This window comes from Saimiri boliviensis, chromosome 8, assembly GCF_048565385.1.
Source record: "Saimiri boliviensis isolate mSaiBol1 chromosome 8, mSaiBol1.pri, whole genome shotgun sequence".
In the NCBI taxonomy this organism is placed as follows: domain Eukaryota; kingdom Metazoa; phylum Chordata; class Mammalia; order Primates; family Cebidae; genus Saimiri; species Saimiri boliviensis.
Window position 1 is genome coordinate 115424501 of NC_133456.1, and position 62761 is coordinate 115487261.

The 62761-nt window shown below is 38.8% G+C and overlaps 1 protein-coding gene across 3 annotated transcripts; it reads right to left on the reverse strand.

Moving 5' to 3' along the window:
• Nucleotides 1-9535: 9535 nt before the first annotated feature.
• Nucleotides 9536-55993, reverse strand: NET1 (neuroepithelial cell transforming 1). 3 transcript variants are annotated; one of them, XM_039478662.2, is made up of 12 exons: nucleotides 55756-55993; nucleotides 40897-40963; nucleotides 38921-38980; nucleotides 16096-16203; nucleotides 15234-15401; nucleotides 14783-14845; nucleotides 14367-14463; nucleotides 14161-14237; nucleotides 13251-13508; nucleotides 12641-12811; nucleotides 11470-11656; nucleotides 9536-11377 (listed from the first exon to the last, which is right to left on the reverse strand). In XM_039478662.2, exons 1-12 carry the CDS (start codon nucleotides 55881-55883, stop codon nucleotides 10971-10973), a joined length of 1791 nt encoding a protein of 596 aa, XP_039334596.1. In that variant the 5' UTR covers nucleotides 55884-55993; the 3' UTR covers nucleotides 9536-10970. The 3 variants fall into 3 exon arrangements, with proteins under 3 accessions (XP_039334596.1, XP_003939102.1, XP_074261217.1); XM_003939053.4 differs by lacking the exons at nucleotides 38921-38980; nucleotides 40897-40963; nucleotides 55756-55993 and adding an exon at nucleotides 21311-21580; XM_074405116.1 differs by lacking the exons at nucleotides 16096-16203; nucleotides 38921-38980; nucleotides 40897-40963; nucleotides 55756-55993 and adding an exon at nucleotides 21311-21580.
• Between the last annotated feature and the right edge of the window lie 6768 nt (nucleotides 55994-62761).

Consider the following 62761-nt stretch of genomic DNA (forward strand, 5'->3'; position numbering starts at 1 on the left):
GGGGGACCGCAGTGAGGTCTTCTGACCACAGATCAGAAGATTCAGCCAGGGTGCTGGGCACTGCCAGAGTTAGGGTGTCGTTTCTCCAGTATGCCTGGATTCCAGAACCTTCCAAAAAAACAAAAATTTCTCCTGCTTTGAAAAAATCTTGTTAAGTCAATGGTTAACTTGTTACTGTAACCAAGAAGCCCATAGAAAGTTCTGGAGCAACTCAGCTCTGCAGGACCTGGGTGTAACGCTGGGCCAGCAAGACTGAAAGAAATAGTTTCCATCATGGAAAAGATTGTCTCATGCTCCTTCCTTCGCTGGAGGCGAACGTAGCTTGGTGGCTGTTGGCCCCTCCCCACTTGCTGTCGGCTAGGGTGTGCTGCACGTGTATTTATAGGGCCATGTGTCATTTTCCTTTGTTTTGGAAGAGCTACTCCCCACCGGGATCAGCGGGAGGCTGCAAAGGACCCACGGGACTCACAGGCCTGCCTGGGCTGGAAAGTTTCAAGGCTGCTCTGAGCTTTCGCCCCATCTGCCACCCCATAAAATGTATATCCATGTGCATTTGATGGGATGGAAAATAACACGGTATCTATTCATTTGTACACAGGGCGCGTGAGCTGCCAAGGCCTCTCCCTATGGTCTGTCTGCTCCGGAGCTGCCTGTCTCGGATTATAAATTCCTAGCGGGCAGAGACGTTCTGCTGATCCTACCCATCTTGCTCTGTGCACAGAGAGGCCCGCATAAGTCTTGCGACGGGTTGGGAAATAGGAGAGGCCTGCAGGCTGCTCGATGCCTCATTCCCCTTTGTCAGAGTTGCCCTGGGAGGCCCTTGGCCCTTCCTGCCTCCTCCTCCCCTCCTCACAGTCCCTCCTGGCTGCTTTCCTTCCCTTCCCTTCCCCCACCATTGAGTAGGATGCAGAGGGCTGAGCTCACACCTGGAAATCGCCCAAGACAAAGAGAACCTGCCTAAGAGTCTGCCCAAGGGGTGGGGACGGTGAGGCCTGTGATTGTAGTTGGCAAAGGTGAGTGATATCGGGCAGCAGACTCTTCTCTGGCCCTGCAGCAGTTTGCAGGCGTGGAGGGAGGCCTGTGCCAACCTCTCAAGTCACATTCAACACAGCAGAGAGCGCGGGGCCTGCAGGCGAGAGAGAAATGCACGAGCCAAAGGCTGCAGCCCAACCTTCCCGATCTCATCTCTCAGCCCTGCTGGGGAGGAGGCTGCGCTGCGGCTCTGGGTGGCTTCATACTGATGGAGAGAGGAGAGGGCTGTGTCTCTGACTGCAGCAGGTGGCCTGCTTCCTCTCTGCCATGAGACCGGGAGAGGAGATAAACAGACAAAGGGAATCTGTCCCTAGGTTGGTCAACCCAGGTCACCTGGAGCAGAGCCCAGGGACACCTACGGACTTGCCTGGAGGAGAGAGAGAGGACGTAGCTCCCTCCTTGCCCAGATCAGGGTGCTGCTGCTGCGGCTGTGATGTGGGAAGACACCCATCCTTGCCTGTTACCTGGCTCTTTGCAACTCCGCTCCCCGCTGGCCCCAGTGAAAAGTTCACCTGCACAGGCTAGGGGCGGCCTGGGGTTGGGCCCTGAGGGTCCTGAGCCTCTGGATGTAGAATTTTCCTAAGTAGTTGTTTGAGAATGAGCGGTTGCAGCCCAGACCTCCAGATGAAACAGCCTGGGCTGCTTTGCTAAGCATTTACATTCAGCGTTTGTAGAACCTGTATAGAATCCTAGTTTTGGTCTCTGTAGTTACGACTTGAAGGAAGTGTACTGATGCCGTCGATTTTTCTGGGTCTGGATTATTTCCTTCTTTTTTAAAAATCGACTTGACATTTTAGAGAAGTTTTATGTTCACAGTGAAATTGAGTATTAAGTACAGAGTTCTCATTGTCCCCCTGCCCTGCACAGCCCCCCCTGCCGTCAACAGCCCCACCAGATGGTGTGTTTGTTGCAATTGATGAACCCATGTGGACACATCGTCACCCAGAGTCCACAGTTTACCTGAAGGCTTGTTGTTGGTGTCGTACGTCCTGTGGGTTTGGACAGACGTATAATGACGGATCCAGTGTCTAATGGTGGACATTAGAGCAGCACACCGATCACACTGAATTGTTTCACTGCCCTGAAAACCATCTGTGCTCTGCCTACTCATCCCTTTCTTCCCCCAACCCCTGACAAACACTCATCTTTGTGCTGTCTCCATAGTTTTGCCTTTATCAGAGTGTCCCATAGTTGGAGTCTTACAGGAAGTAGGCTTTTCAGATGGGCTTTTTGTTTGTTGTTGTTTTTTTTTACTTTAAGTTCTGGGGTACATGTGCAGATCTTGCAGGATTGATACATAGGTGTATACACATGCCATGGTGGTTTGCTGCCTGCATCCCCCTGTCATCTACATTGGGTATTTCTCCTAATGTTATCCCTCCCCAATCTCCCTACCCCTTGCTATCCCTCTCCTGCCCCCCCACCTCCCAACAGATTCCAGTGTGTGATGTTCCCCTCCCTGTGTCCATGTGTTCAACACCCACCTATGAATGAGAACATCTGGTGTTTGGTTTTCTGTTCTTGTGTCACTTTGCTGAGAATGATAGTTTTCACATTCATCCATGTCCCTGCAAAGGATGCGAACTCATCCTTTTTTATGGCTGCATAGTATTCCATGGTGTATATGTGCCACATTTTCTTTGTCTAGTCTATCATTGATGGGCATTTGGGTTGGTTCCAAGTCTTTGCTATTGTAAACAGTGCTGCAGTGAACCTACATGTGTGTGAGTCTTTACAATAGAATGACTTACAATCCTGCGGGTATATACCCAGTAATGGGATTGCTGGGTCAAATGGTATTTCTATTTCTTGATCCTTGAGGAATCACCACACTGTCTTCCACAATGGTTGAACTAATTTACACTCCCACCGACAGTGTAAAAGTGTTCCTATTTCTCCACATCCTCTCTAGCATCCGTTGTCTCCAGATTTTTTAATGATTGCCATTCTAACTGGCATGAGATGTTATCTCAATGTGGCTTTGATTTGCATTTCTCTATGACCAGTGATGATGAGCATTTTTTCGTATGTTTGCTGGTCACATAAAGGTCTTCTTTTGAAAAGTGTCTGTTCATATCCTTGGCCCACTTTTTGATGGGTTTTTTTTTTTTTCTTATATATTTGTTTTAGTTCTTTGTAGATTCTGGATACAAAGAATTCTTTGTCAGATGGGTAGATTGCAAAAAATTTTTTCCCTTTCTGTTGGTTGTCAGTTCACTCTAATGATATTGTCAGTTCACTCTAATGATAGTTTCTTTTGCTGTGCAGAAGCTGTGAAGTTTAATTAGATTCCATTTGCCTATTTTAGCCTTTGTTGCCATTGCTTTTGGTGTTTTAGTCATGACGTCCTTGCCCATGCCTGTGTCCTGAATGGTATTGCCTAGGTTTTCTTCTAGGGTTTTTATGGTGTTAGGTCTTACATTTAAGTCTTTAATCCATCTGGAGTTTTTTGTATAAGGTGTAAGGAAGGGGTCTAGTTTCTGCTTTCTGCACATGGCTAGTCAGTTTTCCCAACACCATTTATTAAACGGAATCCTTTCCCCATTGCTTGTTTTTGTCAGGTTTGTCAAAGATCAGATAGTTGTAGGTGTGTAGTGTTATTTTCAAGGCCTCTGTTCTGTTCCATTGGTTTATATCTCCGTTTTGCTACCAGTACCATGCTGTTTTGATTACTGTAGCCTTGTAGTAGTTTGAAGTTGAAGTCAGGTAACGTGATGCCTCCAGCTTTGTACTTTTTGCTTAGGATTGTCTTGGCTATGTGAGCTCTTTTTTGGTTCCATATGAAGTTTAAGGTGTTTTTTTCCAGTTCTGTGAAGAAGGTCAATGGTAGCTTGATAGGGATAGCATTGAATCTATAAATTACTTAGGGCAGTATGGCCATTTTCACACTACTGATTATTTCTAACCATGAACATGGAATGTTTTTCTGTTTGTGTCCTCTCTGATTTCCTTGAGTAGTTTGTAGTTCTCCTTGAAGAGATCCTTCAAATCCCTTGTTAGTTGTATTCCTAGGCATTTTGTTCTCTTTGTAGCAATTGGGAATGGGAGTTTGCTCACGATTTGGCTTTGTTCTTGGTACATGTCGCTGCAAACTAGGTCTGAGCCCAGAGAGCCAGATGGGCTTCTTTCACTTAGTAATATGCATTCAGTGTTCTTCCATGTCTTTGCAAAGCTTGATAGCTTGTTTCTTTTCAGTGCTGAATCCTATTCCGTTATCTGGATGTTCCACAGTTCATTTATCTGTTCACGACTGTCTGAGTCTGTTTGTGCTGCTATAACAAAACACTGGATACTCAGTAATTTATTTATTTATTTATTTATTCATTTATTTTTTTGAGACAGAGTTTCACTTTTGTTACCCAGGCTGGAGTGCAATGGCGCGATCTCGGGTCACCGCAACCTCCGCCTCCTGGGTTCAGGCAATTCTCCTGCCTCAGCCTCCTGAGTAGCTGGGATTACAGGCACGTGCCACCACGCCCAGCTAATGTTTTGTATTTTTAGTAGAGACAGGGTTTCACCATGTTGACCAGGATGGTCTCGATCTCTCGACCTCGTGATCCACCCGCCTCGGCCTCCCAAAGTGCTGGGATTACAGGCTTGAGCCACCGCGCCCGGCCTGGATACTCAGTAATTTATAAAGAAAAAAAATATATGTATTATAGTTCTGGAGGCAGAAAAGTCCAAAATCGAGTTATTGGCAGATTTGGTGTCTGGGGAGGGCTGCTCTCTTTCCTTCCAAGATGCTGCCTTATTGCGCATCCTCTGGAGGAGATGGACACTTTGTCCTCACATGTCAGAAGAAATGGAAGGGAAAGACCCTACGCACTCTCTCCAGCCCTTTTATAAGGGCCCTAATCCCACCTATGAGGGCTCTGCCTTCACGTAATCACCATCTAAAGGCCCCGCCTCTTACTACTATCATATTGACCATTAAGTTTTAACATATACATTTCCATGGACACATTCAGACCATACACAGCACCTACTGAATAACATCTTGTTTCCTTCCAAGTTTTGTGTGGATATAAGTTTTCAACTCGTTTGGGTAAATACCAAGGAGCAAGATTGCTGGATTGTAGGGTAAGAGCATGTTTAGTTTTTTAAAGAAGCTGCCAAACTGACTTCCGTTTTGTATTCCTACCAGCAGTGAACAAGAGTTCCTGTTGCTCCACATCCTTGCTAGCATTTGATGTCATCAGTGTTTTGGAACTTGACATTCTCATTGGTGTGTAGTGCCATCCCACTGTGTTTTAATTTGCAATTCCCTAATGACATACAATGTAGAACATCTTTTCATTTGCTTATTTGCCCTGTATATCTTCATTTGTTTTAAGACAGAGTCTTGCTTTGTCACCCAGGCTAGAGTGCAGTAGTGCAATCTCAGCTCACTGCAACCTCCGCCTCCTGGGTTGGAGCAATTCTTGTGCCTCAGTCTCCCAAGTAGCTGGAATTACAGGACTCTTCAACGATGCTTGGCTAATTTTTGTATTTTTAGTAAAGATGGGGTTTCACCATGTTGGCCAGGCTGGTCTCAAATTTCTGGCCTCAAGTGATTCACCTGCCTTGGCTTCCCAAAGTATTGGGATTACAGGCATAAGCCACTGTGCTGAGCCTATATATCTTTTTTAGTGAGGTGTCTGTTCAAGTCTTTTGCTCATTTTTTTAATTGGGTCATTTTATTTTTTTTTCTGAGATGGAGTCCCACTCAGTTACCCAGGCTGGACTGCAGTGGTACAATCTTGGCTCACTACAACCTCCACCTCCTGGGCTCAAGTCATTTTCCTCCCTCAGCCTCCCGAGTAGGTGGGATTACAGGCACCTGCCACCACGCACAGCTAATTATTATATTTTTAGTAGAGATGGCGTTTCACTGTGTTGGGGAGGCTGGTGTTGAACTCCTGGCCTCAGATGATCCACCTGCCTTGGCCTCCCAAAGTGCTGGGATTACAGGCATGAGCCACTGTGCCCAGCCTGGATCATTTTCTTATTGTTGAGTTTTAAGAGTTCTTTGTATATTTTGGATAACAGCCCTTTGTCAGGTATGTCTTTTGCACATAGTTTCTTAGTCTGCGGCCTGTGTTCTCATTCTCTTGTGGTAACTTTTTTTTTTTTTTTTTTTTTTTTGAGACAGAGTTTTGCTCTTGTTACCCAGGCTGGAGTGCAATGGCACAATCTCGGCTTACCGCAACCTCCGCCTCCTGGTGAACCCAGGAGGCAATTCTCCTGCCTCAGCCTCCTGAGTAGCTGGGATTACAGGCACGCGCCACCATGTCCAGCTAATTTTTTTTTTTTTTTTTTTTGTATTTTTAGTAGAGACGGGGTTTCACCATGTTGACCAGGATGGTCTCGATCTCTTGACCTCGTGATCCACCCGCCTCGGCCTCCCAAAGTGCTGGGATTACAGGCTTGAGCCACCGCGCCCGGCCTTGAGGTAACTTTAATACTTTCCTGAATTTTCTAAAGTTTCCATGATGAAAACACGTAATTTTTAGCATCAAAAAGAAAAAAAAAAAGTTACAGCTTTAATATTTTACTAAATTGATATTTTATCATTATCTAATTTTTGCTTTAGAAAGATCATTTGGCTTCTATATGGAGGATGGATTGAAGACTGGTGAGAGTCTGGGGAACCAGTGAAAGGCTGTTGCTGTTCAGGTAAGAGCTTTCTGCAGCTAATACCGTTTGGAACAAAGAAGGTGGTGGGCAGTAGAATTCTGAATGCATCATGGAGGTGAAGCAGCCTGTCGGTGGAGTGAGTGGCCAGGGAGCGTGAGTAGAGCAGTGGAATCAAGAATTGGTGGAGGGTGGTGCCATTTACTAAGACGGGGAAGACTAGGGGTGGAGAGGATTCAGGATGGAAAAGTGAGTCCTCTCAGGTCCTGCTAAGCGTGAAGCACATTAGACTTGCAAGAGGACGTGTCAAGTAGGCTCTGGGTAGCAAGTCAGGAGCTTAGAGGAGTAGTCAGAACTGGAGATGGAAATTTGGAAGTTGTCAGGTCTTGTTCATGTTAAAGCCATAGGATGGATCTGATTCCCCAGTACATGAAACAAGATGTCTGGGGACCGAGCCATGGCTTTCCAACATTTAGAGGTCTGGAAGAGTAGAGGGCCAAGGGACATGGGGAGAGTGCGCTGGTGTCTGAGAGTGGAGGAGGAGTTCCAGGTGCTGGTGAGGTTGAATCTCACGAATTACCCGTTTCTTGAATGAACAGGTCTTAGAAGGGGTATATTACACTAGAACTATGTGGTATGAAATGGGAAGTAGTTTACAAAAGCATACTTGATACTTTTATATGATACCAAAGAAATGTACTCAGCACGCTCGAATGTGTCACAAGTGTGACTTAGCAGACTAGTGAGAAGTGTCTTTGACTCTTCTTTACATAACAAGTGTGATACCAGCGCATGGAGAACCCATAGGAACAAAGAGAATCTGTGCTCCCCAGCAGGTTTCCTGGAGTCCTGGTTGAGACAGACGAGAGGATCTCAACTTGGAGGTCACAGGGAAGTCTGGGGAATATCCCTAAAGCTCTGAAGTCATGAGGATGTGGATGTACACACATTTTCCTGAGAGAGGGTCCAGAGCTTTTATTAGAATCTCAAATACACAAGGTCTAAGTGTTAAGTGCCACTGGACTTGAGTAACTATCCATCTGGGAGAAGTCTTTGGTCTTGCGGTTGGTTGCTGAGTGCAGAAAAAATTAAAATTTCTCTGGATGTAGGGAGATTTATTTGTGAGGGCATTCCTCTCATTGGAGTTACACGGACAAAGGGTTATTATTCTTTAATTGGTGTTGTCTCATGCCAACTTTAAAAAGTCCATGTAGTCTGGGCGTGGTGGCTCACACCTGTAACCCCAGCACTCTGGGAGGCCAAGGTGGGTGGATCACCTAAGGTCAGGAGTTCAAGACCAGCCTGCCCAACTTGGTGAAACCCTGTCTCTACTAAAAATATAAAATTATCTGGGCGTGGTGATATGCGCCTGTGATCTCGGATACTTGGGAGGCTGAGGCAGAAGAATTACTTGAATCCAGGAGGCAGAGGTTGCAGTGAGCTGAGATCGTGCCATTGCACTCCAGTCTGGGGAACAAGAGCAAATCTGTCTCAGAAAAAAAAAAAGCCTGTTTGAAGGCTGAGATACCATCTACTTGGAACCCCTAGGACTCCTAAATATGTACTCCTTAGCCAGTTTCATCTCTAGGGACAGGCAGGAGTTTCAGCTGAGGAGTATGATGAAGACAGACTGTAACATTGTCACTTTGGTCTTTCTGCTTGTCACCGAGATTCACAGATGGGGGCTTTAGGCATTTTCTGATGGTTGTAAAATTACTAGCATTATAGCTATATATTTGAAACAAATATTGTGCTGTCTGCATACTGAGAAAAGCATTAGACACAAAGTTAGACCCAGCTACCACAAAAGTAGCTGAACACATATGATGAGTCAGTTGTGTCCTGAGAGATCCCAGGGTGATTTACTGGTGACCCATTGATGGCTAATCAGATGGCCTGGTTTCCTTTACCACTCTGTGTGCACACATCCTGAGATGGACCATGACGTTTAAGAAGTCTTTCAGGGCAGAGACTGTTCTTTGCTGAAAATATGTAGGCACACCCACTAGAAGAAGGTAAAAAGGCAGGGAAACTAGACTGTCTTCCTTTCTGACTCTGAACAGGTTAAGGCAAACTAGGAATACAGTGGGTATATGTTACCTAAAGAGGGGCTGGCTCGATGGGTGAATCCTCAATGCCGATCCAAGGAATTCAAAGCCCGGAATTGCTAGGAGGGATGCTTGCAAATATAAACCATCCGTCCTCTCCCACAACGTCCCGCAATCTGGATTCAGTAAAATGGTGCCTGTGTGATTGCAGGGCATACATTAGGGGGTGAGGCCCAGTTACTTTTTTTTAAGCACCTCTGGTGATTGTGATGCCTAGAGAGGTTTGAGAACTGATCGGCTAGATCACTGACTGCTCTCAAACACAGGTGCTATTTCTAAGGAATACTCATTTGATATATTTACACAGATTCTGGATCTTATTTTTTCCCTTGAGGGAACCAAAGGAAGATCCAGTTTTGAATAAAACATCATCCCATTAACAACACTTGAACTACTACTTGCTTCTTAAACTTCAGAAGCTGATCAGGGTTAACTCTGGAATAAATGTTCTATAAAACACCTCTAGAAATGATTAGAAATCTTGCTTTCTGGTGTTGCAGGTCACATTCAACCGTGTAATATACACTTTTGAATGTGAATTTCCAGTTAGGAACCTGAGTTACTTAAATTAAAATCTGAAATTAATCAGGATGCTTTGCTACTACTCTTACTATCCTATCCAGAAAGTAACAGGTGTTCCATTGTCTTCAATACAATTGCTGTGTCTGATTATACCACGTTCTTAAAAGATTTCCTAACTTTTGTGAGGCTTACCATTATCTCCTTTGCCACACCAGCGTATTTTGCCAGATGCCCCCAAAATAGCCACCAGGCAAGAAACCTTCAGGGTGATTATGTGTGTGCGTTTTTTTTTTTAATAGTATCATTCATTTGTACAGAGAAATCACTTGGATGGATCTATTTACAGTTTTTTCTGATTATCATTTCCACTGGCCAAATATATTTCACAGAATAGTCAACACTGACTTGAATTGATCACCATTATAATCGGGCTTTTACTCCTCCCTCCCCCCTTTCAAAAGATGATGATCCCATTTTAACAGAAACATTTGTAAAAAAAAAAAAAAGATTCACCAGTCTTTTTCCACCTTATGAATAAATCCACCAAAATTGATCTAATATGGTCAAATTTTCAACACATTTCATTGTTTCTTTTCAAACATTATTTGCAGGTATTGCAAACCAAGGCAAATAAGTCCACATCCCCTCGAGCCTTCTACAACTTACTACACGCCCTCAAGGTAAGCTTCTCCTATCTCCTTTCACACTTGTGAAATGTCTGGCACAACCAGACATTTTACATGAAGACAAAACTACTCTCTTTTCCTTTCTTTTTCTTTTAACTCACTACCAATCACCTTCCCTCTTGCTTTTCAGACAACACTAAAACTTTCAACAAAATCTTTGAAGTGGTTTTCTTGCAGCAGTCTAGAATATACCAAGTCACTTCATGGGTCTTTACCCTGAAATGCTACACGTTAAAAATGGCAATTTTCTTAATTGGCTCAAAAACAGTATGGCTTGGTTTCACTTGGTAAAGTTAATGTGATTAAAATATATATATATACACACATACACACACATACACACACATTTTTAATCAGAAAGAAAAATAAAGACATGCCAATTTGAAAAGGCATCAAAGTAAAAAAATAAAAGCAAATACTAAAAACTACTTTACAATAAAAAAAATAATTGGCAGGTTAAATGAATGTAAAATGAGGAATGTACAGTGAAAAACTAAAGCATTCCAGTTGATAAAAATAAAAACCTACTCAGGCTTATAGTTTGTTTTCCAAGGAAGTTATGTTTCAAGGTAAATTTTGAAATACTTCAAACATATATTCCACATAGATTTTGGGTGCCAGTATTAAAACTTCAAATTTTGCATGCAAGGCTGGTAGAATTCCAGTATTTGCAAAAATTCTAAGTTTTGGTGAATATTGTAAATATTACAATTGGTATTAGAAAGCCATGATGAATCCAGAATTTTAAGAGAAAACCCATTTCATAAATATTGTTTGATTAAAAATATCAGGCTTGCATTTTCTCAATAATTAGAGAAAATATCTTTAAAAAAGACTGCAATTTAACAGTAATCCGTATATCTTTAGCTGCCATTAAAAAAAGAACAATAACCAAAACAATGAAAATGTTACAACTGGTATAAAGTAACCCTATGATGCTCCCATTATAAGAAAACAAAACTGTACATTTATAAACAGTCTCTCCACCAGTTAACACACAGAGCTTTCTCTACACCAAAGTCTCTTTCCGTTTGCTACCAAACCGGGCTTTGTCCCTCGCTCTCCGGATGCCGGGATGTGTCTGGTGTGTCTTTACGCTCTTGCTCTCCTCTGCCATCTGCATGCCAGAGCCACATTTGTAAGCGTTTTCATCAACTTCTACCTGAGTAACACTGGAAACTGTGGACACCCTCCTCTGGGCTGGGAGTTTCCTAGCAGAGGGGTGGTTCCCCTCACACTCTTCGTGCGGCTCCGGCAGGCCCTGCGGCTCGGGCGGACTGCCTGCCGACTGGAAAGGCGCAATGGCCGCGCGGATACAGTTGAACCACTGCTGCTTGTGGAACACATCATTGGCTTGCAGAGTATGAGACTGGCCGGGAAAGGGGTCATGGAAGCGAATTCTGAAGATATTTTTAGCTGGGGGAAAAAAAAATCAGTCTAAAAAAAGGTTTATTCTATGCAAAATGGTCATACAATCTTAAAGTGATTGTAAGGCCTGTATTTTTTACCTTTCTCCGAGTTGCCGAAAGCCCCCCGGAAGGAGCCTCCCATCCGCACATCTCCATCCTGCAGGTCTTCCAGGACCAGCTCCTGGACGGGGATGGGCCGCCGGTACACCTGGTAAGAGGGCCGCTCGTTCCGCGTGACTGGCCGCGTCAGAACCAAGATGTCTTGAAACAGGAAAATGTAAAGTTTCTGGAGAAATAGGAAACAAACTCTTTTTAAATATTAAGCTCGTGTTTTTAAGTAACTGAAATACATTGCTGAAATAACGACATGATTAATTTCATCAGATTCAGTTTCTAAGCACCCTCTAAGTGACATTTAGTAATCATAAAGGTGGTGATTTCAAGGCTATGCGTGCATGTTCTATTTGGAAAGTTTTTCCAATCTCAGAATAAATAAAATGTTTTTTACTGGTATGTAATATCAGATTAAGCAGCAGCTACATGAACGCTCTGTGTCACAAGGACCCGACCATGAGGAACATGACTTGAGACACTAGTGTTGTATACCGGTTTTCTAACACAAAGCAGGGATGAAAAATGCAAGCTGGTAAAATGTTAATGGTTCTATTTTGTCCCATACAAATTTATGCCTTTTATAGAAAAATTAGGCTTCATGAAAGAAAAATCAGAGATGTCTGATTTCAAATTTTTTAAACAAAACTCCAACTTAGAAACTGGGCTTTTGAAAATGCATGATGAAACAAAAATACCATTCCATGGCTGTACTTAGTTTTAGCAGGTACTTTTGTAATTAACATTTTACAAATAAATTAGCATTCATTTAATCTGCTTCAGAAATTTGTTACATAGTGCTAAAAACCACTTCCATAAGCATAAGATAAACTCTTAAAATATTTTTTGAAGGATACTTTAATAAACATTATGGAACTAATACTGTATTTAGATAGGAACTCCTGGCCCAGCAAGTTGATTTATACTTCAAAACTAAAAAATAAAGTATTATGGTTCTCCACTGAGACATTTAAGGCATCTTATTTATTCTTAGTCATGGAACCCAAATGTTGGCTTTATCAAAGCTGGTAATATAAAATTAAAACCGGCAATCTTCTTTTACTACGTCATGACTTTCCCTTCCCAAACCTGCCTTGTAACTAACGTGTGCGAGAAAGAGGTGGGAGGGAGGCCGCGCTGCGGCAGCAAAAGCACCTACGTGTCCGCTCTTGCTCCGCAGCTCCCCGTGGCACAGCAGCACTTTGCTCGCTTCGATTCTGGGGTCCCTCTGCTTTTCATCCAGATACTCCAGCTTGTCGATGTAATATTGGCACTCGGATTCACCTTTCTTCAAGTTGATATCAGAGAGGACTCCCTGTATTATCAATATCTGAAAATGATAAATTGAAGGAGCAACTTCAGTGTATTAACTCATTCTGTTCCTTTCTGCAGGGCAAACGTCACATGGAATGAAGAACGTTTAAGCTTGAAGGGACTCTAGAAACCAGTGAATTCTGTCAGTCTGTTCACTTTATAGATCAAGAAAAAACAGTCCTAGCCAAATTGGGTGATCTGTCCAAAGGCAAAAAGGTGAGTTCAGATGAGAATCCTGTCCCTTGAGATATAAAATGTGCAAAGTCCAACACACATCTCCTTATCACTTAGTGCACAGTGTACTAATGCACTGGGTACATAAAACAACAAAACAATTCACTATGCTGATGTGAATCAGTATCTTCAAAAGATTCCAAAGTATCATTTTATATCTTTCTAAAGCAACCTAATGTATAAACTTGAAAAACAAAAGAATCGCTTATGGCGAAACTTACAGCATCCTCCAGAAGCTGAACATCAGGGTGGTCTTGTGGAGTGTGTTTAAGAATTTCTTTTAACAGTAAAGGGTACTTGACTAGGCGACTTCGAGGGATATCTAGGAAACTCCAAAGATCTAGTTTTCGGCTGAAGGGAGACTCAAGACATCGCTGGAGGAAGTCTTGGACTCTTGGATCCTGTTTCTTTTGATCGAGAAGAGCTTTGGCTGCCAGCTGGTTACTACAGTAGCCTCTGTAGGCGTTCAGGCGTGGTAACTGAGGAGTAAGAAAAGAAAAGGTATGATATGTCCCTGTTACAACCGAGTGCATTAACAAGCCTGTGAACGTGACACACAAAAGGTAGAGCTATTCTTAAGAGTATCAACAAGCGGTGGTCATTTTCTTGTCGATAATAATGGAAGCTGAATAGTATTTTAGCAATCATTAAAATGCTCTTCAAATTTTTGTAATTTGGCCAAATCCAACTGAAGACTCATGACTTCCACCTGCCTCCAACCTCAGATGCTGGCAGTCTGTGCTCCCAGGACACTTGAGTGTCCTCCATTTGCCACCAGCCCCAAGACTGCCCTCAACTAGGCTATGAAGGCAGAGAGCCTTTCGTCACTGAATCCCCAGCAACGACTCCTCCAACAGTGCCCGGCATCTGGCACGCACTTAAACATTCATGAAAGAATGCAACAGATAATCACATAACATGGGAATTCTATCCAAGCAGGAACATATTTGTAACACAAATGAACCTATAGCATTAATGAAATGTTTTTTTTAAAAAGACTGTAACTTTATATCACTGTAAATTAGTTTAATGCCTTATGTATTTGTAGAATACAGTTATGGGATCAAATCCATCTCATATTCATCAGAAACTGCACCATGGCATATCTGGGGGCAACAACTCGCTACATACCCAGTTCACGAGAATGTGACCAATCTGCTCCACTGTTCCATCGGGCTTGGTTGCTTCTCCTATTCTTGCCAACAAATCTGAAGTGATAAAAAACCAGAAAGACCAGTAATAGGTTTATTTAAAAAACAGGTCAGCACTACATTAGAAGTTTGGACTGAAAATTACTTGCATTACTACTTCAATGAAAATTAAGTGGCATATCTAACCTTCATGCAGAGGTATGTAAGAGTCCAGATCACCAAATATATGTTTGAGTTCCTCTTCTGACATGATGGACAACTTTAACATGGGGTCATGGTAGGCCTGTCAAGAGGGAAGAAATGTGTCACAGAGAGATCATGCGAGGGAAACATGAGGGATCTGTACTTGGAAACAGAGTTAATTATATAAAAGCCAGCATGGATTCTGTTTGCTACACATCAAAGAAATTAAAGTATGTGTTAATCCCCAAATAAACTCTAATACTTATATTTGAGGAGATGTGTCTAGACCTCATCTAAAAAATGTATTCACCGGTATATATTTTCTATTTTTCTACTTCTAAAGGTTAAGAAAACTATCTTTTAGATTTTGTGAAATGTAATTTTAAAAAACTGGGCATCCGATAAAGTTATTTACTGACCTTTCTTGCAAGTTTGAGATCCTCAATTAAATCCTGTTCACCTCGAGACATTTCATATATTGCCTAAAAAACATCCAGCAAACATCAGAGGGCATTTCTTCCTTTGAGAAAGGAAAATTAAATACAACTGATATTTACATTATTTGATGTTTTGAACAGCATTTTAAAAAGTAACTCAGTCTGAAAACTGTAATTCAGAATGGAATCCCAAATAAAAAGTTGCCATATGTTTGGTAATTTTACTCTTTTAGAGTTGTTTAATTTGACCACCATCCATCATTAGGTTTTGTTCATCATGTAGTAGGAACTGTTGCTCAAACACAAAAATTCAAGTTAGTTTTATCATAGGCGTCAGTTTGCTGTTCTTTTCGGAACACATATATTTAAAAAACAGGGGTCTTTTTAAGAGTACAGGCCAATAAATAGAGTCTCGGTGCTGCGTGCCAGGTACCTCCTGCCGCTTGATTTCCCTGGTGGTGAGAGACTCCTTCATGCTGGTGTCTAGCATCTCTGACCACAGCACACTGCTCCGTCTCTTGGCGGGCGTTGGGACTGTTGACCTGCTAGATAACTTCTGGGCAGAGGCTGGGGATCTGTGGTCACCACGAAGGGTAAATGACTTTAAAAAAAAAAAAAAAAAAAAAACAAAAGACAAAATAAGATTTGAAAGAAACAGAATTATTCCCATTTTTTTTTTAAGTTCTGAGAATTTCTCAATGCAGAAAACAATTTATCCAAGTTTCCACCTATCACTCTTATTTATCAGCTAAAATTACTTTTCTTGGGGAATAAAAATTAGCCAAGACTATGCATTGATATAAGATGCAAATTAATATGAGGTTACACACTGTTCTGGAACAATACTCCTTACTAGCATATTCCAAAAAGAAAACTATATTTTTTTTTTTTTTGAGACGGAGTTTCGCTCTTGTTACCCAGGCTGGAGTGCAATGGCGCGATCTCGGCTCACCGCAACCTCCGCCTCCTGGGTTCAGGCAATTCTCCTGCCTCAGCCTCCTGAGTAGCTGGGATTACAGGCACGTGCCACCATGCCCAGCTAATTTTTTGTATTTTTAGTAGAGACGGGGTTTCACCATGTTGACCGGGATGGTCTCGATCTCTTGACCTCGTGATCCACCCGCCTCGGCCTCCCAAAGTGCTGGGATTACAGGCTTGAGCCACCGCGCCCGGCCAAGAAAACTATATTTAAGTACAGTAATGCAAACATGTTTGTACAGCTCCAAGAAAAATACAAATTCCAGGCTTCTATACAAAGTCCCCTGACTACATGACTCTTACTCCTCTCTTTTTACCTGTATTGTTTGACCAAAGCGTCTGACAGCTCCATTTCTTACAGGAGAGATTAAATTTGCCAATGATGTGACACGAGCCAGAGGTCGAACTCTTTTATTGCTTGGCTCCTATAAAAACAAACCAGGTAACACTAAATGTACGTTTAGGTGCAATGATTTCATACAAACTTGGACAAAGTAAAGCCCTCTCACAAAACAATTTTTGTACACTGTAAAACACAGAAACATGAAAATAGTTCTTTATTGCCAAAAAAATAAGAACTCTGCCGGGCGCGGTGGCTCAAGCCTGTAATCCCAGCACTTTGGGAGGCCGAGGCGGGTGGATCACGAGATCGAGAGATCGAGACCATCCTGGTCAACATGGTGAAACCCTGTCTCTACTAAAAATACAAAAAATTAGCTGGGCATGGTGGCGCGTGCCTGTAATCCCAGCTACTCAGGAGGCAGGAGAATTGCCTGAACCCAGGAGATGGAGGTTGCGGTGAGCCGAGATCGTGCCATTGCACTCCAGCCTGGGTAACAAGAGCGAAACTCCGTCTCAAAACAAACATACAAAAAACTCTACTGAACATCAGTAACTTTTAAAACAAGTGTGTAAGAAAGTCCAGTCAAATATTTGAATATCATTTTGAGAACATAACAAATACTACCATTGGGGGAAAAATTAAAACAAGGAAATTACATCCTCAAATCCAATAGAACTTTTTAATGTGGTGAATAACTTTATTTTAAAAAAACACTGTTATGAAAATTTTCAAAAATACATGAAAGCGGAGAATGGCATAATGGATCCCATGTGTCTATCATGTGGCCTCCACAGTGTCTGGTCTAACAATTTGTTTCATTTCTGTCCCTACTTAAATATGTTAAAGCAAATCTCAGACATGTTATCATTTCATTCTTAACTACTTCAGTTAGAAAATACAACCTTTCAATAAATGTGTCTGACACTGGAATGGGCTGAAAAATATTGAAGCCAAGGCAGGGAGGAGTTAAAAGAGCTCCAAGGCTCTGAAATATGACTGGATGCAAATCCTAGTTCTACCACTTGCTAGGGCACACCCTGGGCTTCAGTTTTCTCATCTGGAAAATGGGGCTAACAGTAGCACTTCTCTTATGAAGTTGTTGTGAAGAGTAAGTGAATAAGAGGGCTTGAAACAAAGCCTGGCAAATATGAAGTCTGAGCTATTACTAACATATTTTAGGAATATTTCCATTTACTACATTGAGTGGGATTCATAAATAGATTCTCAAACAGTAACTTATTAAAAGTATAGACAAATTGAGAAGAAATAGCTATGATTCCACGTTACTGCTTTTAAATAATATCGCACACGCATCACTTGTTCAAGGACTTCAAAACTTCATAAACATTGCATTATTCTAATTTTATGGCTAGAAAAATGGAGGCATCCATTAGGTGACTCACACAGTTACTGAAATGAAGAATGCCGTATCACAGAACTAGCAGGTCTGTTCTTCATTATGTCTATGGAGTACAACTACTTGTATTTGTGCCTCTGACAACTGTGGCATACTTGACAAAATAATTTTGATGAGAATCCAGGAGGATAATTTTAAATTATCACTGAAAAAGAAGGTATTTAAAAATAACAGAAGAAGCAACTTTTTCTAAAAATTCTTTGACATAACTAAAGTCATATACAAAGGAAGGGATGTAGAAACTGAGTGAAAATAAAGCCTTTAAACAAGTAAAGACTATATTGACCATTTTTGGTTTGGGTAAAAAAGTATTTTAAATAAAGACAGAAAAAGTTATTTGGAAAAAAATGTAAATAATTTAAATATCCAAAGAAACACTTAGACTCATTAAAGCTCCTAAATGTATACATAACATGTCAGAAAGGAATGTGAACTATTAAGGAAACTTGGTAGATAATCAAAGAATTTAGAAATTTGAAGGCTTTAAGAGGCAGAGTTATAGACCAACCCCTCAGACCAAATAATCAACTCCATAGTAAAACTCTGAATATAAATGAACTGAAAAACCTTGGTGATATGTAATAAGATGGCACACACCGTGCTTCTGAGCACATGTGTGGATGCCTCCCCCACGTACATCTGTGCTGACTGACTGACACACGCGTGTGCAGGGGCCAGCACAGGCATTCCTTTCCATTTAGTAAAGACAGCACAAAGAGTCTCCTGTTGGACTGAAGATTGAATTACCTCACAGAGTAAGAAATGCCGACATTTCACTGGAACAAAGCAGTTGTCAGAAAGTTCTGTTCTGCTTTTTGGGAAAAGAGGTTAACTCTTCTTGTTTCATCAATAACACATTTGACTTCCCAGAAAATATAATATTTAATTTCAACTTTAAAGTCTTTGGAAAGGTGCTTTTCCCAATGAATATGAAGGGAAAATTTAGTTAGCAGGAAAGAAATTTTTGATAACTATTTTATCATGTAAAATCAATGATAAAAAAAATTCTTAACTTTATAGGACCAACTCCCAACTTCCAACTTTCTGGTAACTCCAAATTACGTGACATTTAGAAATTACAGAATTTAGATTTAGATAAGTGAATGTAAACATATCTAAAGCATACTTCTGAAACGAACACAGGTTTTGCTGATGCAGTCTCTCCAGGGTGGCAGATCATGCCAAGTGGTATTTGGTGGTTAAATACGTTCCACAGTCCTTTAAAAAACCCAACTATAATCTCACTTCTCCACAAAGGAAATGCTACTCTTCAGAGTTTATCAAGTCTAAGAGGTCTTGGTAAGTATGATGCTTACTCAGGAAATACAGGTTGGGGGAAGGAGAGAAAAGGGCACTTTGCACTTTCTGCACATGGTTTTGGAAACTGAATGGTGTGGTAAGTTTCCTGCCTCAAAGGACATACGTGAAGAAAGTTTGGCAAATACAAAACTTTTAGCATATATATACTTTAAAAGTATGAAAAATTTTAATGACTAAAATAACAAAGTGTGATTATGAAATGTAAAGGTGTAATGCTACTACTAATTTCAGGATACATAAATTATTTTCATACATTAAGAATTCTGTGGAAAAGTGATATGGATTAGGCATTCACAGACCACCTAAAAGATTGGGAAAAAAATTTATGTCTTTTGGAATACAGGTTAGAAATCAGCCCATGTGAGCTGAAACCATTTTCTTTAGAGGTCCATGTGAACTATCTTAATAATCTTGGTTTGACTTAATAATCTTGGTTTGACCTAAGTATCTGTAGTCACAAAACAGATTTCTAACACAGTATTTAGAACAGACCAGATACACCATTGCACCACCACCAAATGGACGGCTCACCAATAATTCCATTGCTAGCATTGTTTATTTTTGTTTTGGAGTGCTGAAAACATGTTATGGCAAATTCAAGCTTAAAGAACAGATACGGATACTGGAATCATACTCTCCTCAAAAAATAAAAATAAATAAATAATAAAAAATCCATGGGAATAAACAAAGAATGCCTACAAGCTGTACATGCCCAGTGAATTTTCTGCTGCAGGGAACCTTTCACCAGGGCTAAAGTTCACTTGGAGGGGAAATAACCCAGCACCCTGTGACATAAGTTTATGTTGTTGATTTAGGTTAACTTTTAATCAGATGATCGAGGTTAGCTAGCCAGTCACATGCATTATTATAGGCAATCTACCCACAGATCAGGGTTTTAATTAATGTTGGTAATCCACTTGTAGTTAGATTTTATGCCTTAAAAATTTCTGGATATCTATAAACAGAAAATTGTTGAGAATAATTTTTTATCAGGTTATCCCTTATACCTAACTGCAACGTGGAAAAATCCTGGTGAGAATTCAGCATTTTGTAGAAAAGTTTTTTCTTCTAATGATGCCAGTTAGAGAACATTTTAGGAGGGTCTCTTCAATAATCAATCATACCACAACACTGAATAAAAAACAGTATGTGCCTAATTATTAATTCTTCGAGTTAATAATCTTCTCTCCTGATTACCAAAAACTTTAAAATCAAAAGAATGAAAATTAAAAGTTATTTTAAAAAAGATAAGAATGAGTTATGATCACATGGGATTTCTTCCTTTTCTACAAATACTGAAAACTATTTAAAGCTGTGTCACTAGATCTAAAACCCTGACAACATTCCTAGTGTTTTCAACTTAGGAATAAAGGTGAGGCAGAAACACAGCCCATGCCTATATAAAACAAAGATCAGTTTCTATGGGCCCAACAGATAGATGATAAGCTGCAGGATTCACACCAGTGACCACAGATGACTACTTTACTCAAAGGAAATGCTTACACATTTTGAGAAACCTGAGACACATAGGCAAAGACCAAAACCAAAAACACAGAAACTAAGGCCAAACACCACCAGATAGAAGTGTACTTCCTGGAGATGGCAGCTATTGTAACTACTAGAAGGTGTGTGTATGTGTAACACACAACAGGCAATGTGGCTGGGGTCTACAATAAGCTTTACATATTTAAAATGCAATTAGATTAGTTTTGATGTGTGTACAGAGATGGAAACCACTGCCACCAACAAGAGATACACAGTTAAAGCAGGAACACTATTCTGAGCACGTAAGTGACAATGTGGTATGAAAGTATACAGTATAAACAGAATACCACATAATATTAAATCAAGATTACATAAAATGGCACAAAGTATTTGATTTATATTGATAAATGTTCATAAAGACAAAAAATGACTTCAGACAAAGCAAGGAGGGTAAAAAGAATGAGTCATTAGTTTAAATATTCTAACAGGTCTCTGAAGAAAAAAGTGGCATACAATGAACTCATCAGATGGACGAAAAACCAACACCAGGTCAGACTGCACTTTAGTAGCAATCCGTTCACTAGCATTGATTTATAAGGATGGGATTCTTTTCCTCTTACTTCATTAAGGTAGTTTCTAAGACTGGATGATATAAATTCAAGTTAAAAAAACAACTATATTAAGCATCGGAAACATGACAATGTAACCAGAGTAACGTATACATTTGAAATCTTTTTTCCTTTTGTATAAAAGCGGTGTACACTCAAGCTATGCTACGTACAAACTATTTAAAATTAGACTACAGTCCCTAAACACATTTCAAACTTGCACATAAACCAAGGACATACATTTTAAAGGAAAGATCAAAAGTTTAAAATTATACTGTTAATGACTTGTTAAAGATCTTTAAAAGCTCTGTGGAGTTAGAAAACATTCCTTTTGCCTAATGTTTCTCTTAAAGTCTTACCTCTTGTTCTCTGAAGGACTGGTTATTGACATCTAGGACTCGGATGGTCCTTTTAATAGGTAGGAGACCTCCACTCTCATCATGTGCCACCATGCTTCCCAAGTACCCCCTCAAACCTTTCCAATCAATCCACACCAAGTCAGCCCTGTACCGAAGCTAGGCAGAGGCACACGGGCTTTTCTTCCCAGAGCTCGGCCACCCTCAGCAGCCACGTGCCCATGCCTCTCACGCGGTGGAGCAAACGCTTCTGAGAGCCGCAGGCAGCAGGCACGGACTCCAGGGCTCTGGGGCGGGGCCACAGCCAACCGTGCCCTGGGGGCGGGACCTGCCACCACATGACTTTAACTGACAGCTGGGCACACCTAGGCCTCTCAGCTTTCGCGGGGGGTGGGGGGGGGTGGGGGGGGGGTGGGGGGGGGTGGGGAGAGAAGCTCGGTTCAAGGGTTCAAGTAAGGCAGAAGCTTCTCTTCCTGATTTAAAAAGCATTCCCAAAGGAAAACAAATCGCTAAGTTACCTACTCTAGTGCTTAGTCACAGACAGACTTTTCCTATAAAACGCTATTGCCTGAATAACTTGACAACTCAAGGAAATAGAAATTCTTATTCAATAGGGCTAAGTCAACGTATACAATGAAGAAAAGCCTAATTATCCAGGATACTTGTTTTTATTTTACAGAAATGCAAGCATATTCACAATTATAAAATTATGTAAGTCTTAATAGTTCCCACCAATTTTTTTAAGACTAGCAGGGTAAACACTGCAGGCACACTTCTGTTCCCTCTATTCCAGAAGTAAATCTCCCGTGAGGTTATGGGTAAACTGGAATACTTCAGATTTGAAAATTCAGTATTTCTTAGAGGCAGATACTTTTTGATATGTTTTAACAACTTGATTATCTGTGTACTAGAAATTTTATAACACAAAGGTGATTTCTGTTCCAAATATATATAATATACATAAATGTGTAATAATGTAACAGGATCCTCCTCTAAACTGAATGAACTGATCTTGACCTAGTCCTAACAGGATCAAAAGACTACTTAAAAAGTCTGGCATTTTACAGGTGAAGAAATGAGGCTCACAGAGGTGAAGTGACAATAATGACAGTGACCAGTAACAGTCTCCAAATTTCTAGCCTAAATCTTTTCTTCTATGGAACAATACTACTTTTGCTGGTTTGGCAGGCCTGCTATGAAGCAGATTTCCTTTTAAACACAAAATTCATTATTCTATTTTGAATGGTAAAATTTTATTCTATAAACTATAATGATGCTAGTATATTGGAAAAATATTTCTATTCTTAGGATTTATTAGAATCAGAGACATCTATTATATAAAAGGCAGTAGTATTCTAGATACTTGGGTAATAAAAAAAATAGGCTTCATATCTGCTGAGACACCACTGTGTAAAGGTAGGCCACATGAAGAGATAACTGATGGCAGACAGCTTTTGCAAAGTCAGGAGTTCTGGAGGAGAACCCACTTTTAGTAGTGTTCTAAGCTAAGACATGGCTGGGAACAATACCAGGAAGAGGTCTAAAATGTTATGTCTGTGGGGCCTTGAAAGTAATTTTTCATAGATTTGAGCAAGAGAAAATTTCAAGGAGGATGAGGGAGTGAGCCCACACTGTGAGGTCATGAGCTGTGGGTAAAGATGGAGCAGATGGCTGTGCTGAACAGGTGAGAGGCATAATGACAGCTACGTTGTAGTAAGATATACATATGTGCCCGTTAAGATGGTTGAAAGATGACTGAAAACGTAACGCAAAAATCACAATCAGGTAGCAAGAACTTTGCCTAAGGTAGGAGCAGTGGGGAAAAGGAAAAATATAAGCAAGAAGTCACAGATGCCTACAATTTTTTAAATAGGAGGAGTAACTTAGTGCAAATAAAGAAGGAACAAGCTTTGAAAGAAAATTCTAAGTTACATTTTAGATATACTAAGTCTGAGGCAGTGGAAAAACATGCACATGAAAATATTCTGCTGGTAGTTGAAAATGTTGGACAAAAACTTGAGGCTGGAGGCTAAGTACAGACTGGAGAGTCAGAAACAGAGATCCAAATCAAAGCTATGGGAGTGAATGAGATGCCTGGGAGAGAAAATCTGGACAAAAAAGAACATGGTCCAAGGATCTAACTTTGAAGGAAAGCCAAGGGAAAGAGAATTCTGCAAAATGAATAGTTAGAAGGAAAGAAACAAAGCAAAAGCCAAGGGAATAAAAAATGTTAATTACAGCAAAGAGGTAAGGAGGGTAAGAAAAGAGCCACAGATTTAGTGATTACAAGTTGAATGAGGATCTCAAGTGTGCTATTTCAGTGCAGTAAAGACAGAGGCAAATTACAGGGGTTGAAGAGTGAATGCAGAAGAATAGTGGGCGCAGACTACTTATAAAGACAAACAATCTATAGAAAGTAATTGCCTAAGGTTTGCAGGACAGTGCTAGTTCTTGCAGGAAGACCACCACTGCCCTTTTGTATAAAACATGGTTTTACACACAAGATGATGTCAATAATTCATCCTTCTGCTTTGAGTTTATTTTTTAAAGTAATGGAGATTGGCTCTGTTTCATCATCTACTTTCTATTGTCTGGTCCGTCCTGGGCAATATGTGTGATTTTGTTGGCCTTAAGAGTGGAAGGCTGTAGAGGCTATTTCCATTTGGCATGAAAGTTGAAGCACCTGAGAGATTGTGGACTCCTGATTTTACAGGTAAGATCTGCCTAAATTCTCAGAACAGCCTAATTTCTAATCTGAACTAGGCTAGACCCCAGCAGTCTGGTTCAGTTAGCTTCATCAATTGAAATATGGCGTAAGTAAAGCCAATACTTTCTAGCCACATAGTTTCTAAGGGAATAAAAGATTACGTGCAGTGGGAGATAGGAAAGAAGCAGCTGGGAGTTCTCCTGGGATTCTTACCCAATGTCTTTCTTGAAACTGTTTTTCCATTTAGTTCTGACAAAAACGAGACCAAGATAATGAGGAGAAGGGGTATCTTTCAATCTCTCCTTCAGTTGGGGACACAAGAGGTAAACATAGAAGTCTTTATATGTAAAAACAGAAATAGAAAACAAATAGGGTCTACTGATGACAGCCATGTTCACAAAAATCCCAGCTCACCAACACTCAAATCTTAGTTTCATTTTGAATGCGCAGGTTTGGGGTCTAAATGTAGACAGTATCCAAAAAAGGAACGATGAACATGCGGAAGGTCAGCTAGACTCAAGAATCTTGAGTTTTGTCACAGTGCTGCATAAAACCAGAGGGCTAAACAGGCCCTCTGAGATCATTAACTCATCCTCTTCAGTATTTTCAGGAGGAAACTTAATGGGTGGTGGTGAAAAACAGAAGAAAAATTTAAGGTCTTACTTTGTGCTACAGTTCTACACGTATTATCTTACTCACTCAACTCTATGAAGTACTTCTTATCTCGATTTTAGAGATGGAGGAAAGTAGGACTGACCAAGTTTAAGAAACTTGTCCAAAGGTACCTTGTTAATCAGTGGCTTAACAGACCTGACTCTGGTCTGCTCAGCTGTCGTGGCACACTGTCCAGATTAAGATGACCCATGTAAAACCTTTAGCACATATTCTGGGACACACTGAGTGCTCAGTATATGTTAGCTGAGCTAAGTTAACAGTAGACGTAAGTTCAAAACCAAAGTCTCCAGAGTCCCAAGCTAGCAGTGTTCACTAAATTGCCAATATTTTATAGAGGAGGAAACCATAAAAAAGGTTGAGAGATTAGCTGCCTTATCATCTTTTTATAAGACACAGGGTAGGTAAAAGGATAAAATAGTTCCAGTTGTTTAAGTTTTCTAGAAGAGATTTTCTTTCCTTTTTTTTAAAAGAGTCTTGCTCTGTTGTCCAGGCTGTAGTGCTGTGGCAGTATCTCAGCTCACTGCAACCTCTGCCTCCTGGGTTCAAGCAATTCTCGTGCCTCAGCCTGAGTAGCTGCTGGGTTTACAGGCATGCACCACCATGCTTGGCTAATTTTTGTAATTTTAGTAAAGACAGGGTTTCACCATGTTGGCCAGGCTGTTCTCAAACCTCTGGTCTCAAGTGATCCACCTGCCTCAGCCTTCGAAAGTGCTGGGAGTATAGGCATGAGAGACCCTGCCTGACCAACAGCAACTATTTGTATGACTTTCTATAAGTAGCATAAATGAGGTACAGATTGGTTTCTTTGTGTAGAACATCTAGAATTTATAAACTTAACTGAATTATGTAATGGTAAAGAGAAAGACAACATTTCTCTTCTGTATAGAAAAGGAGTGTTAGGCTACCTGTTCTCCCCTTATAAGTGAAAAACTGCTTGGAATTTAGAAATAAATTAGAGCTTAGGAATACTCAAAACTTTTTTTGGTCTAGGTATTATTGTTTATTTTACCTGGAACAATAACAAGCAACTGGAAATTAGACTAGGGAAGCCGTACTACAGGCAAAGAGAAAACAAAATCTAAGTTCTCTGCTGCCCTCTACAAGAGATATTGTGAAACGCAATTGTCAACCTGTTTTTCAACTTTGTAATTATATTTGTAAGGACATGATATAGATGACTGCATAAACAGTCTCTTAGTATGTGGAAAAATATGAACAGTAAGATCTGTATTTTCAGTCTTTGTACAGCCTTCATGTCTACATTACTAAATAAACATATTTAAAATGATACAAGTATATGAAAAAGATTCCAAAACTCACAAGAAATGCTTTAAATACTTTTTCTAAATATAAGAAAACTACATTCTATTTTAAAACTCTAGAGTTCAGGATTACAAGCATATACTCTATACCTCACTAAAAATAGGTTAAAAATAAAATTAAAAATCTTCCACTAAAAAGGAAGTATTAATTGCAAAGTGAAACTTTTGAGAAACCAGAGTTCCAAAATATCTAGTCATAACTTAGAAACAGAAACAGTTACATTTGAACTAAATGAGTATGAAATAAATTAATAATGAAGTTACATGTGGATTTGAGTCTCTAAGCTTAGTACAAAGAATTTGGTTTTGGGAAAAAATCATCAGTTCAGACCAATTAAGCATTATTAGACATACTTTAAACAGAACAGTCTCACAGGCTAGTATGTTTGGTATTATCAAAACAATGGTTCTTTTTTGCAATGACAACACAAATAGCTAATCAAATGGGGTATCAGCACTGTTAGTGGTGACTTTTTATCTCAGGTAACGAAACACTTTCAGTTTAATGTAAGACACTTATTCTTCTCTAATAGGTTGTTGAATGGGATTCCTCCCTGAACTTTTTTCCCCCTGAACTTCAGCTAAGCCTCCAAACTGAAGACAAAATGATACTGTGTCTTGTGCTCAGGCTCCTGTTTTCTTAATCCAATTTGACACTGCCATAGCAACTGGCTCCCCACAGGTGAGGCCCCACAATCCCTTGCCTCAGCTGTACTGTGCATCTCATCTTCCACCCTGGATTTCTTGGATGCTGCTGTGTGGCATGTGTGCACATGTAGCCACAATTGTGTGGGATGGACACCCGAAAGGCCACCTGTTGACTAACAGAGCACAGGAGCTGGCGGATAAAAGCTCCTCTCTTTAGTCCCTTGAGAGGAGACGTCCACAGTATATTTTACACGGCTCTTCAGAGGGTCCCAGCAAGATCTACCCCACTGCCCATGGTGGTGACAGCTTAATTAGACACTGCATAGGCCACCTGTCTTTCACTTTCCCAGTTTATTCCCTGGGATCGTACCTCAAGACAGACCTCCTGCCAGTGAGTCTTCGTTTTAAGCTCTGACTTCTGGAGGAAACCTAGGCTAAGACATGGACACTGAGATTGGTCCTAGTGATCAGAAACACAGGAGGAGACTGGAACAGACTAGTAAAATGGTGACAAGGACTACAGGTATGAACAGGGATGACACAGAGTAGTGAGGCAATGCCTTATATAGCAGTGGTGGCAAATGAACAAGAGAGGGGCAATGGTAATTGTAATAATTGCAGCATTGGCTGGCTTTTGTTAATTGCTTTAAAAGATTTGAAAAAGCAGCTGGCAGAACCTTCCCAATGTTCTCAGGATCATGGTGGGAATGGCTAAGTAGGAGTCCCTGAAATTTCACCCCTTACACCTGGGCCAAGATAGTAAGTCAGAAACAGTACTGCATACCAGGAGAAAACGGAGAGATTAGCCATCAAAGATACAGACTGCACAAGTGATAGTCTCCACTGTATTCCTCATTCAGTTGATCTGAGTGCCTCCTAAAATAATGAGGTGGACTGTGGTAAATGACAGTGGGACACTGTAAACTGAAGTGGTAGTTCTAACCTTAGCTGTTGTGCAAGATGTAGAGTCTACTGGAGCAAACCAACAAATCATCTAGCATTTGTTATATGGTTATGGTTACTGATCTGGCCTGTGTGCTCTTTTCAATCCCCATTAGTAAGAAGGGTCAAAAGTAGTTAGCTTTTAGGTGGGAACGACAGAAGCTCGTGTTTGCTCGTATCCTGAAGCTATTCATTTTCTGTTTTCTGTCATGGAGTAAACAAGGACCTGGATATTCCATAGAACATCATACTAGTCCATTATATTAATAACACTATAGCAAACAGACCTGGTGAATAGGAAGTGGCAAGTATTTTGGATACCCCAGTAAGTCAAACGCATGCCACAAACATTCAGGGGTTGCCACATTGGAAAAGTTTTAATAGCTCCAACAGCCTGAGGCTTTCTGGGGATCTCCCCTCTTTGGTAAAGGACAGGTGTTCCACCTTGGATCTCCTAGGCACAGTACTAGCAGGACTCTTCATCTTTTGGAGGGAGCATCTGCTATATTTGGAAATTTTGCTCTGCTAGTTTTGGGTAGGTCCCAGAGCAACAGAGGTCTCTGTAGCAGGTCTTCCAGTCTGGTGCAAACTGTCCTGCTGGTCAGGCCATATGACCTGGGATATCACATCAAGGTTGGGGTATTTGTGGTAGACAAAGATGCTGTGTGATGCTCTGGGAAGGCCAGAAGGAGAACTGCAATGCAGAGCCTTAGGGCTCCACAGCAAAGCTATGCCTTCCATGGCAGAAAAATGACTCCGGTTTGAAAAGCAGCCCCAGGTGTGGGGCAGACCTAGTCAGAGTGAGGCCCTGGCCATGGGACATCATGTAACTGCAATCAGAAGTGCCCAAAACAAACAGGGTCAAATCAACTGAGTCAGAAGGTTGGGAGGTACAGCAGCAATCTGTGATACAAAGGAAATGGTCCATTTGTGATTGGCTTAAGGAAGACCAAAGGGCATCTGTAAATTACATGAACAGACGGCCCAGCCTGCCATGTAACCTAGTATATTACACTGGTACTTCAACTCCTCATTTAGGGGTGAAGCAGGTCTCTAAAACCACTGAGACAACAACTTGCTCTTGTTCACACATGAATTAGCTACATATGTTGCTCTGAGCAGAAAATGGGCCATGACTGCACTGCATCCCCTTCGGGGGTGATCCTGAAGAGACTGGCAAGGGAAACACTTCCAGTGTCAGTAGTGCACTTGGTTGTTCACTCTATGTGAAGGGAGAAATGGCATGACATACAGATACACATAGGCTCCTGTGCAGTGGCAAATGGCTTGGACATTTGGTCAGGAGCTTAGAAGGGACCAAGATTGGGAAGGCAGAAATAAATTTTGGAGAAGAGGTATATGGATGGGCCTATGAGAATGGTCACAAAGTGGAAGGACTTTGTCTCTCATGTTAATGCTTACCAAAGACTCTAAGGTACTAGTGATTTCCATTGTGGATTCTGGTGCTGGTGCAATAGACCCATGAACACAGCAGCCATAATGCCAGGCATGAAGGTTCAGTGTACTCCATCAGCAGGGATGCTCTTTTACCAAGGCTGGTTTAGTCACTACCACTCATGAATGTCTAACCTGCCAGCAACTGAGAAATAACACTGGTCTATAGTTTTCTTTTCTTGTAATATTGACTTTGGTTATCAGAATAATACTGGTCTCTCAGAATCGGTTAGAAAGTATTCCCTTTTCTTTGATTTTCTGAAAGCGTATGAGAAGGATTAATGTTAATTCTTTTCTAAATGTTTGCTAGAATTTATCAGTAAAGTCTTCTCAATTAGAGCTCTTCTTTGTTGGGAGCTTTTTATTACAGAGTCAGTCTTTTTATTAGTTACAGGTTTAGTCAGATTTTCTCTCCATGATTCAGTCTTGGTAGATTGTGTGTTTCTAGGAATTTGTCCACTTCATCTAGATTATCCATATTTTGGCATACAATTGTTCACTGTACTTTTATTAATATTATCCTTTTAATTTCCATACAATATGGTAGTAATATCCCCACTTTCATTTCTCATTTACTAATTTGAATTTTTTTTCTTAGTCTACCTAAAAGTGTGTTAATTTTGATAATCTTTCCAAAGAACCATATTCTGGTTTTACTCTATTGTTTTTCAATACATATTTTATTTATCTCCACTGTTAATTTCCTTCCATCTACCAGTTTTGGGTTAAGATTGCTTTTCTTTTTATTACCTCCTTAAGGAATAAAGTTAGGGTGGTGATTTGAGATATTTCTTACTTTCTAATGTAAAGTGTTTACAGCTGTAAGTTTCTCTCAGCAATGCTTTTGCTGCATTCTGTAAGTTTTGATATGTTGTGTTTTCATTTCTATTTGAAGGTATTTTCTAATTTACCTTGTGATTTGTTTTGACTCATTGGTTAATAATGTGTTGTTTAATTTCCACATACTTGTGAATTTTCTAGAATTCCTTTTGCTATTGCTTTTTAGTTTCATTCTGTGTGTTTTAAAAAAAAGTGACCTGTATGATTTCAGTCTTCATAAACATATTAAGACTTGTTTTGTGGCCTGACATATAGTCTATCCTGGAGTGTTTTACCTGCACTTAAGAAAAATGTATAATCTGCTGTTGTTGGGTGAAGTGTTCTGTATGTCTATTAGGTCCATCTGGTCTCAGTGCTGTTTAAATCTATTTGCTTATTGATTTTCTGTCGGGTTGTCTATCTCAGTAGTTGGTAAAAATTAAAATACTGGGGAAAACAGAGTTGACAAGGGTACTGGGATATGAATATTATCAGAAACTCATAGAAAAGTATCCATTTGTCAAACATTTTGGAAGGCAAATAGACAACATGAACAAAATTAAAACTTGCAACCCATTTCTAAACATCTACATTAGAGACATAAAAATGGTCCCTACTTATGCACAAGAAGGTGAACTGCTAAAAAACTAGAAATATATAAAAATGGCCATTCTTAAAAGACTTGTTAAATAGATTATGGTTTTCTAGAAACCTTTTGTACTGTACCTTTTCTTATTTTGGGATTTGACTAAACTTTCGTAGAATGTGAAGAAGTGAAGATGATGAACCCCTCTGAAAAAACGGTGGAACTAGCTGCACAGAGACTATATGAGGTTCCAATACCAGTTCACTGAAAACCTGACTGTATATGTTAAAACTTTAAAAAAACAAAAAAAAAACAAAAAAAAAGAAAGAAAAAAACCACAAAAACTTGACTTCTGTTATTTAAAATAAATGCATTAGTTTCCCTAGGGGAAAAAATGGATTATGGTACTTTAACACACTATGGAATACAATATAGCAACCAAGAATATGCTTTATATGTACCAATAAGACATACATTTAAAAAAGCAAGCTATAGCACATATACAGGATAATCACATATCTGTAGTCATTACACATTGTTTGAAAGCAGATAAATGAAAAGGACTTAGACACACATCAAATAGTAACTAGATACTTCAGAGGTTGGAGGCAGTAAAACAGGTCTTTAAAAAAGCTGTTTCATTTTTTTGCCAGAACAATGTATTCATGTATTAAAAAGGAGACATGAGTATTTAAATGCATTGCAGTCTAGGAATGATTAAGCTCAGAGATAAGCAGCTCTGTATCGTTCAGTGGCTTCTCAGAGCACTTATTGGGAATAATTGTTTTATATTCAACTTTGATATTTTTGGCCAAGAACCACCATTTTCTTATATCAACACCTGAACCAGCAGCTGGCTTTATGTTCTGGACCTTTGTCACAGCAAAACAATGTTTCATCTTACAAGGCAACCAGCAGGAATGTTAGTTAAAGTGCAGGCGGAGGTCAACAGTAAGCTAGGAAAGTCCCTAGCTTTCACATGCCAACTAGCTTCACACAATTCAAATCTGTGCCTTGGAAAATTATAAAATTACATGTCATGGTTCTAAGAGATTGTTTCTCAAAAGCGGTATTTGGAATGCTAACTCAGGAACTGCCAAGACATTATAATAACAATCACAATGCTTTTAAAATTATTTATCATTTATGTTATTTTATTAGGACTAAAACACTAATTATTATGTTTAATCTAAAAATGGCAGAGTACACCAGTACTCAAAATATAACTCCAGGCTGGGTACGGTGGCTCATGCCTGTAATTTCAGCACTTTGGAAGGCCAAGGCCTGAGGTCAGGAGTTTGAGATCAGTCTGACCAACATGGTGAAATCCCATCTCTACTAAAAATACAAAATTAGTCAGGTATGGGAGCTACTTGGGAGGCTGAGGCGGGAGAATCACTCAAACCCAGAAGGTGAAGGTTGCAGTGGCCAAGATTATGCCATTATACTCCAGACTGGGTAACAAAAGTGAAACTTCGTCTCAAAAAAAAAAAAAAAAAAAAAAAAAAAACCAAAAAACCAAAAAACCACCACACACACGCACCCTCAAATATACCTTTTAACTTCTAGGAAACTGAGATCCTAAATTTGAACCTTCAGAAAAAGAACATTTTTTAAAACATTTCTTTAGAAGTGTTCTGGTTTGTGTTATAATCATTAACTATCAGAGTTAAAGAACCTTATGTCACAAAAATATGCTCAGTATTACTCATCCCAGTGTTATTTCACATTAACAAAGTCAACAGTCACTTTTGACTCTTCCTATTAAAATAAAAAGGAAAGGCTGTAGTTGCTAACATACATAGCTGAGAAACACATTTGGAAAACTAATATTAAGTTCTTTTAAAAATGAATAATTGTACATATAATACAGAAGCAAGGCAATCTAATCTAATATGACAATGCTGAGATTTTACAGAAAAATCTGATAAAGCCTTATGTCATTCATTTGACCTATATGATTAATACTTCATTCATTCATTACTTTCTGAGCATCTGTAATATATATCAGGCATGGAGGCAAATAAAGTAGAATGGCTCCTAGCAACAGGCATCAAATAATCATACTAACTGATTATGTTTAGCTTATTACATAAAAACTATTGTATTTAGATGTAAGTCCAAGCAAAACTCAGGGGGAGGGAGAAATCACTTTAAAAACGTCACATTCTAGTTTTTAACTCTGGCTATGCATGAGAATCACCTGGTAGCTTTAGAAAAACAAAAAACAACAAAAATCAAATGCATGTTCCTACGTCCCAATGTCACCCATCCTCATTTCTTCCCTCATCCCTCCATTCATATATGGACTTGGTCTGGAATAGGGTCTCGTAGCACACTTCCCCCACTACAAAAGCCACCCTCAGGTGACTCTGACCTGCAGCCAGGGTTGAGTCTCTCTGTTGTAGCCAATCATTATTTTCAAAGTATAAATACAGCTTATTGCTACTGGGGATCATCAGAATTTCAAGCCTTTTGTTTGATTCACTATTTGTTACTTAGCAGGCTTTTCTAGAGCTCTGAAAAGGTAAAAGTTAACTCCAGAAAACTTATGGCGATGCAAATAAATTTTGTAGGTGGAGACGCACATGGGGATATTAATATGTTGTATCTAATTTGGCAATCTCAGTCTACCATTCTTTCCTTCAGTGATTAGTGTATGTCAGTGTTTCCTAGTCCTTTGATCAATTTTTCTATAATGTTGGTTAACTCATTAATAAGTTAATTCTTTGACAGGGCTTTTAAAGAAAAAAAAAAAAAAAGAGCAACTAGCATAACAAAAAAGAAAAAAAAAAACCCACAGACAAAATCTACAAGAAAGAAAGATTCCCCTCAAACCTCAGTTATGAGACCTATAGGGTAGCAGCATTTGTGAATGATGAGGCAGAGGGAAGGCATGGGGCTTTTCTGATGGCCCCGAGAACAGGAGAATCCCTTCAGCCCCAATGGCATACTAGTCTCAGAATGTATCTGGGAAAGGCTCAGAACTGAGAACTGAAGGATCCAGTTCTCAGGCTGAAAGCAAGAACAATGCCATGCAAATGGTGCTGGAGCAGCCTGGGCCATGTAAGCCCTCAAAACTATACTTCTCTGAGAAAAACTCTTAGGAGTAGACGCCAAACTGAGATGAACAGGACAACAGAAGCAAAGATAGGAAAGTTCCAGATAAACAAGAAAGGGAGCAGAAAAGATCTTAGAAAGGATGAAACCATACTTTCGAAAATCACCTTGTGAACACAACACAAGAGGGAGCTCTAGAGTTACGAAGCTGAAAAGGGTACCCCGGCCTATTCCTCTCACCATACAGGAAACTTATGCACTGAAAAATGGGCGGCAGAAGTATCAAGACTTCCACTTAAAACTATTAGAAGGAAATAGAGACTGGAGTAGAATAATGTCTCTACAGTATGAAGTAAATTAAGAAAATTACAGAAGCTAGGAAAAAACATTAAGACTCAGAAATTAGGTGACTGGAGAAGGAACTGAAATCAGAGGTAACAGAACTAAGAATTAAAAATAATTACCTCCGAATTAAAAGTACAATGCTTAATGCATTAGAAACAAAAGGAAGATGGTTTTAAAAATAAAAAGATACAAAGTTTTGAGAAAAAGTAATAAACAGAAAAGATTTTAAAAGATGAAGTTCCAACATATATAAAGGTTAGAGAGGGGAAACAATAGAAAAAAATACTAAAAAGTATAATTCAAGAAAAAAAAGCTCCTAAAACAAAAGATGACCTGAAGCTACATATTATGACTTTTGAACAGACATATTTTATGCCAGAACACAATGGAGTAAATTATTAAATATACTCAAGGAAAGAAAAGGTGAGTCACGGGGTTCCTATCTATCCAAACGAACCTTCAAGTATAAAGGTTGCAAACAAACTGAAAAGAACATGTGACATGCAAGTACTCGGGGAATACCAAGAACACTGCCCGAGAATCTACTCGACTCCAAGGCAGGGGTCAGCAAACCTTTTCTGCGAAGGGCCAGAGTCAGTACTTTTGGCTTTATAGGTCCTACGGTTCCTATTACAACTGCTCAGCACAGATGCTGCAGTGTTTACAAAGGCAGCTGTAAACAAAACAAAACAGAGAGGCCAGTCACATATGGCTTGTGGGTCTGGTTTGCTCACCCTCATACTAGAGAATGAGCTTCAGAAACTAAAAAACAAAAAAACTAGAAAGGACTCAACATGAGGACTGGTGCTGAGAATTAAACATGTATTTACCCGTAGAACTAAGACTAACTGATGGTTATCTGGGTCTGCACTGTAGCTTGTAATGGCTAAATGCTCTGACCATAGATATAGCAAACAATTTTTTTTTTTTTTTCTGAGACGGAGTTTCGCTCTTGTTGCCCAGGCTGGAGTGCAATGGCACAATCTCGGCTCACCGCAAGCTCCGCCTCCTGGGTTCAAGCAATTCTCCTGCCTCAGCCTCCTCAGTAGCTGGGATTACAGGCACATGCCACCATGCCCAGCTAATTTTTTTTGTATTTTTAGTAGAGACGGGGTTTCACCATGTTGACCAGGATGGTCTCGATCTCTCGACCTCGTGATCCATCGCCTCGGCCTCCCAAAGTGCTGGGATTACGGGCTTGACCCACCGCGCCCGGCCCAGCAAACTATTTTTTTAAATGGGAGGAAAGTGGTGAATGTACATGAAAAGTAAAATAAGCTTACTTACTGCCTTAAATGCATTAACTACAAGTCAGGCATTAGTACTTCAAATCAGAAGGGAAAGAGGGTAGGGAGAAGTGTTAGTTGTCTAAAATGGGTTCTTAGGAATGAACCCATTTATAGTAGCCCAAACGCATTATATAAGGTATCAGTATGAAGAAATCCATTAGAACAAAAACACAAACCTACCTAAATATGAAAAGATATACCAAAGCAAAGAGCAAACATACAAACAAAACATAATGAAAGACAGTAGGCTACATGCAATTCATTCAAGAAAGTGGAAGAGTGTGTGTGTGTGTGTCTGTGTGTGTGTGTGTGTGTGTGTTTGCTTTATATTTTAAAAGTGGAAGGATAAGAAAAAGAGATTTCATCTGAAAGAGGGAGTAGGGTAGAAGTCAGAAATAGGAACAAGAATCCTCTGTAGAATGACTTCAAAAGTCTACATAATTTTGTCACACAATTATAAGATAAATTTAAAAAGCAGTTAATTCTTAAACACTAAAAAATAGTAACTAAAAAACCCTAATGAGCTGCTGGTATAATTACACACAGAAGTTAGTGTAATAATTTAAAAACACAGTAATCCTATAGGTTAAAAAAAAAAGATGAAAAATGCAAGAAAACAAAATGCTTTCATTAATCACATTTTTAATAGTAATGCAAGCTGTTGTCTTTGAACTGTGGTATAAATCAAATATGTAATTAAGTCAGCGTCTCTGGACTTTTGCTGAAGTTGAAGAAACTCCACACAGTAAGACTAAGATTAAATTAAATCCCTTTATCTTTGAATTTGACATTTCAATATCAATTCATATATTTTTAAATTATGTTTATCTCCTAGCTTTGTTCATTAAAAAGTACTAGCAACAATGACCAATCCAGTAGAAGGGAGTGTTCCTAATGCCCAGATTTTAGCCTACCATTTCCCAAAGCAACCAGACTCCTTTTAGAAAGGACTGATTCCAGGTATCGAGCAAAAAACAAAGGACCTGTAATAATTTGTCATCCTAGAAGACAAGGAGGTTATGAAGCCACTAGATGTGAGATAAAGGTCATGTCAAAAGGACACAGGAACCATCCTGAAACAGCATCCAACAGCTGAAGACAGATACGAGGCATCAGTAATAACTGAAATGAGGCCATGTTCGGTGGCTCGTGCCTGTAATCCCAGCACATTGGGAGGCTGAGGTGGGAGAATTGCTTGAGGCTACGAATTTGAGGCCATCCTGGCCAACATAGTGAGACCCTGTCTTTTCTATGCTAAAAAACAAAAGAAAGCAAAACAATACTGAATCCATGTAAAACAAGTATGTATATCTATGAGTTCATAATAATACTAAGAAAAAAAAATCCTTCCTTACTTTCAGAGAATGCTAATAGAACTCGTTATTTTTGAAAACTGACAAAGGAAAGGAATCAAGCACTTGTTCTGGCTTTTATTATAAATCAGAACTTCAGAGTAATCAAATGGCTGATAAGGGGAATTTTCTCTTTACAAAAGTATTCCAGTTAATAAACAGAGGTCTGATAAAGGCATGTCATTACTTTGCAACCTCCAAGAAAAAAAAATGCATCTAGGCAACGATCGTCCATTTTGAGAGCATCGCAGAAAGACATTATGTACTTTCTGAAGGAAGTACATGGACCAAAACAAACACATTGGATCAGGTCTCCATATCTAATTGCCAATTGATCAGAAATACAGGGAACAGGAACACAGTACATGGTACCATGGTGATGCAATCATAACTATTCAGTCTATAAAAAGATCTGCAGGAAAATCCTGCATGACATGTTTCTTCAACAACAACAAATTCCAAGAAAATAAAGAGTTAGGGCTGGGCGCTGTGGCTCACACCTGTAATCCCAGCACTTTGGGAGGCCAGGGTGGGAGGATCATGTGGTCAAGAGATTGAGACTCTCCTGGCCAACATGGTGAAATGCCGTCTCTACTAAAAATACAAAAATTAGCTGGTTGTGGTGGCATGTGCCTGTAGTCCCGCTACTTGGGAGGTGGGAGGTTGCAGTGAGCCCAGGTCGCATCACTGCACTCCAGCCTGGCGACAAGTGAGACTGCTATCTCAATAAAATAAAACAGAATAAGAAAAGAAAACAAAGACAGGGAAACTAATGAACTAAATAAAAAAGATTTAAGAGATATAGTTAATGACAATGTATGGGTCTTATTGGACTCCAATTCAAACAGACAAAAATCAACCAAAAACAAACAAACTGTAAAAAAGCAACCCCACAAACATAAACAAGATGATCAAGAAAATGCATCAATTCTGAACTGAATCTGAGATTAAGGAATTACTGTTATTTATACTGTTTTGTAAAAATTGTATTTTATTATGCTTTTAAAAAGTTCTCATCTAAGACTGGGTGCAGTGGCTCACACCAGTAATTCTAGCACTTTGGGAGGCCAGGAGTTAGAGAACAGCCTGCTCAGCATGGCGAAACCCCATCTCTACTAAGTGTACAAAAATTAGCTGGGCATGGTGGCATACACTTGTAGTCCCAGCAACTCAGGAGGCTAAGGCAGGAGAATCGCTTAAACTCAAGAGGCAGAGGTTGAAGGGGGTTGAGATCGTGCCACTGCACTCCAGCCTGGGAGATACAGCAAGACTCTTTCAACAACAACAAAAAGTTCTTATCTAAGAAAATAAAGATAACAAATAGAATGGAATATTTACAGATGAAAGGACATGGCATCTAGAATTTGCTTCAAAATAATCCACATATTGATGATTGCTAGAGCTTATGGAAGACCATGTATTTTACTGTGGCAAATTACAGATACTGTCTTATTTCTGTATTTGATTGGATTTAAAACATACCTAAAAATAATCACGGTTGTCATTTCATATTATTTTTTTTGAATACAAGATATTTTAAATCCAACTAAAACTGTTTTGCAAAATGCCTAAAACTTAAAACTTCTATGAAGACACTGTGTGCTAAAAATAAGAAAAAACCCAACCTGCTAGATTTGCTAAAATGTTGATGAGTAGATCGTAAAAATTTAATTTTTAGAAAAAAGAAACAGCAGCTGCTGCTGTTAAACATAATATGAAACATTTTTTAAAACTGCATTTAAAAATGTCCAACTCTTTTATAACCTTAAAAAAAGTCTCTCCAACACCAAGATGCTATGGTAAAATTTGAAAACTGGCAAAAATGAGGTAAGTAATTCCAAAGACACCAGGTTTTTGGACTTAAGTACAATTTTACATAAGAAAACTAAGTATTTTAAAGTATGTGCCAAGTGTTAGGTTATCCTGTGTCTCATAATTGAAGCCCACGGGCCACATATGACTTACAGGTAAGTTTTGCTTGCATGTATTTTTTAAGAAAAATTGACTCAACATTTAAAATTCAGGAGATTTCATACAAAAATCCAGGTTTTGACAGTCCTACACGCGACAATGGACTAGAGCCTGGGGCTCTCCCTTTCACCACAGGCCCTCTCTTACCGCCTTCCTTTGCACAGATTACAGCCTGTCTCCTTAGGCATTTGTACTTGTGATCAATAGTTGTGGCCTAACATTTTGAGAGTGGTTTCCTCCTCATTCTTAACAAAGAAGTAGAATAGCACAAAGACAGTGTCTGAGCTAATATTATTCACTTTTGCACTTACAAAATGCAAAAAAAAAAAAAAAAAAAAAACTCCAAAAACAAAACCCAGCATTGGTTATTCTTGTAGCACAAAGATAAAATGCTATCTGCGTATTTTAAAATGCTTTTCTTTAACAGGGCAGCAAGGCTTACCTTCAGATCAAGGCTGCTAAGGCTTATAACATCATCATCTTTCTCTCTGCGTTTTCTTTTCTAGAAGAAAAAAAAGATTTCATTCTCATTTAAAGGAAGGCATATTATATCACAAAACAAAGACTATAAAACTAGAAAAATCAGTTTTAAAAAGTTAAGCTTTTGACTGCAGTCACAAGAAAATTACTCTGAGGCTGGGTGCTGTGGCTCACGTCTGTAATTTTTTTTTTTTTTTTTAAGGAACACATTATTTACAAGGTCTTGACTAGAAAAAAAAAAATCCTTTCCTCATGACCCAGTGTAATTAAGATTTGTTGCCTGAGGCAGGATTGATTAACTGGAAGAACAGCCATGTCTCTGGAATGCTTTCCAATAATAATTTATCACCTTCATTCAGCCCTGCTGGCGCCAGTAGTGGCAAAACTGTGTACATATCTACTATTTCTGGTACTTAATCAATAATGAATAAGCACCCATGAGTAACACTTCATTCTTCCACATCTCAAAATAACTTTTCAGGTTACCTACACAGCTTAGCTCTTGGGAATTCTTTAAAAAGGGACTAGCTAGTGTTCCCTTTAACTTCCTGGCCCCACAGTGAGGAGAAACCGCTGGAAACTGAATTAAAATTGAGCAAGACAGAGGCAATAGAGAAGGAAAACAAAAACAAAAACAAAAAACAGAAAGGCAGAGTCCAGACAGAAGTGGAGAAAGTAACAGAGCCAGCTAGTCTCAGAAAGCAAGCTACCATAAAAACAACAGGAAGGAGCGCTGTGAACTCAGAAAAGCTATCTGAACCAAGATTTTGTGTACAAGTTGAAAACTAAATTCACACTAAAATGAACAGAAAATCTTCAAATTGTACACAGTATCACTCTAAGAAAAAAGAAAATAAGGAACAAAATCTACCTCCTAGGAAATGATGGCATATCAGGAGGAAATGCTCAAAGCAGCAGAGTAAAATCTAACACAATGTTTCGAATTGAGCTAAAAGACATTAAGAAAATGATCTAAGACATGAAAGAACAATATAGATCAGAATTCAGGTGATGGAACTCAAGAAATATTTTACTGATCCCAAGGTCATACCCACAAGATACAGAAAATTATGAATATGATTCCAGGTTTGAAAAGTCAACCAACCAAAAATCCTGCATGTGTATTTATCTATGAACCTGTGTGTGCATATTAATTATATGAATGACACATATGGTATTGCTGACATGGTTAGAGCAGAGGCTGGGAATGGACTAATACGAGGAAGGAGAAGAAAGGGGGAGGAAACTGCCTAGCAAAATAGACTGTACTGGGGGAAAAAAGCACATACATGATCATACTTACGCATTTATATGAAATTATTTGTATTTGGAATCATTTTTGCTATTTTCCCAAATAAGCATAAGAATCATGATCTGCCTGTATATACTTTATTTATATATTATTACGAGCTAGTAAGTTTTAAGTACAAAAAGAATCAATTTTCTGTTGCCACTTCACACAAAATTAAATGCCTCTGTAAAGTCTTGCTGTAAAAATAATAAAGTCCCTCTATTCTGAGATGATTAATAACAGAAAGTTATTCATTATATATATTAAATATATATATATATACACATAATCTGCAATCAAGCATCTTTGTTTTTCAACCAAGTAAAAAAGGCAATAGCAAATGTATAAAAATAAATTCATGTTTCATAATATAATTATCAGATTTAACATTGAGAAGAATAAGGGAAAGGACTGCATAAAGATGAATAGATGTGAGTTGCAAAATGTTTTATATTTACTTGGGAAAAAAAGTTTTTACAGCTTGCTATTAGAGAAGAACTAAATTAGGCTGCCAAAAATGGTTATAGGAATTCTGTTCCTCAAGACACTCAGAAGTACAGACCACTAAGCTGTATAACAGATTGAAAGATAACTGGGGAATTAATCCTAGCTAATGTCCTGAAATAAAAACCCAGGTATTTACTCACCAAAGTGAAGTCCCAGTTGGGGCCAGGTGTTAAGAATGTGAAAGAGCTGCCTCTCCGAAGGGAATATCTGTTAACAGAAAATTCAAACAATAAATAAAGAGAGTGACTTTAGCATAATAGACCATTAAACAGATAAAAAGCTATCTTCTCCATAGTTTCAAAACTGTTTAAAGTAGCCTGATCTGTCTGTCATTCAATTTGAGTAAGATGAGAGATGGTATATTAAAAAAACAAAACAGGATATAGGTTCTGGTCATTCTCAGAATCTTTACAGTGAAAGCACCTATAGAAAATTTATATTTAACAGACCATTTAAAAAAACTAATTCACCAAACCAAGTAGAGTCTACCTTAGGAACATACACATACTTCAAGAACATGAAATATATTAATAGGTTAAATAAAAAACAGCAAACAAACTTCCTAAGTGCAAAAATTTTAGCAACATATTCATGGCTAGTATTTTAAAACACAAAAATAAAAGGTTATTCTACCTAACTTCACAATATCTGCATTTCAGGTAAATCCCGAATTTTTTTAAACTGCGATTTAACTAACAAAATACAAAGCTATGAATAACTACATTTGAGACAAAGATGTCAATATTAAAATTTGACTAGAATTTTGTTCTTTACTGTTAAGTGAAAAATTTGTGTTTTTTTCCACTCAATGTGAAGACATAAAGCAAGAAAGTCCAAAACTCTTTACCTTTCTAAAATATAAGCCACTATGTTTATAAAATGTAAACCTGTGTTTACAATATGTAGAAAATCACAAAAACATAGCTAGCACAGGAGATAAAGGCAGTTTATAAATTATAGTTATTATTAATCACTTCAGATGTAAACAAATGTAGAATGAATGCAGATTTTTAAATTTTTCTTGTGGAAATAAATGAAGATCAACCAAATGAGAAAAGCAAAGGCTGTTTCTTCAGTGCTTGCTGTAGCAAGGGAGTCAGCTACTGTCATTTGCATCCTGACAAAGACTAAAAGACACGTAGAGGAGCTGGTTTCACAGTGGAAAAAAGAGAAGGCTCAGGTATGCCCCGACTGAAGGCTGCTGGCCTGGGGAACTGTAGGCAGGCTAACCAGAAGTTGGGGAAGCCTACTGTGATTGGTTAGGGTGTGCATCTGGCTTTCACAGGTTGGTTATGAATTGGAAGCGGGACAAAAATGAGGAAGCTGGCAGTTAGTAATGAAGTCCTGGACATTTTAGGTCAGTTGTTACACAAGTTATTATTTGGCTTCTTGGATTGTCAGGTTATTGTCCGTTTATACATTTGATCCTTAAGCCTCATAGTCTTTGTTCATCAAAAGTTATAGAAACACCACTGATCTGTGTGTGTCTTTCCTGCTTAAATCAAACATAAGGGCTTCTGGAGTTTTCTAAGCTAAATATAAAAGAATTTTTTTTTTTTTTGAAAATGAACACAAAGGAAAATGGCTATAAGGTAAAAGAGGAGGTCTAGAAAGCATCAGAGATGAATTAATACTTAAATAATACAAAGTATTACTGACTCTGAAAGAAAAATAGTAATTAACAAAGCATTAAGGTACAGTGAAATGAGTTACATTCTGGAAATTCCAAGTAGTTCCTTACATCTGAGTAAAGAAATAAGGAAGGGCTAAAGCATCATGAAAAGCCTCACTTACTACACTCGGAGTGAATGAACTTGATCTTGAGTATGTGTGGCAGCCACTGAATCTTCAGTAACATGAACAATGGATTGTAAGAAGGCAAGACTGCTCAGTTAGGAGGCAGCTCCAATATTGCTTACAAAAGATGACTGGGGCTCTGACAGTTATAACAAGATTATAGAGGAGAAGCCGATTTGAGAGAGCATTCGACTGATCAAAACTGGCAAGACAGACTTTTCCCTTTTCCTCTCTAAACCTGTTCAGTTACTACCAAGGTTCTTGACCTGGGGAAAATATGATGCCACTAACAGAAATTAGATGCAAAGATCTTAAGATATTTAAAGCAAACATTTCCTCAATAATTATTTGCAAAAGAGCAAAACACAGTAAGACTACTCATGGAGCTCAAACTTTTTTTGAGGGCCTCTCCAGTGGCACTAAAGAACCTAAGAAGCTGATTATTCCATCTTACTACTGCAGAAAAGTCAAGCAGCAACAAACAAAATGGTATTTTCTTCTTGAGAAAACACTGGAAGAAAGTATTTAAACAAAAAGTCATCTGAAACAAATTATAATTCGTATCAAGAAATACATAGGATTACTATCATGAACAAATGGTAAAAGATTATGGGAAAGACAGGACCTTTCTATTATGAGACCACAGATGACACTTTTTAAAAACACTGCTCTAGGAATAAATACTCTTAGCGTATTAAGTGCTATCATATGCTACACGGTTATCAGGAGCCATCAGTGGGCACTGAATTAAGCAGCAGCAATTATGATTTTTCAGGTTATTTAAAATCTAATACAAATATACAGTACAAAGTGGTATTCACTGTGACACTTCCTTTTGGGTTTAAGTATTAGGGAGTATGACAACCAAAGCATTAATTTTTTTATTCCCTAGAAATGACCACACTGACCTCAGAATGCATTTGCTATCTGAAAGCTGGAAAGAAAAATGGCTCGAGAATTTTTAAAAGGTTAACTGGAAAAATATTTCCAATCATATTGCAAAATTCTTTCCAGCCGTATCTGTAACCAGCTTTATAGTAATGCTATTTTTTCCCACTTCAATAACAAGTTCCTATTTTCAATACCCATGGAAAAAAGCAACCCAAAAAACAAACTGTGCCCAGAAACTATGTGAGACAGTGCCAACTTCCACAAATCTTGGAAAGACATACACTCATTTTTCACAAGGGTCCGACTCAGAATGTAATAGCTATTTTAAATCCTTGTGGGGGAAAAAATAATTTCATAAAACATTAAGATTACAAATGTTTTTTTTTCCCAGAAGATACACAGGACAACCTCCTAAAAAGGAGGGCCTAAGGATGAAATGTAGAGCAAAAAGTGGCAGTCCACCTTTTCAAGAATTTTTGTCCATATATCCAATGTATTTTTTCATATATCCAAGTAATTATAACATTTAAGGAATAAAATAAACCAATACATTCAGGAAGTGGCTTATATTAAATTAAGTTCCTTATTTGACTCCTGTAGATGTTCCCTTGGACTTTAATGCATTTCCTTTCATATCTTTGGTATGTTTTTGAACAATGTAAATTATTTTTATACTAAATTTGTTTTAGTCTAAAGAAATCATAATTAGAATGGTAAAGCTGCTGTTCAAAAGAAAAGCATCTTGTTAATTCATTCTTAAGCCAAATTATGTTTTCAGAGATTCTGGTGTGTGTTACGACCTCCTCCACCATGGCAGATAACACCTGACCTGAGATTATAAACGTTCACTTTCAAAAAATGTATTGAACATTACTATTACCAACAGGAAAATAGCATTCTTAAAAGCATAATTTACCTTCAAGATGCATTCATTATTAAAAAAAAAAAATGAATGTAGAATGAAAACAAGTTTCAGAAAAAGATTTTTAAAAAGGCAATAGTTTCCATTCATTGGGTGCCTACTATGTGACAAGCACTATACATATACTCTTATCCTAAAAATATATTTTTCCAATTAAAAAGGAAAGCAAACCCCAAGAATATAAAGATATTGGCTTATCACCAAGTAGATGTTTAAGGGGTTACAATGAAACCCTTAACTCATTCACAACCAGAATGAGTTAGCAAAGTGACATTTCTAAACAGCAAGCAGGGCAAAAGATTAACGAGAGTAATAGAGCAGACTAAGTCATTGACATTAGCAATAAATTAGCACAGGGACACTCAAAATAAGACATATATAACTGAAAATTGTTTGAGATGTCTCAGGATCTAAGAAAAATCACTTCCAATGTGAAAAGAAAAAAGAATGCAGGAGCACTGAAGTGCAGCTGCTGCTTAAGGAAGCTGCTCTCGCGTGCCAGCCACAAGACCAACTCAGGTAACTCTGTCAGTCTCATTACAACCCACTATGTGTAACTCATACATAGCCAAAATAAAAAATGTAACCTGTAAATGCCAAGAGTACCACATATGTAAAAAGAATCATATAATTTATCCTCTGCAATTAACATTTTTTATATTTGGGGTGTGCAAACAACTGAGGTTCTCAATTTCTTTGTAAATCAGGCGAAACCAAAATCATTCTAGAAACGATTCATTTATTTGGGTCAAATACCTGATGTAGTAAACATCCACGACTGTTCTGACTGTTCAGCATCTTTGCTATTAAGGAGTTGTCTCTTATTCTACTTCATAAAGATTCTAGGGCCGGGCGCGGTGGCTCAAGCCTGTAATCCCAGCACTTTGGGAGGCCGAGGCGGGTGGATCACGAGGTCGAGAGATCGAGACCATCCTGGTCAACAAGGTGAAACCCCGTCTCTACTAAAAATACAAAAAGTTAGCTGGGCATGGTGGTGCGTGCCTGTAATCCCAGCTACTTAGGAGGCTGAGGCAGGAGAATTGCCTGAACCCAGGAGGCGGAGGTTGCGGTGAGCCGAGATCGCGCCATTGCACTCCAGCCTGGGTAACAAGAGCGAAACTCCGTCTCAAAAAAAAAAAAAAAAAAAAAAAAAAAGATTCTAGAGGAAGCTGACAATCATGTAGACTATGTCTCCTATCATACTAGGGTTTTCTTATCTGCATATGAGTCCAAACTAATACATCTTGGAATATCTTGTCTAGAACACAGTTGAGCATCTAGAAACCACCCCCTACCACACCCCAGACCAACCACCAGCCCCCGCCGCTATCCTAGGATACCCCAGACATCCTAATGTCCTACATTAATCCTCAGGCCTTGTCCACAGCAGCACATTCAGGGAAGAGGAAAGAGGGGATAATGACAACAGCAAGTAACAGTAAGGGAAGAGAAATTCTGAAGGCATACATCGTTAAAAATCTAGCACTCTTTGGAAACAGTGTGACAATTCCTTAAGATGTTAATAAGTTTACCATAGGACCTGATAATTCCACCCCCAAGAATTTACCCAAGAGGAGTGAAAATGTGTGTCTATACCACGCCTTTTTAAGATGGTAGTTTTGCTCTGTCACCCAGGCTGGAATACAGTGGTGCAATCTTGGCTCAACGCAACCTCCGCCTCGCAGGTTCAAGCAATTTTTCTGCCCCAACCTCCCAAGTAGCTGAGATTACAGGTACACACCACCACGCCCAGCTAAACTTTGTATTTTTAGTAGAGATGGGCCACGTTGCCCAGGCTGGTCTCGAACTTCTGATCTTAGGTGATCTACGTGCCTCTACCTTCCAAAGTGCTGGAATTATAGGCATGAGCCACTATACCAAGCCTACACAAAGACTTACATGCAAATGTTCATAGCAGCATTATCCATAAAAGCACCAAACTGGAAACAAATCAAATGTACAACATCTGGTAAATGGAGTGACAAAATGTGGCATATTCAAATAATAGAATATGATTTGGCAATATGATGTAAGTGAAAGAAGGTACAGAAAGACTACACATTCTGTGACTCCACTTATATGAAATGTCCTGAAAATAGAAATGTATAGAGCTAGAAAGCAGATCAGCATCTGCCGAGGGCTGGGGTGGGAGCAGGGATATTTGGTGTAATGAAATGTTCGAACAGTAGACTGGGGTGATGACTGCACAACTCTATAAATCTACTGACTCTATAAATCATTGAATTGTACACCTACAAAGAGTGAATGTTATGATATGCAAATCATACCTCAATCAACTATTTTAAAACATTCAACTTATGTGGGGGCATGTGGCCTTATAAACTTCTGTGAGTATGCTTTTTATTTTTGGCAATGATTACTACTACTAATAATAAAAATCCTGGGTTGTCAAGAATTGACTTTAAGACCATACCTTCAACTCTGGATATCCATTGTACAAATCCATCAATCAACTTTACTGGAAAAACAAAATTTAAAGAGTAAGCCTTATCACTGTTGGTAGATCATACATCATACTATTATTTTGCTACCAATGGACAGCATTATTTCAAATCTGCAAAAAGGGAAATTATTATAAAACCCTTAAAAGGATCAGTATGTATTTATATTTCTGCCATATGAATGACATGTAAAGTTCTATGGATTATCTAAGGCCCTGAAAGAAATAAAATTTAAACATTGTTTGTGTACAATTTTCAGGATCTTAGACATAGGTACTATGAAGTGAGATTTAGAGACTAAGTAACTTGCCCAAGGTCCTCAAGAGCCAGAATTTGAACCTAGGAAGTCTGGCTGCTTTTAAAACCTAAACTCTTTAAACATTACTCTTTGTCTATGGGTTCTAGTCTAAAAGAATGTTAAAAGAATGTACATTCTCGGAAAAGATAGAAAATAATTAGCTAAATCAAAGTTGTGGTCAAAACAAATTTGGTATCAAAAAAACTAGGCCAGAAAAGCAGGCCTTATATTTAGCTCTCAACCATGTAGTATAACCTAGAGTTGTTTAGGAAGACCCCTGCCTGCTACCCAGAACTGCGAAGTGGGGAGAAAGAAGTTAAGAGGCCTGTCATATAATAGGCAGTATCTACATAGAAAACATATTCCAATGGATTCCAGATGTTTCTCCTCTTTTCCCCTCTAATTCTCTCTCCCTTGCTGTGTCCTACAGCAATTAGTACACTTACATTATGATGAAAAAATGTTTTAACTCAGTGTGAAGAAATCTCAAGAACTAACAAATACTTAGCGGAGACAAAACCAGGTTTATAATATTTTATTTAACTTGGTACAGATTTAAAACATTAATCAACCCCACCTAGCTTCTACACACCCTATTTCTATTCCCTGGTTCATCACAATCTATCACATTTCTTGCTTGGATGGTCACCATTAGCCATTAGCAATGAGTGTGGCTGGAAATGAGCTCCAATCATGTGGGTCAGGCCCTGTAAACTGAGTAGTGCACACACCTGTGCTATTTTCACTTTAAATTCACAACCACAAATTTCAAGTGGCTCTTCAGTTCTGACCAGCAAGTCTATTAAATTTCCCTAGTCATTTGCTTTTCTACTCTCTGAAATAACTCTTTGAAATCTCCTTCTTCTTTAGTCTTCTAACACATACTTTCCATGTCCTCCTAACTTTCGGCTTATGACCATATATCTACTATTATTCCATGTATGTACACTGTCCAATCTACCAACCTATCATAAACCTTTTCTTTTCTCTCGTTATAATGGATAACCTGTATTATCTAAGGTGAAATTCTCTATTTGTACATTGGGCTCCATATTCTTTTCCCTGCTTTTAAAAGCCAGAAAGAAAACACATTAACTTTAATAAGAATTAGACATTAAATGTAAATGGACTAAATGCTACAATTAAAGATACGATTGTCAGGAAAAAGATCCCTCTAGGTAAGAAACATAGTTTGCATAATAAGGCTGTGATGAGAAAAAGTAATTCTGTGAGTTGTGAGACAAATTAGCTGCTTGTTTTCATAAAACACACCATTTTTACTTGAGTGAACAACAGATACACTATCATTATTTGGACCTGGGCATTTTACAGACATTTATTCTAAAATAAAGTGTTGCTGCTAATGATAACATTTAAGCTTTTAATTAGAATTTTGGGAAACTTGTATCCATCACTATGAGCATGAAAACTTCCCAATGCCTAAAAGCTTTTGCATGAGATTGATGGTGATACTAATGATTGTGATTTTTGAAAGTATGTAATAAAATGTGTCAACCTTTAGAATTTGGCATAACTCAGTGCTCCAATATTTCCGAAATGATAAATGCAGTTACAAAATCATGCATGAGTTAAAGATCCACTCAAAATTTAAAGAGATCAACAGATTTTAATGTAATAGCGAAAAGTTCACTGATACAGCTTCAGATTCCAAACTGCAGCCAACATCTAAGAAATTACCACTTGTTGTCTGGGCATGATGGTACACACCTGTAAGTCCAAGCACTTTGGGAGGCAAAGGCAGGCAGATCACTTGGGCTCAGGAGTTTGAGATTTGCCTTGGCAGGCAGATCACTTGGGCTCAGGAGCTTTGAGATTAGCCTGGTCAGGTAGATCACTTGAGCTCAGGAGTTTGAGATTAGCCTGGGCAGCATAGCGAAACCCCATCTCTACAAAAAACACAAAAAAATTAGCCAGGCATGGTAACATACACCTTTAATCCCAGCTATTCAGGAGGCTGAGGTGGGAGGATAGCTTGAGCCCAGGAGGTTGAGGCTACAGTGAACTGAGACGGTGCCACTGCACTCCAGCCTGGGTGACAGAGACCTTATCTCCAAAAAAAAAAAAAAAAAAAAAAAAAAAAAAGTTCTGATGTAGTATCAAAAAATATCCACAATTACCTGAAAAGGCTATTAAAAGTACTCATTCCTTTTTGAACTAAAACTCTATGTTAAGTGCAGATTCTCTCTATATGGTGTGACCAAAACAACACATTGCAACAGATTAAATGCAGAAGCAGAGATAAGAATCCAGTTCTCTTTTAAGCCAGATACTGGGTAATTGTGAAATCTGTAAAACAACTCCATTCTTCTAATATTTTTTGTTTTGTGAAATAATGTTTCAAAGTATATAGCTTATGTTAATATGTAATGAGTCTCAAATTTAGAAAATTAAATATTTTAAAAATGTATCAGTTTAATTCTAATAGAATGAAACCTACATACACAAAAGCTCATTGTGATGTCCAATATTTTTAAGAGTATAAAAAGGTCCAGAGGTCCAAAACACAGAACTGCTGCCCCAGAGAAACAGGTGCGTAGAGATGTAGCAACAACCAACCTAAAATCCCAAATACATCTTATACAACATACCAAATACAGTCAGATTAACTTATTAAAATGTTTCACTGTACAGAATACCATAACGTATTTAACTTCCTCCTGTTTTTTCTAACCTTTCTACTACAGAAGTGTGCTAGGATATACTTTTTTGTACATACATCCATGTATGCTTGCTCAATTACTTAAAAGTTAAATTTCTGTGGGTAGAACTGCTTGGCTTAAATATTTACATTAAAATTTTGTTTTATTTGCCACATTTCCCTTTTCTCTTTCCTCTATTTCTGGAGTACCAGAAAGAGAGCGCGAAAAGCGGGGTGGGGGGGGGGGACAAAGAAACAATGGCTCAGCTTCTCAAATTTATTGAAAACCACCTACACATTTGGAAAAGGTCAATAAACTTCAAGTAATATAAACACAAAGACATCCACAGACACATAATAGTAAAAATGGTGTAAGTTAAAGATAGAAAATCTGAAAAGCAGCAAGAAAAAAAGGACTTGTTATTTACAAGGAACCCCAATAAGATTAATAGCTGACTTCTTAACAGAAATAATGGAAGCAAGAAGCAGTGGGATAACATATTCAAAGTGCTCAAAGAAAAAAAGTTTCAGCAAAGAATCCTATACTATCAAAATTATCTTTCAAGAATGAAGGAGAGACAAAGACATTCCCATATTAAAACAACAGCAACAACAACAACAACAAACTTAATGAATTTGTTGCTAGCAGACACGCCTGACAAGAAACACTGCAAGAATTTCAGGGGGAAAGTAAGTGACCCCAGACAGTAATTGGAGTTCATACACAAAACGAAAAGCCCTAGTAAAAGCAGTTTCAATGATTAAAAAAAAAATCAGTAAAGGAATTTAAATGCTATAAATTAGAAAATTCTCACTTAATGCAAAAGTATGCAATAAAGGAGGAACAGAAACGAAAGATATATATAACAAAATGGCAAACATAAATCCAAGTATATCAATAAATAATGTTAAATGTAATTGCAGTAAACAACCCAATAAAGAGATGGCCAGACAGGATCAAAACTAATCAACCAACCAAGAAACACCTATGTGCTGTCCACAGGCGACACACTTTCATTTGACAGATATAACCAGCTTGAAAATACAGGGATAAAAATATATCATGCAAATGGCAAGCCACAAGAAAGCTGGAGTAGCTACACTAATAACAAAATAGCCCTTAAAAGAAAAAAAGTTACCAAAGAGGGACCTTTTATAATGATAAAAGGATTGACTCATCAGGAAGATATAATAATTACAAACATATGTGCATCTAAAAACAGTACAACCTAAATAAATGTAAAAGGATAGAAATAATACATGATACAAAGTATATTCTCTAACCACAATATAATGAAATTAGAAAAAATTTGTGAACGCCTGTAATCCTAGCACTCTGGGAGGCTGAGGTGGGTGGATTACCTGAGATCACGAGTTCAAAACCAGCCTGGCCAACATGGTGAAACCCCATCTTTGTTAAAAAAAAAAAAAAAGGAAGTCACAATTATGTGGAAATTATACAACACATTCCTAAATAATTAATGGCTCAAAGAAATCAAAGAGAAATCAGAAAATAATTTGAGATTAATGATATGAAGACACAATATATCAATATGAGATGCAGCTAACACAATGCTCAAAGGGAAATTTATAGCTGTATCCCTACATTACGAAAAAGATCTCAAATCAGTAACTTAATCTATAATCACGACACTGAAAACAAAAAGGGCCAACTAAACTTAAAGCAAGCAGGCTAATCTGAGCAGATTATTCAGATTACTAAGCAGGAAGAAGGAAACAATAAGGATTAAATTGAAAATAAAATAAAGAATAGAACAGAGAAAATCAATGAAGCCAAAATCAGATTCTTTGAAAAGATCAAGGTTGACAAGCCTTTAGCTAGACTGACTACTGCATTAGAAAAAGAAAGAAGACACAAATTATAAGCATCAGAAATAAAAAAGGGGATATTACTATTGACGTTATGTGAAAAGGATTATAAAGAAATACTATGAACAAGGGTACACCAACAAATTAGATAACTTTGATGAAACAAATTCCTAGAGATACAGACTACTGAAACTGACTTGGATAAGAAACAAACTATCAGAAGACACCTATAACAAGAGATGAGATTGAATTAATAATAATAAACTATCTATAAAGAAAAGTCTAGGCCCAGGTGGCTTTACACTGAATTCTACCAAACATTTAAAGAATACATGCCAATTATTCACCAACTCTTTCAAAAAACAAACAGTAGGGAACACTTCTCAACTGATTTTATGAGGCTAGTACTACCCAATACCAAAACCAGACAAGCATAATAGAAGATAATAAAACTACAGATCAATATCTCATGACTATATATACAAAAATACTCAACAAAATACTAACAAACTGAATCCAACAATATATAAAAAATGTTATATATCATGACCAAGCAGGATTTATACCAGGAAAGCAAAGCTGGTTTAACATTAAAAAAAAAAAATCAATTAATGTAACACATCAATAACAACCACCACCACTGATCATTTCAATAAACAGAAGGGAAAAACCCCCAAATCTTTCATGGTAAAAATCACACAAAAAGTAGAAATAGAATGGAACTTTCTCAACCTGATAAAAGACATCAAAGAAAGTTTACAACTAACATCATACTTAATGGTGAAAGATTGGATGCTTTCCCCTTAAGATCAGAAATAAGCATTTCCAGTCTCTCCATTTCTGTTCAACATTGTACAGGAAGCCCTACCCAGGGAAATTAGGAAAGAGGAAAAAAAAAAAAAAAGGGCATCTGGAGATTGGAAAAAGAAGTATAACTTTTTATTTGCAGATGATATGACCCTGTATATAGAAAATCCTAAGGAAACCACTAAAAAACTATTAGGGCTAATGAGTTCAGCAAGATAGCAGGATCCCAGATCAATATACAAAAATCAACTGTATTCCTATACAATTGAAACGATTAAATTGAAAATAAAGTGATACTAAGGGGAGCTGGGAAATGCTGGGTAGAGGAGGGCGTGGTCTCTCCATAGGGCTCCATTCCCAGGCCAGGGCCCACGGACCTAGGTGGTGAGGATAGGTATTTCTGTTTTCCTACCCAAATGCTGCATTTCCTAGGACCACTCTGGCCCACCACGCCCCTATCCTGTGCTTATAACCCTCCCCCCCGCCCCCTGGGAGACTCTAGAAGGCAGACCCACAGGCAGTTGGATGTCGAGAGGTATGCACCGACATAGGAGTACACCAGCATGCCGGCAGGCCATCCAGCTGCAGAAGACGCAGAGTTTGGCCGGGGAGGTTGGAGGAGAATTGGGCAACCTGACTCCAAAAGGAAAACCAACTCGCTTCTGGCTCCCCCATCTGCTAAGGGCTACACTTCTACTTCATAAAATCTTGCACTCAACTCTCCAAGCCCACATGTGATCCGATTCTTTCAGTACATCAAGGCAAGAACCCCAGGATATAGAAAGAACTCTGTCCTTGCAATAAGGTAGGTCTAATTGAGCTGATGAACACAAGCCACCTATAGATGGCTAAACTAAAAGAGTACCCTGTAACACACGCCCACTGGGGCTTCAGCTGCAAACATTCACCCCCAGACACCCCCATGGGGGTGGAGTCCTACTGCCTGCTTGTCTATTTGTTCCCCTAGAGGTTTGAACAGCAGGGCACTGGAGCAGCACGCACACCCCCAGCACAGGCCCTGCAAGGGGGACAAGGGAACTTTTCCATTTCCAAAGAAATTAATCAATTTACAACAGCATCAAAAAGAACAAAATACTCAGGAATATAGTTAGCAAAATGTGCAAAATTATACCCTGAAAATGACAAAACACTGTTGAAAATAATTAAATATCTAAATAATTGGAAAAACATCCCTTGTCCATGGATCAGACTACTTAAGTTTGTGTAGAGGGGAATATATCTGAAAATGATCTACAAGATGTAATGCAATCCCTATCAGAATCCCATTGGATTCCTTTGTAAAAATTGATAAGCTGATTGTAAAATTCACATAGAATTGCCAGAGACCCAGGATAGCCACAACAATCTTGAGAAAAAAAGAACAAAGTAGGAGGACTCATTTCCCAATTTCAAAACTTATTATACAAAGCAACAGTAATCAATACAGTATGGTAATGGCACAGGGGTACTGCAGTGAAACATCTCTTCACCAGTCCCACTGCCAGCTATCAGATTTGAACAGTCATCATTTTTTCATTTAGACTACTGCAGACTGATTTCCTACCAATCCACCTTCTAAACTTGGAAATTTTAATTTGGTATACACAGCTGGATCCACAAATCTCCTGAAATTTTTATGTATATGAGCACGTTTTTGGGGAATAGTTTTCGTAAAATATGAATGCTGAGATGACTCCAAAATGTTGCTTATTTTTCTCATGGAAGACAAACCGACCTTTTAAAATGCAAATACGTCATGCCATTGGCTTGTTTAAAGCCTTTCAGTATTTCTGCATTACTGAGAAGATAAAACCCAAACTCTGTGATGACATACAAGGCCCCTTCCTGATGTGGCTTTTACCTCTTTAGCATAAACTCTCATGACTATCTCCTCCGTATCCCTATATTGGTCTCCCTCCTCTATACAACTAGTATTATTAATGTAGCAATAAAACAGAATATACACCCAGAACTCAACAGACCCATTTGCTTCAGGGCCTTTCTACATGCTTCTTCTCTGCCTGAAATTATCCATTTACATCTGCTCTCTGGTCCTCAAAGACTCAGGGATTGCAATAGGAAATCATTTCCTGTTCTCTCCAGTCAGGATTGTGTTCTAATGCACTGCGTTCTGTGTACACCACTACAATAACTCTTAAAACACGTTATAATAATTAACCTACTTATCTTTCTTCCCCACTAGATTATAAATCTTAAATACTAAGAACAGTATTTTCCATTTCCATATTCCTAGTGTTGGCACTCAATTATTTCCTGAACAAATCGCACATTCTCTTCTCAACCTGTTGCAAACCACTCTTGGAAACCATCTACAATCAATACTCTCTTTTCATTACCAAATTTAATTTCAATTCCTCATCTAGCCTAATCCAGGTCTTTTTACTTAATCCTTTTATTTGACCTATCAATAACACCTGACACCGCTGCCCACGTCCTCTTTCTTGAAATTCTTTCCCCATTTGGCCTCCTGGATCCTATTCTCACTTGATTTCTTCCTCCTAACTCACCAGCTACCCCTGAGCATTATTTTCATTACCTTGGCTTTTAAACGCTAGGAGAGCCTCAGGGTTTGGTCCTCAAACCCTTCCGTCCTTTATACTCACAGTCTAAGATGACTTTCGATTTCAAATCTTTTGCTGACAATTCTCAAATGTGTAACTGATTTACACAGGTGGGTTCGCTTTGCGAAATTTCACTGAGCCAAACACGAGTCATACAGTCTCACTTCAATGTGTACTTCCACAAAAGTAAAAAGAAAAAACACGAAACTGGTTGAACTCTCTAACAGGCACTTCATAACCCATATCCCGAAGCCAACTCATCGCCTAGCCTTTTCTTGCTCAGGACATGGAAGCCCATTCTCGTGATGCTCCATGACAGTTTCGGTCTGAGCAAAGGTATCTGGGAACTCCAGCCTACAGCCAGTTGTGTATGGAGAACAAAACCATTGTGGCTTTTTTTCCCGTCTCCCCTGAGAAGCAGTCAGGAGGAGAGGAGACTCAAGCCAGTCCCTTTCCCACCGGGCAGGGAAATCGCAATTTGGGGTCTCAGGACCCACCTCAGTCCAAGACCAGGCACTGTCACTCAGGCCTGCGCCACCCTTCCCTCCGGCGGCCCAGGTACCCCCGACACACACGCTGCGGTCACCTCCCCCATCCCCCCTCACCTCCCAGCGGCCCTCGCCTCTCCTCGTCCCTCACCACCCCCCACACCCAACTCCCGGCCGGCCCTGACCTCGCCCCTGCCCTCCCCTCCCCCACACTCACCTCCCGTCCGGCCCTCGCCTCCCCCACGCCCCTCCCCCACACTCACCTCCCGTCCGGCTCCGGCCCGGAGGTGTCGGCTGAAGGCCCCGCGGCTCCCTCCGTGCTGAGCCCAGAGGCCCGGCGGCTTCGCCTCCGCGGCCGAGGCTGCTTCTGAGCCGCCAGCTCGGGCTCCATGGCACGGAGGAGGGGCTGGGGCGGTGGCCGGGTGCCCGGGAGACCGGCTGGGACGGGCACGTTGCCCGCCAGCCTCTGGCAGGCAGAAAGCGCCTGTCAGCGCACAGCCGCCGCCACCGCCGTCATCCGGGGATTTGAAAATGGCGGCTGCGCAGCGATCAGCCAATCAGTGAGCGCGCAGCGGTTCCTAGGAGACGTGAAGTTCCGCCCCTCCGCCGCTACAGGGATCTACCTGCCAGGAAAAAAATCTAGGAAAACTTGCCCTTAACTCTTTTTTTTTTTTTTTTTTTGAGACGGAGTTTCGCTCTTGTTACCCAGGCTGGAGTGCCATGGCACGATCTCGGCTCACCACAACCTCCGCTTCCTGGATTCAAGCAATTCTCCTGCCTCGGCCTCCTGAGTAGCTGGGATTACAGGCACGTGCCACCATGCCCAGCTAATTTTTTGTATTTTTGGTAGAGACGGGGTTTCACCATGTTGACCAGGATGGTCTCGATCTCTCGACCTCGTGATCCATCCGCCTCGGCCTCCCAAAGTGCTGGGATTACAGGCTTGAGCCACCGCGCCCGGCTTGCCCTTAACTCTTGACCGCGTCCCTGAGTGCCCAAGGTCCGGGTGTCCATTAGGACTTTCACTACAGGCCAAGGCAAATGGACTGGAAGCATTTTAAGTCACCAGTTCTTTCTTAGCATTTGGGGAGAAGGGAGATTGAAAGTAATGGCCTGTAAACAAGGCTCGTTTATTGGCCATATACACACTAAATTCCAATGACCAAAGATTATGCAAGTGTGTTCCCCAGGGCTGTCTCTAGGAAACCAGCAAAATCTAATTATGAGCCCTCATGTCTTCCAGTAAGGAAGACACAGTCTCTCCCTAGCAAAACAGAATGAAGTGACTTCGTCCTCTGCTTGTAAAGAGTCAGCAAAAGACACAACATAAAAGACCACCTCAAGTAAAAAAAAATTGTTAAATCACACATTCTTTGATTTTAAATATTGCTTAATATGTGTCAAAGACTTTAAAAATAGCTTCTCCTTTGGCACTATAATTCCACTTCTAGAAATTTATCCTAAAAAATAAAATTATATAAACATGAAGCTATTAATGTTGTTTATAATATAAACATTTAAGACATCCTAAATCGACAATGATAGGGAAATGACTAACTCAGCTCATCTACTGAGAAGAATATTTTCAGCCAACAAAAATGAACTGTGAAGTGTGTAACAGAATGGTATACTGTAATTTGAAATAAAAACATGAAGTATAGAAGTATATTCGGTATATTCAAAGTTATGAATGACGAGATTATACAAAGGAAAAAAAGTCAATGTATTAAAATGTCTCTAAATGGTTAGACTTTCGGTATTCAAAATTTTTATTTTTATATTTTGCACTTAATTTTTTTTTAAACAAGGACATACTGAACTTGCAATACCTTTTATAACATGAGAGAAAAATGTTTTAATTTTGAAAAGAGTAAGAAATTAGGGAGTAAGATGACCTTAGTCAAGAACCACTTCTCTTCTACCTTCCCCATCCCTCCCCCAAAATTAAAGAAAAGACTGCTTTGTAGCAGTTAGAGTGTAAGAATACAGAAATGCTCTTAATACTTGGGGAGTTAGCCTCCACCCAGACAGAGCTTCATAGGATGCAGATATTTAGATTATGAGCAAAAATAAACCTGAAAGAGCAGTTCCTCAAGTCAGATCCCAAGTAGCTAACTGGGCCTAAATTTTAAACAGAGCCAAGGGCTATCTGCTGACTAGAGGTCACACCTGCTCTCACTCAGCCACACGCCTTTCGGATTGCCACAGTTTACCAGAATTGACCAATCAGAGCTCATCTGAACTAACCAATCAGAACTCATCTGCTTTAACCAATCAGGGCTCAGCTGTATCACCCAATCTGAACTGAGCAAGTTTGACTCTTTGATTTGCATAAACACATCTCACTGGAAACCTGGGCAAGGACTTTTCTATAAAAGCCAAATCCTCCCCTTATTCTCCAGAATCACCTTGCTTTTACCCTGGAGGCTGTGCTGTATCTCCCTGGTTTGCAAACTCTTCGCTGGGATGAAGTCTCCTTCCTCCAAATTTCTTTTCAGAGAACTTTTGTTCACAAGATAGGACCAGGTGACTCGCTGACATTTAGTCTTCTTACCCACAGAAACCGCAGTTTCATATTAATCATTTCAACATACTTTAGTGAGATCTTCAGAATTCAGGATCTGTTCTCAGCTTTGCAGGTCCTGAAACTGGTTTTGATCGTGTAATCAGAGGTGGTCAGTTCTTTGGTAACTTGCAATAATTACTCACAAAGTTAGAGATACTGCAGGATGTTGATGTGGGGATTCCAGTGGGGGTGGTGGGCACTTCTTTCCCGTGATTTGAATACTATTGTTTTATGCAGAGCAACTGTTTCCAGTTTCATTCTTTGAGAACTTAAGATTTTGTTGAATTATTCACAAGGAGTTTATTAAATTCCTGCTATAATATGCCAGGATCTGTGTTAGACATTAGGGAAATAAGGAATAGAAGACACATTTTGATCAGAAAACTGCCAGATACCATAGAAGAAGAACAAAGAAAAGTGACTGCTCTGAGGGTTGGTCATTGAAGAGCTGGGAAAGGCTGGTGACATTGGTCGATCCTACAAGATCAACTTTCTGGTGTCTGAATGCCACTGTCACTATATTTTACATCTTACACTCTGTAGAAGAGCAGTCCCAAAACCATGGCAAATGTTCTCTGAAACTTCTCTACTCAGCTCCACACAAATCATCCTTCTCCCTTAAATATTTATCAGGACAGGGTTTGAGGAAATTGTTTAGATTTCACCATATATATATATATATATATGAAATCAGACTCCAGATCTCCCTCTCTGAGAAGATTCCTATAACTTGACTGGAGCAAAGTGTTACTCAAACTTCTTCAACCATGGATTTGCAAAACAAATATTCTTTTGGAGAACTTCCTCAAAGATTATTTCCAAAACCTGTGTGATGACACCAATCATTTTGCAGGTTGATATTAAATATATTCAACAATCAATAAACTAATGTAAATTATAATGTAAATCAATAATTTTAAAATCTAGTTTCTTTCATTGTCTAAGTAAATTAAACTATTTTTGCAAAACTGCTTACCAGGTTTATATGTATGTATATATATATATATGTGTGTGTGTGTGTGTGTGTGTGTGTGTGTGTGTGTGTGTGTATATGTATAAAAGAGTACAAAGTATTCATCAAAATATTCTATTAATTTCCAAATTATTTGCCATCGCTATCACTAGGTAAATTATTTTACTTTGGTCTGTAGGCTCCCACAGAAGAATGTATTAAATTTGCGAACAATGACTTCCCATTAGAAAACTAGTAGCCTTAATAACTAGAGAACTTCTCTTTGCATCAGCGTTTTTCTTTTTGGTCTGAATTTTCTCATAGCTTCTCATGAAGTAACAGCAATTACATTCAGGAGAGTGAATGTACGTGTGTGTGCATATACATATATTTATATAAAGAATGTTATAATAAAGTCTGAAATTTTAAAAAATATATTTTATATATCCACCATTGATTAATTTATAAAACTGTTAATTAGACTGTAATTTTTAATTGGGTCAAACATAATTGTTTCTGCCAAACGAAAGAGAGTGTAGTTCAATGGTTAAGTATGTAGACTACATGGTCATTCTGACAAGCGGAAGCGTACTTACAGGCACAGTAGGGCAGAATATTTGAAATCAGCTTTGTCATCCCTTAAAATCTATCACTGTGCGTATGTGTACTGTGGGGAGAGGTTGTTTCATTTGTTGCCTCTATCTATCTGTCTATCTATCTATCTGTCAATCAATCAATCAATCAATATCTATGAATCATTTATTTACCATGTTGGTTTACTCTTAGGTATTCCAATGAGGAAAATTCCCAAATGTAGCTTTTGAGCTTAAAGAAGAAGAATGAAACTCGAGATTAAATATGTGTGGCCAGAGAAGGTGCCATTAATCCAAAGTAGACTGTGATTCATTTTTCTTAATGCTTAGACTATCTTTCTAGAGACATTGCAGGGCTAAAAAACTGACTTATATTAGCCGTGGGAGAGGCGAATAGAGGAGGAGGGAGAAAGGGGTTTCCATGCAATGGTCAGAGACAGAGAGGATGGCAGAGGACAGTGACCTGGCTGTGGTGGTGAGGCTGCCAACAAAGAGTTACCAAAGAGAATTTCGGAAATGTCAGAGTGCCAGGATGTCAATCAAAATTATTGCTCAGAGTCAGATAATTTGTTTTTAACTTTTTTTTTTTTTTTTTTTGCTTAGAAGGTTTTGTTTCATTACTCAGACAGTGAATTGACTGGCTCACATTGAAAAATACTTACAAAAGGAACTTCTTTATTTTTATTTTTTGAGACAGAGTTTCGCTCTCATTGCCCAGGCTGGAGTGCAATGGCGTGGCCTTGGCTCGCTGCAACCTTTGCTTCTCAGGTTCAAGTGATTCTCCTGCCTTATCCTCCACAGTAGCTGGGATTATATGCATCCACTACCATGACCGGCTAATTTTTTGTGTTTTTAGTGGAGACGGGGTTTCACCATGTTGGTCAGGCTGGTCTTGAACTTCTGACCTCAGGTGATCTGTCCGCCTCAGCTTCCCAAAGTGCTGGGATTACAGGTGTGAGCCACCGTGCCTGGCCAAGAAAGAACATCGAACAAGGAAATCCTGAGTGTAAATACCACACTTTTGTCACTTGGACATTTTTTCATTCTCAGGACCTAAGGTGGGCACCAAGTATGTCAGAGCCAGTAGTTTGTGTGTGTGTATATGTGATTTATTTCAATGAATAGGTTAGTGTGAGTGTGGGGCTGGCTGCAAGGTCTGGAAGCAGTAGGGCAGGCTGACAGGCTGGCAGGCTGGAAACTCCTGGTAACAGCTAAGGCTGAAACTGAGGGTGCCATGAAATTTCTTCCTCAGCGAAATCTTCATTTTCCTCTTATCATCTTTCAGCTGATTGGATGAGGCCCACTCACTAATGTGATGTCCTTTACTTAAAGTCAAAGTTGACTGGAGACGCTCACCACACCTCCACAATGCTTGTGTAGCAATACCCAGATTGTGTTAGATTGGGTAACTGGGTGCCACAGCCTAGCCAAGTTGACACAAAAAAACTATCACCCCAGAAGGCCTCTTCAGACTTGAAATTCTAGTTATTATCACTTGAGGAAGGTTTTCGATTAAAGACTTATTCTTTCAAAAAAAAAAAAGGAATTACTAAAAGATAACATGCATTCTTAAAATTATACTACAAAAGAGATTTTTCTAGTTTACTTCTAATTCCTGTGTAAATCTAAGTTAATTATAGCCCCAAGTAAGGTTGACAACTTTCAAAAGTCAATGAGAGATACTGAGTGCACCAGTGGACTAGAAATGAGATACCCAAATTACCTGATTTTTCCCTCATCTTGTTCCAAACTGAAAATATCTGGGACCAATGAAAGAACATTTGATACAGCAACAACATAAATGTCATTCTGATTTTATAAAATGGAACTGGCTTATTTTTTCCTTTTACTATATGGAACTACCAGGATGCTAAACATTGAGGGAGTTATTGACAGAGACAGATAGGATTGACTTTGTGAAGATCAAAATGAGAGGAAGCATAATTTATAAGTTCAGGAGAAAACAGCTGGAGAACACTGCAAGGTGTTCTCAAAGTCATAAGGAAGAATTGGTAGAAACCAAGATTCTTGAATAACAGACATTTTATTTTGATTACTGAATAATAAAACTTACTGTGCTAAAATAACATGTCATCAATTCAACAGAAGATCAGGAAGAAAAGAGAACTTAGAAAAGGGAGACAAGCAGAAAGCACAAAATAAAATCATACTCTACATCTAAACCCAACTATATTAGTTACTGTATTAAATGTAATGAACTGAATTCTCCAATTCAAATACAAAAATAGAAAAAGAATTCAATTACATCATGCATACAAAGAACACATCCCAAATATGAGAATATGGAAAGGTTTTAAATTTCTAAGAATGTAAAAAGATGGGAAAACACCATCATTCAAATGTGAACCACAAAGCCTCTATTAAAGTAGTAAATATTAATATTTGATCATAAAAATTTTAAGGTAAAAATTATTAATGTAGCTAAAGAGGATCATTTAAAAATAAAAAAATTTAAAGTTTTTGAAAATCTAATAATTTAAAATTTATATGCTTTTCAGAACACAGCCTCAAAATATATAAAGCGAAAATTGACAGAAAAAAAAATAATGGCCAAATTCAAATTATAATGAAAAATTTTAACACATCTTTTGAAATAATCGATACTCAAATTTGGACTACGCAATATAGCTGTTTGACTTAATAGATAGATTGATTGAATGATCGATGTACCTAAACGCTGCATCCAGCAAATGCAGCATGTGCATTCTTTTCAATGCTCATGGAACATTTTCAAAAATTGACTGTATAGTAGAATATAAAGGAAGTTTTAGCAAATATGTAAGAAGAAAAATCAGTTAAGATGTGTTATCTGATCCTAGTGCAATTAATAAAAAGTAACATAAGTATATATTATGCATGATAAAAGTTCAAGAAATAATAACAATAAAAACATGGAAAATTCCTCTATGTTTGGATGTGGTGGTAGCTGAGGGGCATGAATAGGGCATATAGAAGTAAAAAGGACACCGTCTTGGTTTACTCCATGTATTCAGGGATTGTTTAAATTTGTTTGAGAAGATATTCACATAGTGCTCATGCCGTAGAAAAAGCTGCTTTACTGTTGTAGCAAATTTTACTCATAATCTTTCCTGTTTCCATGCCAATGCTAAATAAATTCTTAACCCAAAAGGGGATTT

What these genes read in the sequence shown, in the direction of transcription:
- NET1 (XM_039478662.2), bottom strand. Translation starts at nt 55,883, where the DNA reads ATGGAGCCCGAGCTGGCGGCTCAGAAGCAGCCTCGGCCGCGGAGGCGA. An exon ending in GTCACATTCTCGTGAACTGG is followed by an intron (nt 13,509 to 14,160) that starts GTATGTAGCGAG and finishes CTTACTCCTCAG; the next exon opens with TTACCACGCCTGAACGCCTA. An exon ending in TTTCGGCAACTCGGAGAAAG is followed by an intron (nt 11,378 to 11,469) that starts GTAAAAAATACA and finishes TTTTTCCCCCAG; the next exon opens with CTAAAAATATCTTCAGAATT.